The sequence below is a fragment of the Rana temporaria genome, chromosome 2, assembly GCF_905171775.1.
Source record: "Rana temporaria chromosome 2, aRanTem1.1, whole genome shotgun sequence".
NCBI classification, from domain to species: domain Eukaryota; kingdom Metazoa; phylum Chordata; class Amphibia; order Anura; family Ranidae; genus Rana; species Rana temporaria.
In genome coordinates, this window is record NC_053490.1 from 273,456,903 (window position 1) to 273,528,991 (window position 72,089).

A 72,089-nucleotide genomic window follows, 5' to 3' on the forward strand; every position below is an offset into this window, starting at 1 on the left:
AAACAAGCAGAAGAAGGTGCTCTGGTCAGATTAGACCAAAATTGAACTTTTCGACCTAAAAACCAAGTGCTGTGTGTATGTGGTGGAAAACTAACACTGCACATCACGTTAAACACACCATCCCCACTGTGAAACATGGTGGTGGCAGCATCATGTTGTGGGAATGCTTTTCTTCAGCAGGGAAAGGGAAGCTAGTCAGAGTTGATGGGAAGGTGGATGGAGCCAAACACAGGGCAATCAGAAGAAAACCTGTTAGAGTCTGCAAACGACTTGAGACTGGGGCGGAGGTTCACCTTCCAGTAGGACAACGACCCTAAACATACAACCAGAGCTACAATGGAATGGTTTATATCAAAGCATATCCATGTGTTATAATGGCCAAGTCAAAGTCCAGACCTAAATCTGTGGCAAGATTTGAAAATTGCTGTTCACAGATGCTCTCCATCCAATCAGACAGAGCTTGAGCTATTTTTGGACAAAAAAATCCCTCTCTAGATATGTAAAGCTAGTAGAAACATACCAAAAAAGACTTGCAGCTGCAATTGCACCAAAAGATGGTTCTACAAAGTATTGACTTAGGGGGGCTGTAAAAAAAATGTGAAAAACATTTATCATTTTTCTTCCACTTTGTGTTGGTCTATCACATAAAATCCCAATAAAATACATTTATGTTTTTGGTTGTAACATGACAAAATTTTAAAAATTTCCATGAATACTTTTTCTTTTTTTTTTTTTAATTCTATATTTTTATTTTCATTTTGTTTCTTTTCAAAAACAAAAACAAAGAGCAAGAAAGCGATACAGAAAACATAAGAAAATGACTAGGCACAGTCCTATACATCAACATATATATGGATATTACATTTGTTCTCTCTCTTCAACTTTATTTTCTATTCATAAATTACTTTCCGAAGGAGATTATAATATCTATATCACTGATAAATTCAGACCATTCCCCTAAGAGAGATATAATAAACAAAAATACTCACTACTTTTAACTAAATTTCCAACTTCCCCGAGTATTCCATCTCCACCCTAATTATCCATATATTCTCTATATAATGGACTAATTCCCTCAGTATCCCTGTCACGCTTCCTTCCTCATTTTAAACCCCTCCTTTCCCTCCCCTCTTATCCCCACCTCTAGACCCCCATCTCCACCTCATCTTCTCCTCCGGCCGTGGATATCCATAGACCGGAGAGAAAAAAAAAAAAAAAAAAAATTAAAATATGACTATAATAATTATAATAAAGGAGAGAAAAAAAAAAAAAAAAAGGAAACATACATCGACCCTCCCCCCCTCCGCTGTCTCCCCCCGAGCGCAATATAATCTCTCTTCTATTTCCCTTCTTTCTTCCATCTGTTAATCTTTATCCTTATTCCCCTAATAACTTTTTGCCTTCCTCCGATTGTACAAATAATTCCCAGGGTGCCCATATCATTTTAATTTGCTCTTTCTTATCTATTGTTCTTGGGAGGAGTTTCTCCATTATCCCTATTTTCCTTACTTTTTTCAGCCACATAGATATTGGAGGTGCCATGGAGTCTTTCCATTTTGTTGCGATACAACTTTTTGCCGCATTTATCAAATGACATATCATTGATCCCATATATCCTACCGGAGGAATTTCTGTATGATGTAAAAGGAAAAACGAGGGGTCATCTGGAATCTGGTATTCCGTAAATTCTTGTGTAATTCTCCGTACCGTTTCCCAGAATTGTTGTATTATTGGACATCCCCAGAATGTATGCAACATTGTCCCTTTCTCCCCACAACCTCTCCAACATCTATCTGACATTTCATGAAAAAATATATTTAGACGCGCTGGCGTATAATACCATCTTGTTAATATTTTATAATTTAATTCTTGTATTTTCGTACATCTTGAAGATTTTAGTGCTAAATTTATAATATTTTGGCTTTGTATTGGGGAGAAGGTTTCTCCTAAATCTCTCTCCCATTTGACCAGGCTCGACATTCTAAAGTCTTCTGGTGGTGCAGTCAGCAGTGTATACATTTTAGCAACCATATGGGCTAATGGTTCCTTTCCTCCACAGTACTCCTCAAATTTTGTGAGTGCTCGTTTGTACTTTTCTGCACCACCCAGAGTCTCCAGAAAATGTCGTACCTGTCGCGCTTGCCATATCGGTATCCCACAACTCCCTCCCCCTTGTACTATTTCTCCTATTATCATCCACCCACTTTCTCCCAGAAAGTGGGAGGCTTGAAATCTACCATTTTCTTTTAATTTCTTAAATATTTGAGAATCCATGCCTGGCTGAAATTCTGGATTTCCTATTATCGGATAGAGGGGGGAGTTTTTAGTCGAGAAATTCGAGTTATGACATACTTTATTTCCAGTCCATAAAGTTGGGCCTATCGTTGGATGGGTTTTAACTGTAAGGGGTAATGCTGAATAACACCATATTGCCCTATTCAACGGTACAGGGCACATTTGTTGCTCTATAGTGATCCACAATTTATAATCCCCATGTCTACTCCAATCTGCTATCCTTCCCAATTGAACTGCTTGATAATATTTTAGCATATCCGGTGCTGATATTCCACCAGCCTTCTTGGGCAGGATCAATAGTTTCCTACCGATCCTTGGCCTTTTACTCCCCCATATAAATTTTGTGAATAAAGCCCGGACTTGATTGAAGTATGACATGGGGATCTGAATTGGTAGAGCTTGAAAAAGATAGAGAAATTTTGGCACTACACTCATTTTTAAAATATTAGATCTCCCAAACCAAGAGTGCATTCCTCTACTCCATCCATCTAGCATTGTTCTAACTGTACCCAGTAGTGGTTTAAAGTTTAACTCAAAAATATCCTTTAAATCTGGTGGCATTTGTGTCCCCAAATAATTCAATGCCCTCGTTGTCCACTTAAACTTAAAGCTATATTCTAAACTGTTTTTAATCGACTCCGGCAGAACGACCCCCATCGCTTCAGATTTACTATAGTTTATTTTAAAATTTGACATCTTCCCGTAAAGTTCTACTTCTTTCATTAAATTTGGAAGGGAAATATGTGGTTTTACTAGGGAGAAGAGCATGTCATCCGCGTAAGCCGATACTTTGTATTCCCTTCCTCCTAGTTGAATACCCACTATATCTCTGTTCTGTCGAATCTTATTTAATAGTGGTTCTAACGTCAGGGCGAATAGTAAAGGTGACAGGGGGCAGCCCTGCCTAGTATCATTTGTAATTGCCAGAGGCTCAGAGTATACACCATTCACTTTTACCAAGGCTCTGGGTCCCGCATACACCCCCTCTATCCATTGTGATATCCGTTCTCCCAACCCCATTTGTTTTACTGTTCCCAGCATAAACTCCCAATTCACTCTGTCGAATGCTTTCTCTGCGTCTGAATTCAGGAAAACACTCGATATCTTCTTTTTGTTAGCTTGATTTATTAGATTTAACACTTTAATGGTACTATCTCTCGCTTCTCTAGTTGGTATAAACCCAACTTGATCTAAGTGTACCAGTTTTGATAGATAGGGCTGTATGCGGGATGCCAAAATCTTTGTCAAAATTTTAATGTCTACATTTATTAATGATATTGGTCTATAACTAGTACATGTCCCTGGGTCCTTCCCTTCTTTTGGGATAACCGTGATATGTGCTAATAACGCCTCCGGGGGTAACGGTCTAGTTTGTCCTATTGTATTAAATAATTTAGTCATATAGGTCCCCAGTAGTGTACTAAAACTTTTGTAATATTGTATAGTGAACCCATCTGGGCCAGGGGCTTTACCGTGTTTTATTGTTTTCATTATTGATTGCACTTCCTCCATAGTAATTGGTTTTTCTAGGTCCCTTCGTTCTGGGGATGTTAATCTAGTCAGACCTGCTGAGGATATATATTTCTCCACAGACCCAGGGGGGTTCTCCTTCCCTTTTAGATTATATAACGAGGCATAGTATTTCCTAAATTCCTGTGCTATTTCTTTTGAAAGATGAAGTTTTTGATCTTCTTTAGTTTTAATAAATGGGATATATGACCGTGACTGTAATTTTTTGCTAGTAACCTCCCACATTTATCACCTGAGTCATACGTCATCTTCTCTGCATATTGTAAAACCGCTTCAGCCTTGTATCTAAGGAGATCCGCTACCTGTCTTCTTAAGTGTGTTAGTTCAGTTCCTATACCAGTTTCTGTCTTTTTTTTATGTTGTATTTCCAATCTCTGTATCTTTTCTAATATTTCTTTTATTTGTTTTTCTCTTGCTTTCTTAACTCGGGAACCATGTTTAATTAGAACCCCTCGGATCACTGATTTATGGGCTTCCCAAACTATACCCGGATCATTTTCTTCAGTATCATTTATCTGAAAGTACCACACTATTTCTTTTTTTACATCTTCAATTATGTGGGGATTCTGTAGTAGACTCTCATTTAATTTCCATCTCCATTCTGACGTCTGAGTTCCCTCTCCCCAAGTTATTTCCATTGTTACCGGGGCATGATCTGTCCAAGTTATATTCCCAATTGAGATATCCTGTATTAAGTGTAACAACTGATGTGGAATCAGAAAGAGATCTATTCTTGAATATATTTGATGTGGGGTTGAAAAATATGTATAGTCTTTCTCTCCTGCGTGTAACATACGCCATCCATCTACTAACTGAAATTCATGTAGTTTTTGTATGATTCGTTTCCTAATTCCATTTGGTACCGACGATACCCCTACTGAGGTATCTTCCTTTGGGTTTAGAGGTATATTCAGATCCCCACCACAAATCAATTTACCCTCTTTAAAATTCATCAATTTAGTGATCACCTTTACTAAGAAACTGTCTTGATGTATATTCGGTGCATAGATGGTGGCTAATGTTACCTTCTCGCCCCCTATTGTCCCTTTAAGAAACAGGAATCTCCCTCCTGGGTCCGCGTATTTTTCGGCTAAGGACCATGGTATTCTATTTGCTATTAAAATTGCCACCCCTTTGCTTTTGGCTTCCTGGTTAGAGGCCTGGTATACATTAGGGAAATTCCTATTTTGAAGATATGTATATACCCCATCTTTAAAGTGTGTTTCCTGAATAAATCCTATGTCCGTTTTGAGCGATTTTAGTTCATTTATTAATATTTTCCGTTTTTCAGGGATATTAAGTCCTCTTACATTTAGGGAAGTAACCCTTATTTTATCCATCTAACACCACTTTTAGCCGACAGCGGAGAAGGAGAGGACGAGGAAAAAAAAAAAAAAAAGAAATTAAAATAAAATATAAAATAAAAACAAATTTATAAAAAAAAAAAACAAAAAAAAAAAAAAAATTCCTCCTATAGGGGTCTTAGGAGGTACGGATTTTATATTACGGCTTCTACGTGGGACTTCTGTTATCCCGTAGTTACGGAAAATAGGAGGAATAAGCCTGCAAAAGCAGGAGTGGCTGAGCTCCTACTACCTCTCCTCACTTTATTTAATTCCTCTTTAAACCCTTTCAAACGTATTTACCCTGTAGCTCCCCTTATTTCCTTCTTTCTCTCTCCTTCCTTCTCTCCTCCTTCTCCCCCCTCTTTCCTCTTCCCCCTCCCCTTGAATACTTTTTCAAGGCACTACAGTGGGATCGAAAGTTTGGGCACCCCAGGTAAAAATTTGTATTAATGTGCATAACGAAGCCAAGGAAAGATGGAAAAATCTCCAAAAGGCATCAAATTACAGATTAGACATTAGCGATTCAGTTCGCATGCGCCGCGCTTTATAAGTTTTTCATTCATTCATTCATTCATAATATGTCAAAAAGAGTTAGAATTTATTTCCATCATTTACACTTTCAGAATTACAGAAAACAAAAAGATTGGCGTCTGCAAAAGTTTGGGCACCCTGCAGAATTTATAGCATGCACTGCCCCCTTTGCAAAGCTGAGACCTGCCAGTGTCATGGATTGTTCTCAATCATCGTCAGGGAAGACCAGGTGATGTTAATCTCAAAGGTTTTAAATGCCCAGACTCATCTGACCTTGCCCCAACAAGCAGCACCATGGGTTCTTCTAAGCAGTTGTCTAGAAAACTGAAACTGAAAATAGTTGACGCTCACAAAGCTGGAGAAGGCTATAAGAAGATAGCAAAGCGTTTTCAGATGTCAATATCCTCTGTTCGGAATGTAATTAAGAAATGGCAGTCACCAGGAACATTGGAAGTTAAAGCAAGATCTGGAAGACCAAGAAAAATATGAGACAGAACAGCTTGCAGGATTGTGAGAAAAGCAATTCAAAACCCACGTTTGACTGAATGATCCCTCCAGAAAGATCTGGCAGACACTGGAGTTGTGGTACACTATTCCACTATAAAGAGATACTTGTACAAATATGGTCTTCATGGAAGAGTCATCAGAAGAAAACCTCTTCTACGTCCTCACCACAAAAATCAGCGTTTGCACTTTGCAAATGAACATATAGACAAGCCTGATGCATTTTGGAAACAAGTTCTGTGGACCGATGAAGTTAAAATATAACTTTTTGTCCGGAATGAGCAAAGGTACGTTTGGAGAAGAAAGGGCACATAATTAATGAAACGAACCTCTGTCCAACTGTTAAGCATGGGGGTGGATCAATCATGCTTTGGGGTTGTATTGCAGCCAGTGGCACAGGGAACATTTCACGAGTAGAAGGAAAAATGGATTCAATAACATTTCAGCAAATTTTGGATGGTAACTTGATGCCATTTGTGAAAAAGCTCAAGTTAAAGAGAGGATGGCTTCTACAAATGGATAATGATCCTAAACACACCTCAAAATCCACGGGGGATTACATCAAGACCTCAACAATCTCCTGACCTCAACATAATTGAAAATCTATGGATAGACCTTAAAAGAGCAGTGCGTGACAGACAGCCCAGAAATCTCAAAGAACTGGAAGACTTTTGTAAGGAAGAATGGGCAAAGATACCTCAAACAAGAATTGAAAGACTCTTGGCTGGCTACAAAAAGCGTTTACAAGCTGTGATACTTGCCAAAGGGGGCAGTACAAGATATTAACTCTGCAGGGTGACCAAACTTTTGCAGACGCCATTTTTTTGTTTTCTGTAATTTTTAAAGTGTAAATGATGGAAATAAAATCTAACGTTTTTTGACATATAAGAATGTCTAATCTGTAATTTGATGCCTTTTGGAGATTTTTCCATCTTTCCTTGGCTTCGTTATGCTCATTAATACAAATTTTTACCTTTTTACCTGGGGTGCCCAAACTTTCGATCCCCACTGTATATATCTGACTTCCACTGTTATATCAGTCAGACAATAACACCAATTGCAGTGATAGCTGTATTACCATACTGAAATATATATATATATATATATATATATATATATATATATATATATATATATATATATATATATATATATATATATATATATATATATATATATAAGAAATAAAGTTATAATATTATATATACAGTACTGTGCAAACGTTTTAGGCAGGTGTGAAAAAATGCTGTAAAGTATGAATACTTTCAAAAATATATATTAAAACTCTTATTTTTATCAATTTACAAAGTGAGTGCACAAAAGAGAAAGCTAAATCAAATCAATATTTGGTGTGACTACCCTTTAGCTTCAAGCTTCTTACACTTGCACACTTTGTACACTTGCACAAAATCTGGGATTTTATAGCATTAGAGTCAGGTGTATGAATAACCAATTATACCAAGCAGGTGCTTTTGATCATCAACTTCATATGAAGGTTGAAACTGTTATGAACTGAAACAGCTGTGTAGGAGGCTTAAAACTGGGTGAGGAACAGCCAAACTCTGCTACTAAGGTGAGGTTGTGGAAGACAGTTTCAAGTCTTCCCCTCCCTTTTCGATTGTAAGCTCCATGAGCAAGGCCCTCCTATTCCTTCTGTATTGAACTGTATTGCAATTGTACTGTCCCCCTTTTATATTGTAAAGAGCTGTGTAAACTGTTGTCACAATATAAATCCTGTATAATAATGTCACAGGTCATACACCATGGCAAGACTGAACACCGCAACAAGGCACAAGGTAGTTATACTGCATCCGCAAGGTCTCTCCCAGGTGAAGATTTCAAAGCAAACTGAAATTTGGGATGTGCTGTTCAAGCTCTTTTGAAGAAGCACAAAGAAAGGAGAAACATGAGGACCGTAGAAGCAGCCGTCGGCCAGGGAAACAAAGCAGAAGATGAAAGACACATCACGCATAATTTCCTTAAACATCAGAAGAGCCATCAGCACAGACATGGCGCAAACCAGTGGGATCGAGGTACACCCATCTACTCTCTGGAGAAGTATAGCCAAAAGTGGTCTTCATTGGAGAATCGTGGCCAAAAATCCATACCTCCTTCGTGAAAACAAGGCTAAGTGACTCAACTATGCAAGTCAACATAGAACCTGGGGTGCAGAAAAATGGCAGCAGGTGCTTTGGACTGAGTCAATTTTTTTTTATATTTGGCTGTAGCATGAGGCAGTTTGTTCACCGAAGGGCTGGAGAGTGATACAATAATAATTGTCTGCAGGCAACAGTAAGGTCTGGTGGAGGTTTTGGGCAGCATTTCGGCAAATGAAGTTTGAGATTGTGTCAGGATCAATAGTTTCCTCAATGCTGAGAAATATAGGCAGATACTTATCCATTATGCCATACCATCAGGCAGGCGTGTGATTGGCCCCAAGATTACACTGCAGCAGGACAACGATCCCAAACATATAGCCAAAGTCAATAAAGTGGAACTTGATCCAAAAGGGTAAGTTCCACTTCTTTGCATCCCCTCCTCTTTATTTATTGGCACACTTTGGAATGGGGCCAGAGGGTACCTGTTTTTGACAGTTACCTGTCCCCCACTTCCAATCAGATTGACACAGTGACCTGAGCGAAAGTTATCCCCCCCCCTTCTTCCTCTGCATCCTTCTGGGACACATTACAGGTCCCAAAGACTGCAGAACCATTTACAAAGCATAGCTTGCCCATGCGCAGTGGGAAACCAACTGTGAATCTGCAAGGTTTTACTGACGGTTTCCCTTACTTGGGATGCCAGCGCCTGGACCCAAAGCCTATTGAAGAATCAGCTCGGGTGAGGACCACACTGGAAAAGTCAGCAGCTACAGTATTTTTTGGGGGGAGACTGGAGCTCCTCTTTAAGAAATATCTTCAGTGTAAAGAAGAACAAGGAGTCCTGGAACTGATGGCCAAACGCCCCCACAGAGCCCTGATCTCAACATCATCGGGTCTGTCTGGGTTTACATGAATAGACAGAAGGATTTGAGGCAGCCTACATCCACAGATGTGTGGGTAACAAGGAGGGGAATTTAGGAGTGTAAATGAGGCAGTTGACTTGATACATGTAAATTGATAACAGTTTAACCATTTAAGACCCGGACCATTATGCAGGTAAAGGACCTGGCCCCTTTTTGCGATTTTGCACTACGTCGCTTTAACTGACAATTGCCCGGCTGTGTGACGTAGCTCCCAAACAAAATCGGCGTCCTTTTTTTCCCACAAATAGAGCTTTCTTTTGGTGGTATTTGATCACCTCTGTGTTTTTTTTTTTTGCGCTATAAACAAAAATAGAGCGCCAATTTTGAAAAAAATGAAATATTTTTTACTTTTTGCTATAAAAAAAATCTCCAAAAAATATATAAAAAAACATATGTTTTCCTCAGTTTAGGCTGATACATATTATTCTACATATTTTTTTGGTAAAAAAATCGCAATAAGCGTTTATTGATTGGTTTTCGCAAAATTTATAGCGTCTACCAAATAGGGGATAGTTTTATTGCATTTTTACTAATAATTTTTTTTCTAGTAATGGCGGAGATCAGCGATTTTTATCGTGACTGCAACTTTATGGCGGACACATCGGACACTTTTGACACTATTTTGGGACCATTGTCATTTTTACAGCGAAAAGTGCTATAAAAATGCACTGGTTAATGTAAAAATTACACTGGCAGTGAAGGGGTTAACCAGGAGGGGGGAATGTAGGGATTAAGTGTGCCCTAAGTGTTCTTACTGTGGGGGCGTGGCTGTGCGTGTGACATCACTGATCGTCATTCCTTAACACAGGGAACAAACGATCAGTGACAGCCACGATAGGAAGCACGGGGAGAGGTTTGTTTACACTTACCTCACCCCGTTCTTCCTCTCTGTGGCCCGATCGCGGGACACTGGCGGCGATCGGGTCTGCTGTTCCCGCGGGGACGGTCACTGAGAAGAGGACGGGGTTGCGAGCTTTTGTGCCCAGCCGTGCCATTCTGCAGACATATATCTGCGTGCAACGGTTCTCAAGTGGTTAATGATGTGTTAACATATTGGTGGATATGAAATACACATACAATGACATGACAGATGTGTGGTTAGTTCTCCAAAATATTTGGAACAACCTACCTGCCGATTTCCTTCAAAAACTGTGTGCGAGTGTACCTAGAAGAATTGATGCTGCTTTCAAAGCAAAGGGTGGTCATACCTAATATTGATTTGATTTTCTATTCTGTTCATTTACTTCATTTTGTTTCCATTTTGTTAATTTAATAAAAATAAGGTATTAACACTTCTATTTATGAAAGCATTCTTAGGCCCCATACACACGATAGAATCCATCCGCAGATAAATCCCAGCAAATGGGTTTCTGCGGATAGATCCTATGGTGTGTACACGCCAGCGGATCTTTTTCCGCGGAGAAATCTCCTCTGGGATGGATTTCAGCAGATCGAATATTTGCTGTGCTGCACAACAAATCCATCTGCTGGAATCCATTCCAACGGATGGATCCGCTCGTCTGTACAGACTTACCGGATCCATTCGTCCAAAGGGATTCCCCGCACGCGTCGTAATGATTTGACGCATGCGTGGAATTCCTTATATGACAGCGTCGCGCCCGTCGCCGCGTCATAATCGCGGCGACGGCGCGACACGTCATCGGCAGAGGATTTCCGCGGGGATTTCAATGCGATGGTGTGTACACTCCATCGCATAGAAATCTGCGGAAATCTTTGAGAGGATTTATCCGTGGAAACGGTCCGCTGGACCGTATCTGCGGATAAATCCTCTCGTGTGTACGGGGCCTTAGTTTTTCAAATGTGCACAATAGTGTGTGTATATATGTATGTGTATGTATATGTATATATATATATATGTGTGTGTGTGTGTGTGTGTGTGTGTGTGTTTTTGCCTTCATGGATGTCAACTGTAGTCAGGTATATCATGTTATTGTGTATCGCAAAGTAATATATTGTTTGTTATTACAGTTTGTAGGGAGCCTAGGTCTTTCCTGATTTATGTAGAAGGAGGCTGCAATTGCTGCCTACATTTTAAAAATGCTACTTGACTGACTGTCACGGGTTATACTTTTAGACATTGACCTGGAAAAATCATGCAGATATAATTTAGGATGAAGTCAGAACTCGTCATCTGAAATCTTTGCAGTTGAATTTTCCCCCGGAGTTTAGTGAATGAGGTGAGGCTCTGCTAACTTCCATCATCCAATCATGTCAAAGCAAAAATGCTGTTATTATTTTCCTTGCATGTGATTGGGTATTCTTTGCAAAGTGAAATTTCACTGCATTTATTAAGCTCTGAGGTATACCAATGCCATGAAAGAAAATTACTGAATCTTTAGGATCAGCATGCGACCAGGGAATGAACATACAGAATGACAGATCAGCAGTGACATCTTATATATTGTCTTATCACATTTTTCTTCTTATGGGCATATTGTTTATGTAACCTCAGCAATTCTGTCCTCATCGCACAGTTTAGTAGTAATCCACATTATCATTCCCAATACCTATATTGACCCTCATTGCTTATAAAATGAGAGCTAAATTTAACGAAAGGCTACTGGGTAAGACAGTTAAAATCTGTATATTATTAATAATAATGTCTTCAATGTAAGTTGGTTTACACATAAAGATGAATAGAATAGTTACAGGACAGGTTAATGTATACATTTCCAGCTAAATGTTAACTGCTGAAGTTAGAGCTTTCTTGTGATTGGGTCACCTCTCTGCCAAATTTGGTGAGCTTTCTTTCTTTCTTTGTGTCTATTGTCAGGCATTGTGTATAAATAACACAAGCACCGCAGGGACCTCAGTACAGACAGACAGACGGATGGTGGCCAAGATCTTTTCTGAAATACAAACCAGCCTTACAGAACATTTGCAATTCTTATTGCTGCTGACGTTTGAACTCGGTAGCCTCAGCATTCCTTTAGAAACCACTGCAGATAATGGATTCAGACTGTCAGTCTAACAGGTCCTCCTCACCGGAACTGGAGAGAAGCCAAAGCCTCAATTTCAAATCTGGGCCAATGTTCCAAAAACTGTGTGTGGGTCAGCGCATGCCCACCAGAGGAAAATTTAAATCCAGTAGGAAAGAGAATCAGGAGAACCTGCATGAACTACGTATGAAGGTGAACGGTCGTGAACGACAAAGAATGCATGACTTGAACCAAGCCATGGATGGTCTACGAGAAGTCATGCCATACTCTTATGGACCCTCTGTACGTAAGCTCTCAAAGATTTCAACGTTGGTGCTGGCACGTAACCACATTCTTATGCTATCCAACTCTGTTGAGGAAATGAGAAAGTTGCTTAGTGAAGCCTATGGAGTTCACCGTCTGCCTGGTTGTACAAGCTCTTTGCGTCGGCCACATATTGCACTGCAACCCCAAGGTATGAGCGCACAGCCACTTTCAAATGTCGGTGGTTTCATGGGACTAATGACACCAGAAATCCATCACACCCCTAAAGCTGCTCCTCAGCATTTTTCAGGACCTCTCTGCCCTTGTGTCACATGCCTGCCCTTCTCACATCAACTAGCAAGGACTGCTCCTACTTTACCATTCTCAAGAACCAACAAATAGGCATCTTGTTTTATTTGAGGGATATATTTCATTAGGAGGATGCCACATGAACATAAAACATTTTGTGTAAATATGTTAAAGACAGTCTAAATAATTATTATGTGACCCAATGTTAATAACATAGAGACAAAATATATTTTTCATTCTATATAAATGTCATTATTTGCTGTAAACTAGAAGCTTTGTGCTGTGTATATGTTTATTCCGACTATATAACTGTTTGGAAGATTTTATTGTATAAATATTTTTGTTTTTATTAAAATTAAAACTACATAATCAGAGTAGTATTGTGTTTTTAAGTGTGTGTGTGTGTGTGTGTGTGTGTATATATATATATATATATATATATATATATATATATATATATATATATATATATATATATATATATATATATATATATATATATATATATATATATACAATATAACATGGTTTTCTTGATATTCATGTCTACTACAATGTTAACATTTATTATTGAAATTCGGTAAGTAATACTGTATTGACCCTTATAACGTTACAGGATTTTGGAAGAAGGTATATTAGAGATCAATATAGGCACTAGCCTCAAAAGTTTATGGAGGTCAATGCTTGGATCAAAAAACTAAGATAAGGAGATCAATGCATTTTATATTATAATTAGAAGAATGAATTATTATAGGAAAAGCTAATTGCTTGGAAACTTATAACTAAATAGTCTGAATATTCTACATCAATAATCCTGCTTAGTTTATAGGCAATTTCAAAGTACAGTATTGTATTTTTTTCTGTAACCAGCACATTTAGGTTATTTTAGTCTTTAGAACTTTATTACATTCCCCTGTAGGATCCATTTCCCAATATACAGGCTTAGTCCACAAAAATATATATATTTATCCCAGAAACAGTTGATTTACTAAAACTGGAGAGTGCAAAATCTGGTGCAACTCTGCATAAAAATCAATCAGCGTCTAGTCTTTTTTTTGTCAAAGCCTAATTGAACAAGCTTAAAGTTCATCTTTGGGAACATGTTCTTCCCGATTTTGTAACATGTTCCCAATGCTGCAGCTGTTGTAAGCTACCCACAGCCCCCCCCCCCTGTCCCTGTGGCAGCAGTGTGGGAAGAAGTTTCCTGCACTAGCTGTCACTTTTTAAAATCAGTGTGGCCGCGTGGGGCTCCGTGTGTGAACGAACTACAAGCCCGACAACCTTGGTGGCTGTCGGCTTGTAGTTCTCAATGAACTACCACGGCACTGTTGAGCGCTGTGGTATTTCATTGAGTCTTCCTGTCAGTGTATCTGCCTGCCTCTGCGGGATGTACGGCACACAGATACACTGACAGATCTGAAGGAGACCTTCAGATTGCTGGTGCAATGCTTTACAGGCTCCAAAAGAAAACAAAAATAAATGCACATTTTTTTTTACCTGCAAAACAATGTGGATTTATTATTTTCTTTCTGAAAGGTGAATTTATCCTTAAGGCTGGGTTCACAGTAGCCGTGGCTCGCAGCAGGGGGTTTGATGCATCCCTGTACACTGATTCAGGTGCGAATCAGGTCTGAATATTTTGCCAGAATTCACACCTGAAACAGAGCCAAAGACTCACAGGACCCTTTTCCAATGTGGACTGTGGGTGCCCCAGGGCTGTGCGAATTGGCTCCATTGAGAGACAGTTATAGTCTCCTGTAATGCGAATTTAATGCGGGGGAAAACCTGCATCCAATTTGCATAAGTGTGTTTATCATATGCAACTGTGTTTATTTCATATCGCTTGCTTACAGAACTATAGGCAAAACTTTTTTTTTTTTTTGGATAGAGTGAGAGAGGGTTATAACCGTTGTGTTTTTTTGGATAGAGTAAGACCCCTTTTACACTCAGGAGTTTTTCAGGCAGTACAACGCTAAAAATAGCGCTGTTATACCGCCTGAAAAACTCCTGCACTGCATACTCAATGTGAAAGCCCGAGGGCTTACACACCGAGGCGATGCGCTGGCGGGAGAGAAAAAAAATCTCCTGCCAGCAGCATCTTTGAAGCGGGGAGAGGAGCGGCTTGTATACCGCTTCTTCACCGCTCCTTCACATTTAAAACAATGGGAAACTGCGGCAGAGGCGCATTGCGGGCGGTATTAACCCTTTATCGGCCGCTAGCGGGGGTCAATACCGCACTGCTAGCGGACGAATCTCGCTGCAAATCCGACTGTATAGCGCCGCTACCGTGTCTCCCGCCCCAGTGTGAAAGGGGCCTAAGAGTGGGTTATAACCGCTGTCGTTTTTTGGATAGAGTAAGAGAGGGTTATAACCGCTGTCTTTTTTTGGTTGAAGTAAGAGAGGGTTATAACCCCTGTCTTCTTTCTTTAATCTGTGTCCCACTGCGAAAATTTCCATTCACTTCCTTTCCCATAGCCAAAACAGGAGGTGAGAGGAAATCCCTACAAATGAAGGGAATACTTTGGGGACCCCCAGGTCCTCATTGGAAGATTCCCATCTGTTGCTTTTCTAGGGACAATACAAAATGTGGGCTTTCCTTTTACTTTTGCTTTCAACGATAATGGTAAACAATAAAAACAGAGAGAGGGTCTAGCTCCCTAATGGGGCACAGACAGTAATAAAAACCTAATAGGTGTTCTAATTTATCTCTACTTCATTTCCATATAGTCAGTGTAAAAGTGATCAGAGTATTAATCTACAGTGCTCAAGTGTATTGTTCCACATAAAGCTGAAATCTGAGATTGCCGTTCCTAATTCTATATTTATATTATTTAAAAGTTGCATGGTGACATTACAAGTATTGATAATACGTCAGCATGGAAACGACAACATTTCAATTTTCCATTAAAATCATTTGTATGTCTAAAACAGTATAGCAGAAAAAAGATTACATGTCCTGCTCCCAGCTTCTGATTTTTCGTTTGATTTGGGGGGTAAGGGATGTGTTTTATTAGGCAAGAGAGAGTTTGCGTAAAGAAAGGAATTGCGGGACGCTTGTGCGATGACATTACTTCTTAATGGCTCTCTAATCACAGCGCAATTTTGTTGTGATTGTCCTGCAATAAATCGTGCTGCAGTCACGGAAAATTGCAACACGCGCCGCTGTCACTCAAAAGAAGCTCCTGCTCGCGTGTTGTGTTTTCCTGCGATCGCAGCATAATTTATCGTGTGACAATCACGCCAAAATCGCATCGCGATTGGGGCGCCATTAAGAAGTAATGGCGTCACACAGGAGTCCCCCAATTCTGCCTGCAATTTGGATCACTCAGGTGTGAATGGAGCTTTAGCTGTACATTGTATATTTCTTGCTATTACCATGACCTTCCACCAAAGAATAATGTTTTGACCCTGACCCTAATGCTAAACCTGCCGCTGACCTGGATCAAACCCTGATCTAGCTATTATTTTATTTTTATTCATTTTTTTACATACACTGTTTGTTAAAAATGTTCTCCTGTAGCAAGAGAAAAAGATACAATGGGCCAGATTCACGTAGATGGGCGTATTTGTGGGCGGACGTAACATATTTGATTTACGTTACGCCGCCGCAAGTTTATCAGGCAAGTTTATTCACAAAGCACTTGCCTGTAAAGTTGCGGCGGCGTAGCGTAAATCACCCGACGGAATTTGGCGGGTAGGGGGCGTGTTTCATTTAAATGAAGCGCGTCCCCACGCCAAACGAACTGTGCATGCGCCGTCCCTAAATTATCCCGGCGTGCATTGCTTTAAATGGCGTCGCAAGGACGTCATTGGTTTTGACGTGGACGTAAATGGCGTCCAGCCCCATTCACGGACGAGTTACGCAAACGACGTAAAATGTTCAAATTGCAACGCGGGAACGACGGCCATACTTAACATTGGATACGCCACCTAGGGGGCATGTTTATCTTTACGCGGCGTATCTCTTACGGAAGCGGCGTATCTTTACTGCGACGGGCAAGCGTACGTTCGTGAATCGGCGTAATGACTCATTTGCATATTCTACGCCAAACTCAATTGAAGCGCCACCTAGCGGCCAGCGTAAATATTGCACCCTAAGATACGACGGCGCAGGCCATCGTATCTTAGGCATGTTTAAGTGTACCTCAGTTTAAGCATACACTTAAACATACGACGGGCTTAGATTCGGAGTTACGTCGGCGTATCTACTGTCTTTCTGAATCCGGCCCAATGTATTTTCTCCATTTAGCAAGAAACACAGGGGCAGTCTGAACAGTGATGCCCTGTACACAGTTCGTCTGATGAAAACGGACCGATGTATTTTTTCATCAGATATCCGATGAAGCTGACTTTCATCAGTTTTGCCTACACACCATTGGTTAAAAATCCGATCGTGTCCAACGCGGTGACGTAAAACACGACGTGCTGAGAAAAATGAAGTTCAATGCTTCCGAGCATGCGTCGACTTGATTCTGAGAATGCGTGGATTTTTGATCGATGGATTTCCCCACAGACGATCGTTTTTTCTATCGGTTTTTTTTAACCATAAGAAAATTGTAAAACGAGTTCTATTTTTTTTTACCGATGGGAAAAAAAACGATGGGGCCCATACACGATCGGTTCGTCCATCAGTCCGTTTTCATCAGACGAACCGATCGTGTGTACAGGGCATAACTCTCTCAGAACTGATAAGGATAACATGTTTATTTAAAAAAAAAAGTGATTTATATTATTGATTGTTCAATTTGCCAAAATAATTAAGCACTCACACAAATGTTGTACGTTAACCACTTCGAGCCCTTAGTACATACCCCTTTTTTTTCCTGTAAAAGTGATCCAAGTGGTTCTACAGCTGCTGGTCACTTTTATAAGGTGTGGAAGGGGAAACCCTTCCCCCCACTGCTGTCCACCACCACTCCCGGGCTCTCTGGTACAATCAGGGGACCCACTGATCTCTTTCATGCCAGCTATGTACAAAGGACAGGACAGTACATCCATACCTTCCCCTCCTGTTTGAGGAATGAAGCTGGAAGCAACAAGGACTTTGTCACTTCTGATCAAACTGATCTTGGTTTGATCGGATGCTTTTGAGAACAGAGGACATATCTGGGGTCTAATAGAGACACATGAGAGGTATCGCCACGAATATAGGAGGGAGAGTAATAATTGCTTTATAGACCTCTTTTTTAAAGTGGAGCTCCACCCAAAAGGGGATGCTTATTTGCACCCTCACCCTCCACTGCCACTGGGTACCCCGTATGTGAATGACAGAGCGCAGCTATCACGCAATGAAAGAACAAATTGTCATGCGTCACTTTTATTTGGTGCATAAAATGCTAAAAAAAATAAAAATAAATGTCTATATACGAATTGCTGCATTTTTCTCCATAGAAGAATCTTTGCTAATTGTGACTCTGTAGTAGAAGGACATTATATAGAAATATAGTGACAAAGATTATATCTTGGCTTGGAGCTACACAAGCTCACAGCTTTGTTTTTGTCTATGATAATTCCAACCAATTCCAGTCCAGAGGGGTAACATAGCCTGCTTCTAGCTCTAATGCCAAAACAACAGAGCATGCGCATTATAACACGCAAAGCAACTTTTTAGCGTCCCTCAGTCCTATCATTACACGCTTTCTGGGATCCTTCCAACAGGTTATAGGCTCCTCCTACACACATCCTGGGACCCGCCCAACACTCGCTAGGCTCCGCCTACACACGTTCTGGGATCCTCCCAAAACTCTCTAGGCCGCTCTCACACACGCCCTTGGATCCTCCTAACACTCTCTAGTCTCCTCCCAACACTCTCTAGGCCGCTCTCACACACGCCCTGAGATCCTCCCAACACTCTCTAGGCTCCTCCTACACACGTCCGTGCATCTCCCAACACTCTCTAGGCTCCTCCCACACACGTTGTGGAATCCTTCCTACACTAGACTCTTCGCGCACACGTTCTGGGTATCTCCCAGCACCCTCTAGACTCCTCCCAACTAGTTCTAGTCACCTCCTACACATGTTCTAGAAGGCGCCCAACACTTTCTAGGCTCCTCCCACACACGTTCTGAGTTCCTCCTACCCATACAAAACGCTAGGTTCCGCCCACGCATTTCCGGCTTGATGGCCACAGCCGGATGTACGGGGTCAGAGGTCGGTAAATATTGGTGATGTCACGGAGCCAACATGGCGGAAGGGTAAGAGTGATGTATAAGGATGAGGGAGGCTGGAGAGGGTGGTTTGTAGCACCCGGGGCACCTGTACTCTCTAGCGGTGGACTGTGGAGGTGTAGAGAGCCCTTTCGCCCACAATGCAGCACTGTCACCCCTGCGCTCGATGTCTGCCCTGTCCGGGTGTTACATATATGTCGCTCTGAGACACTTGTTTATTCCCTCCTCCCTGTATGAAATGCACACGCCTAGACAGGTCCCCAGCAGACTGAGCTCCATCGATATGATAGCTGGATAGTATGTTCTTAGAACCAGCCAGGGGATATAATAGGCAAAAGCCAACATTTCTAGAAGGTATAACCCAGAGTCACATCTCACCTTCATGTTTTTTAAAAGTCATTTTTAATATTGGTTAATTTTCAGCTTAAATAATAACTGCTGATGCTGCCATGAAGATACTTGTTTGGGCACTTTCTGTTATAGGTGACAACCATCTGTCCCAAAAGGGACAGCTGTTACCTTGTTGCCTGGGCTTCTAATTGAGAATATCAGTGCCCATTTCAACCCACATTATACAGGCATAGTCTACTATTGTCACCATTAGAAAGAGTGTCTTACTTTCTGTGATTAGCAGTGTCGGCTTCCTGTCTGGATTGGTGCGATCTCGCACACGCCCGAGCCCATTCCTAGTCACCAGTGGTAAACCTGCTCTAAGAAATGCAGCCATCACAGCATACATGCGGACAGGAAGTGCTGCAAAGAGGTTGCAAGAGATCAGCAGTGCTGAAATACAGCCAATGCTAAAAAAAAGGGCAGTTGTTCATGATATGCAGTAAGGATTAGAGGTCGACCAATATGGGCTTTTCTCTGGCCGATGATGATATTTTGAAATTGGGGCGGCCGATATATGATGCCGATTAAAAAATAAAAATAAAAATTCACCCACTCCTTCCTGCTTGCTCCTGTCACTCTAGCACACACTTGATGTTTTCAGTACAGATGACACTGGTTGACACTAGAAGGTGGTACTGATTTGGAACTGACAGATGGCACTGATTGGCAGTGGCACTGGCAGTTGGAACTGGTTGGCACTGGCAGGTGGCACTGGCTGGTGGTTCTGGTTTGAAACTGGGCAGGTGGCACTGGCGGGTGGCACTGGTTGGCGACACTGGCAGGTGGCACTGACAGATGGCACTGATTGGCGGTGGCACTGGCAGTTTTCACACTGAGCCGAGTGTAACTGTGTGTGAAACTGACAAGTAACACAGAGGAGAGAGACAGAGTGCTGTCAGAATTGAGCTTGATGTGGGGGTGGGCGGGACCCAGCAGCTATATTACACCAGCCAATGATTGGGCTGCTTAAGAAAGTGGGCAGGGCCACATATACATAGCGGCCCGCCCAGATACCATCCCATTGGCTGTAGCTGCTGGGTACCGCCCACCCCGACATCGAGCTCAATTTCTGACAGCTCCTCTCTGTTACTTGTCAGTTTCACACACTCAGCGCGGCGCTTGATGCTTGCCAGAGCCGCTGAGTGTGGAGAAGGGAGGAGGAAAGGCGGTCAGTGTTAAATATCGGCCTAATTTTGATAATAATCGGCCATTGCTGATTTATCAAAAATGGCCAAATATTGGCCGGCCGATGAGCTCAGGTGTGTTTGCAACCCCACATGCCTGAGCCCGCCAGGAAGCTGACACTGCGCAGAGCTAATCACAGGCAGTGAGACATTTCCCGATCCGCAGCTACAGAGATTGGGAAATGTCTCACTGCCTGTGATTAGCGCTACACAGTGTCAGCTTCCTGGTGAGCTCGGGCACGTGGGGTTGTGAACACACCTGAGCTCATCCTTAATATGCAGTGCCTTAGTAAACCGAAGGGCCTGTTTATAGTGGACAGTGGATCCACTGGACACCATTGTGTTCCTGTACAGCGTGGCTTGCATTTTACGTACTATTTCTAAAATGCAGGTAGCCATGTCCCAAGGACTTTGCCTGAAGTATGAGTTTAATTATCTTATCTAACCTCCCCCTCTACAGATTCATACTTGCCTAGATCCAATGGCTGCAGCCTCTGATGATTGTTTACATCCAGTGATGCAAGTCTCATTCTCCTGGCTGCACCTGCACTTTACAGCAACATAGACTTTTGTGGGGCTGTCTCCTGCCATCTCCTTTAATCTCTGGCATTGTGGCTAGGAGAGTGATATTTGAAGCATTGGATGTTAACAGTCACCGCAGACCACGGCTGTTAGATTGAGGTAAGTATGCATCTGTGGAGGGGGAAGGGTGGGTTTGTTTAGGTTAGGGCAGAGGGGCAAAATTGATAAGTGCATTTTGTCTGAAAGGGCACTTGTCCTTCAACAATGTGGGATAGAGGCCAGTCGCATGTTTTTCTCTCTCCTCTACAAGATTCTAGAATAGGGTCGGGTTGTTCTAATGTAGAATGCAGGACTACTTGTCCTGCATTGTAAATAGTGATATCAGAAAGCCTTTGACTGGCAGAATGGTGAAGGTAAGCGGCTTCAAAGGACAAGTTGCAGGTCGTGGTAGAAGTATTATAGCTTTTTCTCTACCTCTAGATTTAAAGTGTTACTAAACCCACAACAGTAAAATCAGTCTGTATATGCAGTGAAGCATGCTTGTTATAGTCCCTGTAGAACCTAAGAGGATTAATCCTCTGCATTGTGTAAAAAGGCTTTGTGATCTTATCTAATCCTCCCCTTCTTCCACAGTCTCCAAACCATCTCCTGATAGAACAGAGCCTTAGGGGCACTTTACACATTCTGTCCAGAGTGGGGCTTTAAGCAGTGTGCTAAGGCCTCAGTGAGGTCATACTGTCATTTCTAATTGGGCCCCTAAATGTCATTCAGTTACATTTCATTTAAAGTGTATGTCAAGACAAAAAAAATGCAGTACATCTTCAATTCCTGTGTTTTATTCATTTTAAAACCATGTAAATACCGAGAATTACCTGTCGATCTGCCGGAAATGCGGTTCTAATGCTGCGTACACACGATAATTTTTCGGCATGAAACAAAGTTTTTCCAACTTCATCATTAAAACGACGTTGCCCACACACCATTGTTTTTAAAAAATGCTCTAGCAAAGCGCGGTGACGTACAACACGTACGACGGCACTATAAAGGGGAAGTTCTATTCGGATGACGCCACCCTTTGGGCTGCTTTAGTTGATTCCGTGTTAGTAAAAGACGATTCGCGCTTTTCTGTCTGTTGCAGCGTGATGAATGTGCTTACTCCAATATGAACGGTAGTTTTACCAGAATGAGCGCTCCCATCTCATAACTTGCTTCTGAGCATGCACAGGTTTTTAACGTCGTTTTAGCCCACACACATTTTTTACAACCTGAAAAACGACATTGTTTAAAACGTCGTTAAAAAATGCAGCATGTTCGGAAAAAAATGTTGTCGTTTATCAGAAGCCAAAAAATGATGTGAAGCCCACACACGATTATTTTAAATTACATTTCTTTAAAACGTTTTTTTCATGCCGAAATATGATCGTGTCTATTATCTGCCTTCTATATTGTAATCACTTGGATTTTATTAAAGGAACATTTTGTTGAGGAAGTATGGAGACGACTAACGCTGAACCTCTGAAAATACTAGTTACCTGTTACATTTTTGTAAAGTGGTGTCAGCCCTGCCCAATTTTCTGCTGAACTACTCAACCACTCTCATTTTCAGATATCTTCAACATAAACACTAATCATTCTGTGGTCCAAGCTAACAACCAGCAGGGTTTATCACACTTTGAGATAAACACAGAAAGTGTGCAGAGGATAATGGAGAGCTCTGTCTTTCTGACAAGATCAACCGTTTTTTTTTTTTTTTGCAATCACATCTAATAGAATGCTCCCAGTGGTGTAATAAGCAGAGACAATAATTGTTAAGAGTTTACATACACCATACACTTTAGAATGATTGTAAAGGCTTGTTTTTTTTTAATAACATGTTATACTTATCTCCTCTGTGCAGTTGGTTTTGCACAGAGCAGCCCGGATCCTTCTTTTCTCAGGTCCCTCTTTGCTGTTCCTAGCCCCTCCCTCCTTTGAGTGCTCCTGAGCTAGCAGCTTGCTACAGGGGGCACCCAAGCCGAGCCAGAGCTCCGTGTATCCATTCAGGGCTGAGGTTATCTGTTAAAGTGTAGCTAAACTCACAACAGAAGAATCGGTCTGTGTATGCAGTAAAGCATTCTTGTTATACTCACTGTGGAACCTGAGGGGTTAATACTCTGCATTGTGTAAAAAGGCTGTTTGATCCTGACTTCTTTTACCCTCCCCTTCTTTTACTGTCCCCATTCTCTGCTGATAAAACAGAGCCTTTGGGGTACTCTGCACATGCTCAGTATGGTATGTAGTGCAAGAGTTTTTTCTTTTCTTGGGAGGGTGCATGCGATCAGTAGAGGGCCAATCAGCACTGTCCAGACATGGTCGGGGGGTCATGCAGACTTAGAGGACAGTCGGTGCAGAATGAAAACTCCTCCTACAAGCTTTAACCAGACACTGATATAAGTCACAAGACTGCTATATACAGCTGATAGCTGATGAGAAAGGGTATTTAGCAGTTTATATTTACTATTTACTATTGCAATTCCTTGTTCTGTGTATGTTGGGATGCCAGATATAGTGAATGCAGGGTCCTGGGTTTAGTAACACTTTAATTTCTGTATTTATTGGCGTATAACTCTCACTTTTTTACCCTGAAAATACTGTGCCTGCGTAAAGCTTTTTTCCTGAAACTTCTCTCTTAAAGTTTGGGTGCGTGTTATACGCCTGTGAGTGTTATACGCCGATAAATACGGTAAGCAGCTGTCAACACCTGCCAAAGCTAAAATTATTTGCCCATGTACAGTAACTTAAAATACTAAATGATGCTTGTTTCCACTGATAGTAAATTCCACTGTACTGGCTTTCAGTTACAATATGCCTTGATTTGCCAATTTTGATATAAAATCTTAAACACTGGTCATAGAAATGGCCACTCTTTTGTGGTGTTTTCCGTTGTAACAGTAGTAATCAGCCATTTTATCAGCCTCTGTTATCTGCCTGTTATATTGTAATCACTTGGATTTTATTAAAGGAACATTTTGTTGAGGAAGTATGGAGACGACTAACGCTGAACCTCTGAAAATACTAGTTACCTGTTACTAGTTACTGATTAGCATCACCGTTTTATTTTTTTAATTTTTTTTTGAGATTTCATTCACAGGTTAATACACAGAGGATAGTGCAGCGTCTTTTTTTTTTGCATCTACTTGGCCCTAATGCTAATCTAATAACTCTAGTGTTTTGATCCACTAACTTGGAATTAGCACGTCCATCAGGATTTTGGACTTTTCCTTACTTCATTTGTTTGTTCTAGGGTAAGAGACTCAGAAAAAGTTGAAATTAGATGACCTGCATCATAGACAACCAGAATTATTCAGAATCGGGGTGGCAATGGCTATCCCCACATTTTGCTCAACACACTGTTCCTTTGATCCTGCTAATTGAAGTAAGCTCTCATCCACATGCCTCTGAGTGCTTGCACTTCAATTTAGCCTTGCACTACAGTGCTCTGGGGGCTCTAAAACATGGGTGCTCAACCTGTGGCCCTCCAGCTGTTGCGGAACTACAAGTCCCATGACGCATTGCAAGGCTGAACAGTTACGAGCATGACTCCCAAAGGCTGAGGCATGATGGGACCTGTAGTTCAGCAACAGCTGGAGGGCCACAGGTTGAGCACCCTTGCTCTAAAACATAGGATGCTCTAGTATTCAAAAAGCAGTGCAGATACTGTGGCCAAGAGCTGGGCACTGCCTGGTTTGTTCATTCAAAGACATGGACTAGTAGTGAAACAATAGATGGCATGTGCCGGTTCTCACACTGTCATGGATTTTGAGGCATCTTTGGTGCTCTGGAAAAAAGTTGACTGACATGAAGGTTTCTGGAATAGCTTAGTTCTCTTAGTACTGCCTTCCTGATTGAACCAGAGGTCGTAGCAAGTATTGGGAGGTAACACCATGTAGCTTTTGCTTGTGATCATTCCTTGTGTGACTACAGGTTGCAGCAAGTTTTGGGGGAGGGGCACATCGCACCACTTTTCCTTGTGGGAGCAGGGGTCACTGGCATATTTATGGGGAAATTGGCACACAGCTGCTTATTAGCTCAGTGCCCTCTCGGCTGACTTGGACCACTGTTCCCAGCAAGGGTCCGTATATACACATCGGCAGGCCTTGTCTCATTGATGGCAGAGGGGAAGGTATGCAGAAAATATCTTCCAAAGGTAGGGAGGAACCTGGATACAGCTCCCTATGCAGTGTTCCCTCAGGGTCATTTTCTTTCCCGTTCTGCTTTGACTCTTTCCCCCTATTTGGTATTTCCACTACTTCTGGGGCACCTTTCTAGTTCCTTTGTAAAAAGGGAGGAATTCACATCTGCTATCACTGGTGTACAGCAAAAGCTTTCCGGAATATTTGCCCGTGTGGACCACCTTGGATGAAACTGAAAGCATTCCCCCTCTCCTTATTATTCCCAGGAGGAACCGGTAGGAACTGGTAGAAGGTGATGCAGAAGAATCCTCGTCTGAGGAGTCTACTCCTGAAGAACCCCTAGGTCAGGGGTCTCAAACTGGCGGCCCTCCAGCTGTTGCAAAACTACAATCCCATGAGGCACTGCAAGGCTGACAGTTACAAGCACGACTCCCACAGGCATAGGCATGATGGGACTTTGAGACCCCTGCCCTAAGTCAGCAGCTACAAATACTGCAGCGGCTGACTTTTAATAATCGGACACTTACCTGTCCCAGGGTCCAGCGATGCAGACGTACGAAGCCCCGCTCCTCTCCGCTGCGCCAGCATCACTACTGTGGGTGCCCGGTGTCTTGTCCCATTCGGCTCCCCATCACAGATTGCTCCGGAAGTGACGTTCCGTTGCTGCCATCTTGCTACACCCCACACCATTGCACAGTAATGATAGAGTGAGAAGGGGGCAAGCGGGCATCTTGTTACACCCACCGGAGTTTTAGATTTCACAGTTTGTATGCTTAAATACAGTGTTTGGAAATCCGACGGACTGTTTACATGTTAAATTTTTAAAGCGGCAGCAAACCTGCTGACCTTACATGGTTGCTAATGTGACAGAACGCCTCTGATTTTCACATTTAACATGTAAACCGTCCGTCGGATTTACAAACACTGTATTTAAGCAGATAAGCTCTGTTTTGTGTTGAAAATAAATGTGCCCCCTTCACACTCTATCATTACTGTGCAATGGTGTTGGGTGTAGCAAGATGGCGGCGACGGAACTTCACTTCCGGAGCAATCTGTGATGGGGAGCGGAATGTGACACTACACCGGCACGCACTGCGCAAATTTTTTTGCAGAAGTTTGAATTCTTCCTTGTACATCCTCATTAACCACTTCCTGTCCATACAATGTAGCTGTATGTCCTTGAAAGGGAAGGATGATATCCCGGTCAAAGCATTTTTTTTTTTGTGTCAGCGATTCCCTACGTAAAAGTAGTTCTAGTGGCCAAAGAGAACAGGATAACAGAGTAGTTGGATTCCCCAATTTCGTTAAACCCCAGCACAAGGCTGTCTCTGGACTGGTGGATCTCCTCATGGATGCTGGAGATGGGAAAATCAATCCGCCCTTTATCCTGGAGGGTCCCGATGACAGACTCCAGCCTGATGGGCTGGGGTGGAGATCTGTGCAATTTCTTGGTCCAGGGAACTTGGTCACTGCAGGAAAGCTCATTGCCCATCAACATCTTGGAATTGAGGGTGCTTCAGCTTACCCTACTGCATTGGTCAGGCCTTCCTGTAAGGCCCCGTACACACGGTCGGACAAAACCGATAAGAATGGTTCGACGGACCGTTTTCATCGGTTCACCTCTGAAGTGGCCGTACGGCCTGATATGTGTACACACTGTCAGTCCAAAATCTGATCGGGTCAGAACGCGGTGACGTCAAACACACGACGTGCTGAATAAAACGAAGTTCAATGCTTTCAAGCATGCGTCGACTTGATTCTGAGCATGCGCGTGTTTTGAACCGATGCTTTTCTGTACTAACCATCAGTTTGGTCCGATGGGGCAGTGGTCCATCGGTTCGGTTTTGAAGCATGTTTTAAAATTTTGGACCGAAGGAAAACAGACCGATAGCCTATACACACGGTCGGTTTGGTCCGATGAAAATGAACTTCGGTTCATTCTCATCGGACCAAACCGACCGTGTGTAAGGGTTCAGTTGAACAATGCCATGGCAGTGGTATAGGTAAATGATCAAGGAGGCACCTTGGGCTGCTCAGGAGGAAGCGGATCTCATACATGTCTTGGGTGCAATTGCACTGCCTACGGCCCACATTTGAATTGAGGAAAATTGTAAGGCAGATTTTCTTAGTGATTATCAACTGTCTCCAATGGATTGGGCACTTCACCCAGAGATGTTTTAAGGAATTCTGTTGATAGTGGGGCACCACAGATGTGAATCTTTTTGACATCCAGGTTCTGTGAAAAGCTGCACAGGTTCATCTCCTGGACCAGGTATCCTCAAGTGTTTGCAGCAGATGATCTGTTGACATGTGGAGCCAGTTCTTTCTAATTTATGCCTTCCCACCATTACAACTTCTAACTCGCTCACTTTGCAAGATTTTGAGTGGAATACATTTTGGTGGTTCTGATTATCTGACCCAGGTGAACTTGGTACTCTGACATCGTGAACATGTTGGTGGGTGATCCTTCTGGATTGACCTGACCTTCTGTTGTAAGGTCCAATCTTCCATACGTCATGCCAGTGGAAGCCAGGGCCTTGAGAGACAGGTGATTCTCTAATTTAGCTATTCCTACCCTACTAAAGACTTGGAAGACGATTTCAAGGAAGATTTACCACAGAACTTAGAAATCCGATTTTGCTTTGTCCGAGGCTAGTGGATTTCATCCTTGCAAGTATGTTGTAGGTCAAATCCAGTCCTTTTTCAGAGACGGGCTGCTTCACTTACCTTTGAGTGTGCCTTTTGTGCAAGGCATTGCGTGTGTTGTTCCACTGGTCAGGACTCTGCGGGATCTCAACTTGGTACTTCCGACTGGGAAGGTTATTTTTCTGGTTTCCATTACTTTAGCTTGCAGAGTTTAGGAATTGGCTACCCTTACCTGTAAGGAACTGTTCCTGGTTCTCCACTGTGATAAGGTAGTTTCTTATGAATAAAAAAAAAAAAAATCACTAAAATGATCCCAATTTTTTTTATATAAGGTGAAAGAAATTATGTTACGCAGAGTAAATAGATACCTAACGTCATGCTTTAAAATTGCACACAATCTTGCAATGGTGCCAAACTTTCGGTACCTAAAAATGTTTGCAGGTTACCAGTTTAGAGTTACAGAGGAGGTCTGGTGCTAGAATTATTTATTTCGCCCAAACGTGTGCAGAGATACCTCACATGTGGTTTGAACGCCGTTTACGTATGCGGATGCGACCTACGCATGCGTTCGCTTCTGCGTGCAAACATGAGGGAATGGGGCGCTTTATTTTTTTGTATTTTAATTTATTTTTACACTTTCCCTTTACATTTATTTTATTTATTTTTTTGATCACTTTTATTCCTATTACAAGGAATGTAAATATCCACTTGTAATAGGAATAGGACATGATAGGTAAGGGTGCTAATTTTAATCGCAGAATCGTGATTATGCCAGTCGCAGCATCTCCGAATCGATTGTTGGTGATGACCTCATCCACGCGCCGTTCTGTGCCTTGCCTCTCTCCGAATGGAGCCGCTCCTCTCCGAACAGAGCCGAAAGGAGCTGTGGGCGTTGGTCACGCCCTCTTTTCCTGCCTCCCGCTGACGTCATCCCTAGCAGCCCGGCGTCGCTGTGTTGCAGGCTGCTGCAGGAGACCCGAGTCCCAGAAAACAGGACATGCCTCCCCCTCCTCTCTGTTTACATCCTACACAGGAGGAGGAGGGAGTCCAAGGGACACACCGCTGTGCCTATCCCGCGCTGTTCTGAGGTCTGTAAAATGTATTGTAATGCAAATGGACATATGCTGGGGGGGCGGCTATATGGGAGGGGGGTCTGCACTTAGTGGGGGGGGTCTATACTGATGGGGGACTATAGTTGGTGGAGGGGGGGTGGTGACACCATTTTTTTCCAGATCGGGTGACACCAACCCTAGTGAGTAAGGACAATAACCTCCCACGGATCTCCTTCTTTATATCTAATAATGGTTACGGATCTCTTTATTTCTTTCTATTTAAAAATGGCTCTATAATAACTGTAATTTACCCAAGGATATAGAAGCAATGGCAAGTAGGTGCAGAACTGTCTGCTTCATATTTCATCTAGCGTTGTGTTTCTCTATCAGCAACATATGTATCTCCAGCAACAAATAACACAATCTCTGAGAGTCTCTGGCAGTATGTCTGCAGTCTCTGACCCTCTCCTGTATCATGTCTGCAGTCTCTGACCCTCTCCTATATCATGTCTGTATTCTCTGACCCTCTCCTGTATCATGTCTGTAGTAGAGCTGCACGATTCTGGGAAAAATTAGAATAGCGATTCTTTTTTATAAAATGAAGATCACGATTCTCCGATTCTCAAAAATGTACGGTATTTATTTAAAGTTATTTTCAACACAACGGAGCTTATGTGGTTAAATACATTATATGTAAATCTGACGGACTGTTTACATGTTAAATTTTAAAAGCCGCAGCAAACCTGCTGAGCTTACATGGTTGCTAATGTGACAGAACACCTCTGATTTTCACATTTAACTAAATGTGAAAATCAGAGGTGTTCTGTCACATTAGCAAGCATGTAAAATGTAACATGTAAACAGTCTGTCAGATTTACATATACTGTATTTAACCACATAAGTTCCGGTTTGTGTTGAAAATAACTGTTGGGTGTAACAAGATGTCCACTTTCCCCCTTCTCACTATCATTACTGTGCAGGAGTGTGGGGTGGAGCAAGAGGGCGGCGCCGAAACATCATTTCCTACGAGATAGCCGCCGCTGGGTGTACCAAGATGGCCGCCGCTCCGGAGCTAGGCCAAAGCCGGGGACTTTCCTATGGCCGCATCCAAAAATCGCGGGTCATCCGTCCTGGAGATCGCGGGGGGGGGGGGGGCTCTGAATCGAGATCGCGATTTTCTTACGATTAATCGTGCAGCTCTAGTCTGTAGTCTCTGACCCTCTCCTGTACAATGTCTGCATTCTCTCACCCTCTCCTGTACAATGTCTGCATTCTCTCACCCTCTCCTGTACAATGTCTGCATTCTCTCACCCTCTCCTGTACAATGTCTGCATTCTCTCACCCTCTCCTGTATCATGTCTGCATTCTCTCACCCTCTCCTGTATCATGTCTGCATTCTCTCACCCTCTCCTGTATCATGTCTGCATTCTCTCACCCTCTCCTGTATCATGTCTGCATTCTCTCACCCTCTCCTGTATCATGTCTGCATTCTCTCACCCTCTCCTGTATCATGTCTGCATTCTCTCACCCTCTCCTGTATCATGTCTGCATTCTCTCACCCTCTCCTGTATCATGTCTGCATTCTCTCACCCTCTCCTGTATCATGTCTGCATTCTCTCACCCTCTCCTGTATCATGTCTGCATTCTCTGACCCTCTCCTGTAGTATTTTGGGGGGAGCCTGGAGCTCCTCTTTAAGTTGTCTGCTGTGTTTAGACTTGTTTCTATTATATATGTTCTTTATGGATTTATTTTATCATGTACATATACTATGTCTATTTCCTATTTGTATTGCATGCTATAAGCAGCATATTTAGTGTAAGTCTTGTCACTACCTATCTGATACAAAATATCTGATATGAATTCTAGATTGTAATAAATCATGTACTGTAACTTAATTTCAATGCTATTATTTTTACCTGACATGGTGGTACCTCATTTAAAGTCCCATAAACTCTTCCCGCCATGTGTTTTTATATAGTGTGTGTCAGGTCACATCCGTTTGGTATACCAAATAATGGGGTGGCAGACATCCGTTTCCAGTGACCTGTCGCACCTGACATACTTTATCAACTTTTGTTTATCGCCCTTATACTGGGCCATAACAGCGTTCAGCAATTTGTTATTAGACTTATTCCCCATTGCCAATAGATTCCAATGCCACCATTCTCCTATGTATTACATTCCACCCCTTATCCTTGCCAGATCATTTCCCAACCCCTTGTCCAGTTTAGCTTGGGTCTGAGGGGGTCGGGTGTCTTCTCTGGCTCCGAGGTTGCGATGTTCAGCAGCCCGTCTCCCCCCACCTTTGGTGGGGGCGGGGCCTGGCCTCCTGCGAATCAATGTCATGCTTTGACGCTGCAAACGCAGCGTCATCCAAGTCGTAGGACGTCTTTTTACATCATTGGCCACATACCAGATGGGCGGGGACCCACTGCTGGTGGCATGACCACACGTACCTGGGAATGCCCTCCCCGCCTCCCTTGTGTAGAGTGGCCAATCAGGCATGACATTGACAGGGCCCCACCTGGGAATGGGAGTATATAGTAGCCTTAGAGCAACCGGTGGTTCATTTGCTTGACTCAACCATAAGGAAGCACGCATACCGATCCCACACACAGGTCACCCTTTTCGCTGGTAGCTCAGCCACCATCATTGTATGTCTTTTCCTCCCCCTATTTGATTTCATTACACACACACACACACCTTCATGTAGTCCCTTTGTGGGAACACACAGATATCTTGCTACACATTTTATTTTTTATATTCTATATATTTTTTTTAATTAACCCACTTTTTGACACCATTTTTTCCAGGAACACTATGCACTCCTTGTGTACACATAGTATATTGGATCATGCTGTGACCACCGCGTTGTGCTCTGGACGCTGTTCTCCGTCTTTAGAGGGTATCCCCATCTCAACCCCGGGTGAGACATCATGGCAGTCACCCCCGTTTTCCTTGGCAGATACCGGACTTGGCCTTGAGGCTGTGCAGTAAGTTTCCCAATTTGTCTCCACCTTGTTGGGACATTAGTCTAATTTTCCTCCCTTATTCCAAGGGCATTATCATGAACCCCTGTCCATTTTCCTTTCCAGTTTATTACTTCATAACACTTGATGAATGTCTGTAATGCCAAGAAACGTGATGAGTGCCACTAGATGCCCACAGTTACTTGTTTCTATTATATATGTTCTTTAATCGATTTATTTTATCATGAAACATATACTATGTCTATTTCCTATTTGTTATTGCATGCTATGAGCAGCATATTTAGTGTAAGTCTTGTGACTACCTATCTATTTGATACAAAATATCGATATGAATTCTAGATTGTGATAAATAAATCATGTACTGTAACTTCATTTCTATGCTATTATTTTTACCTGACATAGTGGTACCTCATTTAAAGTCCCACAAACTCTTCCTTCCTACTAACCAAATTAGGTATTGAGGCCGTCATGTGTTTTATATAGTGTGTGTGTCAGGTCACATCCGTTTCATCGGTCACTGTATACTAAAAATGGTTACGGATCTCTTTCTTTCTATTTTTAAAAATGGCTATATAATTACTGCCACTTACCCAAGGATATAGAAGCAATGTCAAGTAGGTGCAGAACTGTCAGCTTCATATTTCATCTAGCATTGTGTTTCCCTATCAGCAATATATGTATCTCCAGCAGCAAATAACACAATCTCTGAGAGTCTCTGGCAGTATGTCTGCAGTCTCTGACCCTCTCCTGTATCATGTCTGCAGTCTCTGACCCTCTCCTGTATCATGTCTGTATTCTCTGACCATCTCCTGTATCATGTCTGCAGTCTCTGACCATCTCCTGTATCATGTCTGCAGTCTCTGACCATCTCCTGTATCATGTCTGCAGTCTCTGACCATCTCCTGTATCATGTCTGCAGTCTCTGACCATCTCCTGTATCATGTCTGCAGTCTCTGACCATCTCCTGTATCATGTCTGCAGTCTCTGACCATTTTCTTTATCATGTCTGCATTCTTTGACCATATCATGTATAATGTCTACAGTCTCTGACCCTCTCCTGTAGTATTTTAGGGGGAGCCTGGAGCTCCTCTTTAAGTTGTCTGCTGTGTTTAGACTTTGCTACATGCAGAGAGTTTTTTTTTATTTTTTAGAACAGATAAAAATAATGGAGTTCTTGTGACTGCTTGAATTTTTTTGATGAAACCATGGGCAGTAATCTCGATGCATTGCGAAATCAAATCGAATCGTTGACATAATCATTATCGAATCGTGAGGCCAGTGAAGATGCGCACCTCTAATGACAGGTCCTCTTTACGGAGAGATCTGGGGTCTATAAGTCCCCACATCTCTCGCCTATGCTGGAAGACCTGAGGTAAAAAAATAAAAAACGATCTTAGCTTCCAAGCCCGCAGGCATAACCTGACAACTATGGTCTCCCTCCGCAGTTTGCATAGTTTTCAATTCTGTCTGTCAAATGCTATCTCCAATGGAAAAATGCCTCCTACGATGTGCGCATGCGCTATGGTGACGTCAAGCCAGCTAATCAGGAAATCGTCTAGAGTGCCATTATGTACTGCGCATGCGTGGGCATTGTTTTCGACATAGGGAACTATTCGATAGAACACCAGTAACCAACAAGTGTGAAAGGGGACATCTGCACCGATAATCAGGATTCTGTTCTGATTCTGTTCTGATTATCGGTGCAGCCCCATCAGTGCAGCGTCATCAGCGCACATCATTGAAGGAGATTTTTAGTTTTTTTTATAAACAAAGAAAAACATTGTTTAGAAAAAAAAAACAGTGGTGTTTAAATTCAACCAAAGGAAAGCTCTATTTGTGTGAAAATAAATTATACAAAATTCATATGAGTACAGTGCTACATGACAGCACAATTGTCGTTCAAAGTGCAACAGCGCTGAAAGTTGGCCTGGGCAGGAAAGGGGGTAGGCAAGTGACTAACAAAAAAATTTATGAAGGGGTCAGCATTCCTTTATTGCTGGTATTGAACACCTGTAATGTAAAGCAAGCGACTATAAGAATGTTTTGACTGTATAGTAGTTCTACTTAAAATGATTCTTCATTATGTTAGGGAAGAAGGCAGCCTACTCTAGCTACATATATTTTCATCATGATCTGTACTAACCCAAACCTGTATGCACGTAAATTTGTATATGTTTTTCTTGACAGGGAGGATGGGGGCTGGTGGAGAAGCTGGATACAGCAGAGTTACAACAGCGTACGAGACAAGGTAAATGCTGAATCTCATGTTTCTGAACTCATTTGAAGTTGTGAATAACAGTTGTTTTTAGAATAGTTTGGCAGGTATTGTGAGGTCTTGCAGCATAAAAAAACTGACTATGTCAATACACTATTAATGTGATTCTACTGGCTCACCTTATTTTGTGTGGTCGCACCTTCAGATGCCTGCTTGTCAGGTTGGCTCATCTTAGAGGGGGAATGACAGGATAGTATAGAACAGTTATTGATTTGCTGATAGATTAGTATTTTTATTATTTCCACAGGTTTGTTAGGCCAGCCATACACAGATCAAAGTTTGGCCAGTTCAGCAGGGACCGGCCGAATTTCAATCCATGTACAACCGCCCTGTTGCATTTTTTCCACTCAATTAGTGTTGCAGGCTATGGCTGGCAGCGCTGATCAGTGTATTCTGACAGGGGAGAAATCTCCCTGCTGTCAGAATACAATAGCTTAGCGTGAGGATTCCCCAATCCACATTGAATGAATGGGTGGGGTATTGGGGTCAGTGGTCACTGGTTGAACAAAAAAACGGACTCATCAGTGGTCTGCCTTGGAGCAAGCCTAAAGCTGGGTACGCAGTACAGTTTATTTACCCTCGGGTTGCACGAAATAAACCTGACAGCTTCTGTGGGAGCTGCTGTACTAACCATGCAATGTTAGTACAGTGATCTCCGCCGAAAAGCAGTTGTGTTCTGACAGGGGGATGGCCCCCCCGCCAGAACACTCGGATCAGCGCTCTCGGGAGCACTGATCGGGAGTTGGTCAGCTGCTGGTTTTCCAGCATGGACGTCCGACAGAAGCTGGCTGAACAGACCGACATGCACGTAGGCAGAATGTCAACCAGTGTTTTTTGTATCGGCAAATGTCTCCCGACATACTGCCCGTGTGTACGGGGCTTTAGGTTAGGTCCACTTTACTCACTCATGCATTAGAGATACTGGTACACATAAAAAAAACCTTATGTCAGACTTTACTCACATGACAAGAAGCATACAATATGTATGGAAAAAATAGCTTTTATTGCAAGACTTGTTCTAGTAAAACATTGAACCACTACATGAGTTGATAAAAACAACAAGACAGAACTATTTGCACAGATATTGAGACCAACTGCACATTCATATGAATTTGCAATTAGTACAATACATAACTGATTGCCTCGTTCATTAAAATAAGGTGATTCCTCATGGGTCAATGTGTTTTATGTTTTCTGCTTATACAGGACTCATGAAGAGAACAGCAGTAGTCACTATGTAAGACAAACATTCAATACAACATATTTTTGCTCATACATTAGTTTGCAACAATCATTCTGTGTCCGTACCCACAGTGCCAAGATATTTTGGCTTATGTCACCCAACATGCTGGCTTTGGATACTGTCTTCCATTAGCTAGAGAATACAGTGATAATTCCAGGGGTGTCACTTTACTTTGTGTGATGCATACAAAGCAATAATTTGCCTAAAAACTATCATTAACGGGGTGTGAGACAGTGGTGGTTTCCTTTTTATTTGATGGAGTCTTATCTGTAATGTAAAGCAGTTGCCACAAGATGTTCCCTTCAGCACATGTATGTTACATTTTTTTTGGAGTATACAAGCTTGTTTCTATTTGGATTCACCTAACTAATCCACAGTGATGGCATGTAAAATGTGCCTTTTCTTTATGGGAAATACATACTGACTTTACTGTGTGCTTAGTCTTCAGAGGCGTTGGAGTTTATGAAAAGAGATCTATCAGAGTTTTCCCGGGTCGTGCAGCATGACACAGCTTGCACTATTGCTGCCACAGCCTCTGTCGTCAAAGATAAACTGGCGGTGAGTGTGAAACAATTTCTAACAATAATAAAAAATACTGATAAGCTATTGCTTAGTTTGCATGTATTTACTGATTGATCACTTTGCCTCAGATAAATTATACTTGTGAATTTATTCTATGAAGGTATGTTCTGATACAATGATCATGCAGTAACTTTGTATGATTAACTGACAGGTCCCTAAATTATATATGTGCAAATGTGTGTTTAATTTGTTTTATATTTTTTTCTGTTTTCTATTGCTTGGAAATGTAATGTAGCACATTTTGTGTTTGCAGGTGGAAGGATCTTCAGGCACTACAGAAAAGGTGAAGAAAGGTCTTTCAGATTTTCTAGGAGTAATTTCTGACACTTTTGCACCATCCCCCGATAAGACGATTGACTGTGATGTTATTACACTGATGGCCACACCTTCTGGAACGACAGAGCTATATGACAGTACTAAGGTATACATTATTGTAATTTTTTTTGTGGTAAACCTAACCAGCATTACCATTTCATTTTTTTTAACATATTTTCTTTTTTTTCCCCTTTTCAGGCACGCTTATACAGTTTGCAGTCTGATCCAGCAACATATTGCAATGAACCTGATGGTAATTATTTTAATAACAATTTTGTCTTGATAAATAATTACTAACTGAATACACATTAGTAGCTCATTGAACAGGAATTCAACTTTACCTATCCCTTAGTGACGTTAGGAATTTTAATGAGCCTCATTGCAATCCCTAACTTTACTAAGGGATAGCTTAAGCTTAATTCCTGTTAAATGTTGATACAAATAATGCAGTAATGCATGTATTATACTTAATAGGTGGAGGGGGCAGCAATAGGAGCCAGTCAGTTGTTGCATGAATATGTGCAGACAAAAAATATTTTGACAGAGGGGCAGATCAAAGTGAGCAGTGGTGTGAGGGGATTCTGCTCCTTCACTTTACAGGCAAAGGCTGGGGAAAAAGAGATGACCTAGCTGAGCCTGGACCTGCAAAGTAGTTTCAGTTCTTACTATTAAGCTGTTTAAATGTGCCGTATTTATCTGCATGGAATCCAGCATTCAGACTTTGCTTCCAAAAGGACCAGACTGCCAGGCTGATAAACAGTGAGCTGAAGGAGTGCCAATGCTGTGTTTTCTTTATTGCAAACCATAAAAGCATGTACAAAATGTTCACTTACAATGGAATGTGCCCCCTCACGCATATATCTTCTAGATTGTAAGCTCTAACGAGCAGGGCCCTCTGATCCTTCCTGTATAGAAATGTATTGTAACTGTACTGTTTTCCCTGATATTGTAAAGCGCTGCACAAACTGTTGGCGCTATATAAATCCTGTATAACAATAATAATAATAATATTATTGTGCTGTCGCAATGGAGTGATGAATCCCAGTGTCCCAACCTGACTGACTGTCGTGACTTGACAAAGGTTCAGTGGCCCCGAAACATAATGTTATGAATGCCAGGTGAAGCTTTTCAACCTCCAGGAGTTTCCTGCGCTGTGACAGTGAAGTCGGTTCCGGTTTCCGGTATTCATGCAGTCTGGCGCATGTCCCTTCTTGCTTGCAGTGACTCCTTCCACCCTCACCTGATCTCGTTTTGCTTGTTTTGTTCCTCCCCTCTCCTATTTGATTGGCCACAGACTGGGATTCCTCAATCCATCATGGCAGGATAATAGCCTATCCATGAGGGGGACGTGGTAATATAATAAATTACTGCACCACTAATATTAAAGAATGAGCTGCCAGCACCAACACTAAGACTAGTTGCATGTGAATATGTGATGGAAAAAGTGCAGCCCTACAAATACATATATACTCCAGGTGTGAACCTAGAGATGAGTGAAAATACGCAATAACAATTCTGCTACGATGCGCAAAGTGCTAGAAACCAAAACAATAAAAATGTGTTTAGAAAATTGATAAAAATACAAATTGTGCACTAACAATAAATCCAGTGCAATCAATAATGACATGGATCAAGTGACACCATGTGAACAGGTGACGACTTATGATCGAAATAATATAATAAAAACACATATAACAAAATACCAGGTGTATATGTTACATCATGGGATAATCAAATTAACTTTAACACATTATAATACAGTGTAAAGTCCATCAATGAAGACTATCATGAGCCTCTAGAACAACCCATGGTGGTGTGGGTATCAGATGTTGATGGATCTCAGAAACATAGATGGTAATGTTCCAGTGTTCACAAAACACCCGGGACTGTGCTTCCACCACCCAGGAGAGGGGTAGGTACTCTTGCCATAAGATGCGGACACACGCGGCAGTGGGTCAAACAGGCATGGATGGAAATACGGGTCTCCGGCCACGATCTCCTGTGAATGTGAACACTCACTCGCAGTGATGCAGTGGACCAGCAAAAACATGGTGATCGTAAAACAAAAGAAAAAAGAAGGCTACCACATGGCGTAGATCAAACAACGTATCGATTTAATTTTAAAAGAATAGTACAAACACTGCTCAAGATGTGTACAATAAAATGTGATCACAAAAAGTTTGTAAAACATGCGCATGTGTGAAGCTTAGCAGCCAATAACCCAACGAGTTTCGTCCTATGGGAATTCAACTGGGGTTTTTTTTTTCTTTTATGATCACCATGTTTTTGCTGGAGGAGAATTTAAAGGAGACTACATAAACCATGAAATTGTGGTTGAGTTCCTGTTTCCTGCATTGCTGATCCGCTGCAGTTATGTGTTTTTTATTTTATTATCTCAATCGTAAGTGGTCACCTGTTCACATGGTGTCACTTGATCCATGTCATTATTAATTGCACTGGATTTCTTGTTCACAATTTATTAGAATTTTTACCAGTTTTCTAAACACTTTCATTGTTTTGGTTTCTAGCACTTTGCACATCGTACCACAATTGTTATTGTGTATGTTCACTCATCTCTAGGTTCACACCTGGAGTATGTATATATTTGTAGCGCTGCACTCTTTCCATTACATATCCATTAGGGGGCACCTTCCATTGTAAGTGAATGTTTTTTGTACATGCGTCTATGGTTTGCAATAAAGAAGACACTGCATTGGAACTCTTTTGGCTCACTTTTTATCAGCTTGGTGGTCTGGTCCTTTTTAGAATCAATATAGTGTTTCAAATAGCCCCATAATGGGATAATATGGAAGAGCAGTGACACAGAAACTTTTTATTTATTTTTTATATTTGCTCCACCTTTAACAGCATTATAGGGTGTGTCAGCATATACAAAGGATACAAAGGATCCAGTATGAAACACTTCCACTAGACTAGGTGCTTTTTTTTTTTACCTCTCCTGATGCTCATTGGTTATTGCCAGCAGCACCAGTATACTTGAGACGGTTTTGTTTTTATTTCATCTTGCACAATCATTGTTTTTATATTATTCATCCTTTAATATTGGTGGATAAAAATGTAGCGCTAAACTCTATGTGAAATAAAAGTGTACACATAAAGAAAGGGACATTCAGATAATCATTCCAATGAAAACCAAATCTAAAAGTCCAACATATCAATAATCATTTGATTTGGTTTTCATTGGAATGATTATTTGAATGTCCCTTTCTTTATGTGTACAATTTTATTTCACATAGAGTTTAGCGCTACATTTTTATTCATCATTACATTAAAATATTTGTCACATTCACATGTAGAAGCTTTAAAATTTTATCACTTGGTTTACAATTTCCATTGTTTTTGCGCAATATTTTCCGACTTTCCTATTTGCAATACTTTTGCATTATTTTTTTGTTGGTGCTATTACGTTATCTGTGTAAAAAATTGTTAGTAGGTAGAGTTTTATGGCAGACTTTGTATATCTCTATCTAGGGAGTAAGTCTGAGGCCCCGTACACACGTCCGAGAAACTCGACGAGAAAAACACATCGTTTTGCTCGTCGAGTTCCTTGTGAAGCCGCCGAGGATCTCGGCGAGCCAAGTTTCCCCATTGACTAACGAGGAAATAGAGAACATGTTCTCCATTTGGCTCGACGAGTTCCTTGTCGGTTTCCTCGGCCAAAAGTGTACACACGACCGGGTTTCTCAGCAGAATCCGGCTCCGATCGAGATTCTGGCTGAATTCTGCCGAGAAACTCGGTCGTGTATAGTGTAGTATGCTCTAAATACTTGCAGGTTATAGAAACTGCTCTAGGAGGCATGCTGCGGATTAAGTTTTGCTTCAATGGCCTCATAACAGAGTATTTCTCCCCTGATAAAGGTACTGGTACATATGGTACTGTAGTAAAGGTGAGGACTTGTAGATATTCCAGCATTTGGCAGCACATAAAGGCATAACCTTATGCGGTTGGAAAAAGTGGATCTTCACTGTATCAGAGCACAACAAACCAAACACACAATTTCATAAAGTTTTAATATTCAAGCAAACTATCCCATCCATCCATGTCTCCATGCTTTATTTTGTTGAGAAATTACTTTGGAAAACACCCTCCTAGCATTTCTGGCCATGGCCTTCTTGAGTAAGGGCAGATGATTCAAGTAGCATTTACTTCCTGGGATCCATCTACCCCATGCATGCAGGAGAGTGTGCTTAAGCTGAGGATACCCCTCCTGAAGATTCCTGGGGATGTATGACACATAATTTGCTTAGGCAAGAAAAACCAGGAAGTAACTGAAGAAATGTAAAAAAATAAAAAGTTTAAAAAGTTTAAAACAAATATATGTTTTCCTATCTAATTACAAACGCTAGCGGCATGAGAAATACAAATAATCAATGTTAGGAGAGTGAAGTTCCACTAAGCATCTACAAGTAAACTGTTTAATGAGGGAATCGACTGCCCTGTCTGAGCACCTGCACAGGAAAGGAAGCTGTGAAGCAAGTGATCTGTGACTAAGTTTGGATTTGGAGGGGTAGCTGTAAGTCACAAGTAAGGATGGGTTCAGGTGTGTTCGCATTCCACATGCCTGAGCCTGCCAGGAAGCTCACACTCCACAGTGCTAATCACAGCCATTGAGACATTTCCCAATCTGTGCAGCCGCAGATCGGGAAATGTCTCACTGCCTGTGATTAGCAGTGTGAGCTTCCTGGCAGGCTCAGGCATGTGGAGCTGCGAACAAGCCCGAGCCCATCCTTAGTCACAAGCTATTCTCTTGATTTTGCAAAAAATGAGAAAAAGGATATTGTTCAGATGGAATGTGCAGTCATTTAAGGGTTGGATCTTATATCGGTGTGCTGCTTAACAGTTTGTGTTACTTGGGGACTGGCTAGAATATACAATATTTTGTGCATTCTATTTCGTATACTTCTGGATTTGCAAAAATATACACCTTTCTAAGGCTAACAAGTTAAAATTGCTGCCTCTTGCTGACATTTTGAGAAATTTGTCCAGACTTCCATGAAGATTGCAAATCTTACACATCTTTTTACATATAACAGGCCCTCCTGAGCTGTTTGATGAATGGTTAACCCACTGGAACCCAGAGCAACGGAAAACAGAAATATCCGAACTTCTAGTTTCAAGCCCATCAATCCGCGCACTCTACACCAAAATGGTATGTGTTTTGTAGGTCTCTGTGTATGCTATTGTACATGCAATCCTCCTGCTCAGCAGTTTTTAAACAGGGGAGTTTTAAGTCCTGTAATGTTTCTCCTCCTGCAGCAAATATCCAAGTTGATTGAAAAGATAAAACCGAATGGATATTGTGGCTAGGAATATTAAAAGAGAAGTATGTGTTTTTTTAAACCATACTTACCTAGGTGGATGCAGCATCAGTCCCCCCGTCGGCTCTAACACTGAGAACTGAGCGATCAAACACCGCCGATCACTTGGTTCTCAGAGTTTTCTTGAGCAGAGAGCTGGTAATTGTCAGTCACCGCTCTCTGCTTTGCCCTTCTCACTCACTGGAGCACTGAGCTGTGAAGGGGGCGGTAGCAGGTGGCTCAGGCTCTCAGCGGCAGGCTGAGCCGGATGCCCATCCAGGCATGTGGATGGATTTGACTTCATTGTATTTATCTTGTTCGAGCCTGGTCTGGCTCTGTAACGTCAGTAGATAGTGGGCTTCAGCCACAGGCGCTGTACAGTCCCACCCAAAAATGGAACTTCCGCTTTTCGGAATCCTCACCCCTCCGGTGTCACATTTGGCACTTTTCAGGGGGGGAGCAGATACCTGTCTAATATAGGTATTTGCTCCCACTTCTGGACATAGATCGCTGCAGGCTCTGCGGCGAGCTATGCCATGTCCGGCCCATCCTCCGTCCCCCGCTGTCTTCTGGGAGACACACAGGTCCCAGAAGACAGTAGGGACCAGTGAGGATGCGCAGCATGACTCGAGCATGCACAATAGGGAACCAGGCTGTGAAGCCGCAAGGCTGATTCCCCTCCACCCGAGAGCCAAGGGACAGGTCGGCTTCAGGTGAGGACATTGCGGGCACCCTGGACAGGTAAGTGTCCATATTTTAAAAGTCGGCAGCTGCGGTATTTTTAGCTGCTGAAAAATTGGCGGGACTCCAATTTAATGAGGACAGTGTAGAAACAGGGACTGCACAGTGGTATTTTGTCATCATCCAGACCGCTAATAGGTTCAGTTGTAAAGTGCAGAGCTAACATGGCTGTTGGAGACCCCTCTCACCTACACACTGTATAGCAAAACCTGCTAAGCTCTAATTTACCCAAGCAAGTGTTTAGTCACACAGTTACAGAACTTTTTTTCTGTTTCAGTATGTTAAAGTAGAACTATAGGCAAAATTTTTTTGTTTTAATTTTGGATAGAGCAAGGGAGGGTTATAACCTCCTGTCAGATAATTTTGTTTTGCTATCTGTGTCCCTTTTTTGGAGATTTCCTTTCACTTCCTGTCCCATAGCCAAACAGGAAGTGATAAGAAATCCTTGGTAATTAAGGGAAATTCTTTGGGGGCTCCCCAGGTCACCAAATCGAGTGTCCCCATTGGAAGATTTACCCGCTATTACTTTTCTGGGGACAATCCAAAATTTAGGATTTTTTTTTACTTTCACTGATAATGGACAGGACAAATAGAGAGGGTGAATCTCCTTAACGTGGACACAGACAGCAATAAAAAATGACAACATTTTAGGCAATATATACTTGTACTGAAAGCTACTGGGAGGTTGTATTCTATCGTAGAAGAAGAAACATATAGCTTATTTTTATGAAAGTGGAAGCTAAAGTTCTGCTGTCGCTGACTTTGAGCAGGCAAGCTTTTTATTGCAGAAGAGAAAAGCCGGGTCTTTTCTGCAATAAAATACACCTACCTGCCTGCTCATAGCATTCTCCAGCTTGTGAACATAGCTGTGCATACACATAGACGAAGATGCCAGTGTGGGACAGGATAGTTGAAAAAAGGCAATTTCCGCTTTAATTTAACACTGTTTACTAAAAAAAAAAATGAACAAAATAAACATATATTGTTCAATAAAATAACCCAGAATAAAACCTTAAAGTATTGGGTTTGCTGTTTTAATAGAGTAAATGCAATTAATGGAATTTATTTTGTGAAAATCGTATTATTATTTCTTAGGACCGAACAGTTGTTATATGGACCGGATCAATTTTGAAATTTCAGATGCGTGCATATTGATGTGCAGTAACTTTGTCATCAGTTATATCACTTTGGCACGTTTATTGCTTTCTTTTCTCAATGATGTCCTGATGATTCGGTTTTGTTACCAGTAGTGATTATTTGCTCTTTTTGTACTATAAAGGGCAAATTTTTGTTTTTTTAACCCCATTATGTTACTGGCCGATCGATTATGATTTTAATCAATTATGAAATTAACCGATTAGTTTTTTTCGGCCCTAGTTTTGTACAAGTAAAAAAAATTGATAAATAATAAAAACATTTTTTTAACAGTGTTATTTTAAAGAAACAAAGTTATTTTTCCAAGTGGGCAAAGTGATTCTCTTTAAAGGATAAGTTCACTTTTTGTAACATGTTACATACATATTCTGAGTGTAATATGTTACAAATTCGCCATCCCTCGATCCCCCATTGTGACAGCGAGCTGGGATCTCCCCTTCCCCTTTCACTCTCACAATTAAAAAAAAAAGCGTAAATGGGAAAACTACAAGTACTGACAACCTTTGCAGCTGTTGGCTTGTAGTTCTCAGTGAACTACGAGGGCACTGTTGAGCGCTGTAGTATTTCCTTGATTCTTCCTGTCAGTGTCAAACTGCCTGCCCTTAAGATGTACGAGCAGACGGATACACTGACGGTCTGTAGGAGTCCTGCATGGCACCCACGAGCTGCTGATCGGGGCGCAGTGATTTCCAGGCTCCTACAAAAAAAATCGAAATGCACGTTATTTTTACCTGCAAAAAAAATGCATGTATTTTTATTTTATTTTTTAAACGTGAACCTATCCTTTAAAGCGGAGGTTCACCCTAAAATAATTATATACCATCCCGTCCAGCATACTAGCATCAGCTACAGTATGCCTTTTTTTTTTTTTTTGCGCTGTATTTATCGTTTAATCCTTCAGTTTCTTTTCAGACTCCCACGGGGAGTAGGCGTTCCTATGAAGAGGGGAACATGATTGACGTTTGGCTATGGCGCGTCAAGCGTTCCGAAAATAGCCGAAATAGGACTCGGCTGTATACGGCGCCTGCGCAGTCAGCTCCTAGTCCATGCACAGGCTCCGTATAGCGCCAAGAAGAGCCGAGACCTAGTCTGGCTATTGCGCGTCACGCTTTCCGAAAATAGCTGGACTAGGTCTCGGCTCTTCTTGGCGCTATACGGCGCCTGTGCATGGACTAGGAGCTGACTGCGCAGGCGCCGTATACAGCCGAGTCCTATTTCGGCTATTTTCGGAACGCGTGATGCGCCATAGCGGACGTCAATCATGTTCCCCTCTTCATAGGAACGCCTACTCCCCGCGGGAGTCTGAAAAGAAACTGAAGGATTAAACAGTAAATAACAGCGCAAAAAAAAAAAAAAAAGGCATACTGTAGCTGACGCTAGTATGCTGGATGGGATGGTACATAGAGATGTTTTTTCGGGTGAACCTCCGCTTTAAGCTATGGCTACATATTATGTATAATTTTGTTATTTTTCTCTTGCAGTTATGCTTCCCAATTTACTGCTATAAAATAATTTCTTTACAAAGTGGTTATACTTACCAGGCCACGCTCCAGTGCTGTTTCCCAGTATGAGGGGCTAATCTCTAGGTCCAAATACTGTTGTGTGGAGAGGTCTGTGATGTCATTACCCTGTCTAAGGGAACATAGACAGGCTGGAATGCTGCAGTAGAGAGGCGGTGTGAGAGTGTAGCTCAGCAAGTATGAAAGACTGGGAGGGGAATCTACTGCAGATACTGTCAGTTTGTCCTGATTAAATAGCAGGAATTAAATAATCGTTCATCAATGTAGACGTTTCTTTCCTGCCTTTTTTTAATGTCTTTTATACATTTTGTGCTGTTATGAATGTAAATTGAATAAGAGTGATGAGCAGTAATTTTGTGTAGCATGTCATGGCAAGCAGTAAGCATTCCTCTTTCACTAAATTGAGAACGTTTCATATATATCTAATTGTTTTGGATTACTGTATTTTAAATATAATTGCCCTTTACATGCCTTATTGAAAAGTTAGATTGTTTGCCTACATTTCAGTTGTCATATATTTGTTCCTTGATGCGATTATTAATGTCTCACAGGTTCCTGCTGCTGTTTCTCACTCTGAATTCTGGCAAAGGTATTTCTATAAAGTGCACCAGCTCGAGCAGGTACGTGTGCATATCTTACAATAGAGTAACACAAGCAGCTTATACCGCATAATGTTCTTCTGTTTTCTCCTAATATATACCGTATTTATCGCGGTATAACGCGCTCCCGCGTATACCGCGCACCCCTAAAGTTGCCCTCAAACCTGTGGAAAAAACGTTTTTTTTTGTACTTACAGTTTTGGTGTCTTGCGCGGCGTCCATCGTCGGGTCCGGCGTCCTTCTGCGGCTTTGGGTGTCCTCTTCGTCGGGTCCGGCGTCCTTCTGCGGCTTCGGGTGTCCTCTTCGTCGGGTCCGGCGTCCTTCTGCGGCTTTGGGTGTCCTCTTCGTCGGGTCCGGCATCCTTCTGCGGCTTTGGGTGTCCTCTTCGTCGGGTCCGGCGTCCTTCTGCGGCGTCCTCCCCGCTCGTTTCCCGCGCCGAGTTTGAATACTGCGCTGACATATACAGAGCGCAGTACACTCGTGTATTGTCGGCAATGCTCGGCAACTCTCGCGCTGACGTCCTGTACGTTCAGGACGTGAGCGCGGAAGGACCCGAGACTGCCCGACTATACCCGAGTGTACTGCGCTCGGTATATGTCGGCGCAGTATTCAAAACTCGGCGCGGGTATCGGCGTATACCGCGCACCCACGATTTTGCCCTGATTTTCAGGGCAAAAAAGTGTGCGGTATACGTCGATAAATACGGTACATTTTTTTTGTGCATAGAATTTCTTCTAGGTATGCAGTCTAATATTTGTTTAATAGTCCAGTGACTGACATTTATACTGCAGTGCAGTGATGGTGGCTGAAGGTGCACAGAGCTCTGATTTCTAGGTGACCAGGCCAAGAAGATTTTTCGGCTAATTTTGCTGCATTGTACTTATTACACCTTGTGAAATTCAAGGAATCACACCAAACAGGCTTCTTATACAAAACAGGTTTTTTACAACTTAAATAGTTTGCCGGATGCAAAATACCAGTCCCAAACAGCAAACAAACTCAAAGGCTTTTCTTGAGGTTAATATAATTTCAATATTGACAGAACTATGTTTACTTCAGCGTGAAGCTTTTCCATGTAACAAACGTCCTGGCCACAGAAGCACAACAGAGCCCAGCCAGCAGCAGGGGTTTTTCGCAGCTCCACACAGGTGCACACTCCCAAGCTCTTTCAACTCCTCTTCACTTCCTCTTTATCAGCCTTCTGGTGTGTTAACCTGTCTGCTTCTCTTAAAGGGCCCAGAACTTGCTGCATAAAAGTGTAGGTGTACATACCTGCCATCTAGGACGCATCCCTTTTTTATCAGCACAACCTTCACAATAGCACCACTAAAATAAGGCCCACGCACATGAAGGCACAGAAAATCAAGTCCGAAGTCATATAAGTGCAGTTTTAAAAGAAAAGATTTCGAATATTGCTTCTGTTTAGGACCATTTATTTTCTTCCTTGTGAGTTAGCAGTTTTCCAGAAGCCAGTGCTGGGAGATCACTAAATCACTGATATGACAGATTGTCCAGCCTGCTGAAGTTCAGTGTTAGTACATAGCTTTCTGTGTCCAAATGACCTGCTCAGTGGCTGCTTTCCTGGAGATGGATTCAGAGAGGATGAAAGATCTGCATCTGTCTGCTGCAACCTGGTCTCCAAACCTCAAGCAACAATACAATTTCACAATTTCTCTTATGCGTTTCCTGCACTACAGGATGAGATTACCCCTCTCCCACCCTGCCAAACAGTGTTTTCATGAACAATTCATAAAATTCAATTCATAAAAGACACTGTGAGTTCCTCATAGACATCTTCACATCACTGATCTTTTATGGGAAATTCTGGAGTGCAGAAGACAACGTGTCTCTTTTATTTTTTTTTATTTTTTACCTTGTTCGCCCTTGAATTAACTGGAGGCTTTTTTTTTTTTCTGTTTTTTACAAAATCCCATACCGCCTACACAGTTCAGGATCTGCATATCCTTCCAAGTAAATGTAATCTGTGAAGGCAAAGGGTGGATCCCATTCCATGATCTTTTTATATATTATAGGGTTTTTCTGTTTATTTTTCTAAATCCCTGTAAATAAAACAAAATATGTTTTGCGTTCTTTTATTGGTACTTTTTATTTCTACTTCAATGAGGATGAATTGTGTTACTGCTTTTCTATTTATCAGCAGAAATTAAGACAAATGGTAATTCTTTCAGGGTACCGCTAAGACACGGTTAACATTTCTAGATGTTCCAGCAACATAAACGTCACCTTTTGATTTTAGGTCCACTTTAAAGAAGAACCGCCTCTGGAAGCTGTGCCCAAAAAGACAGGCAAAGGATAAATGATTAGTCTTAGGCCCCTTTCACACTGGGGCGGGAGGTGCGGTGGCGGTATAGCACCACTACTATTAGCGGCGCTATACCGCCGGAATTGCGATGGTATTCGGCTGCTAGCGGTGCGGTTTTAACCTTCGCTAGCGCCCAAAAAAGGGTTAATACCGCCCGCAGTGCGCCTCTGCAGAGGCGCATTGCCGACGGTATAGCCGCGGTGTCCCATGTTTTTAATGAGAGGGAGCGGCAAACACACCGCTCCTCTCGCCGCTCCAAAGATGCTACTGGCAGGACTTTTGGAGCGGTGCCACCAGCACATCGCCTCAGTGTGAAAGCACTCGGGCTGCCACACTGAGACTGCAGGGCAGGAGTTTTTCAGGCGATATTTAGGTGCTATTTTTAGCGCTAAACCGCCTGAAAAACTCCTCAGTGTGAAAGGGGTCTTAGTATTGCCATTTATCTTTTCTTGTTACCAATTTACCATGCCTTATTCTGCACTGTGTTTCTGATTTACTTCAGATATACAGGAAACTACGCTTCTATTTTTCAGATATTTCCGTTTCAATTTTTTTTTAGGTGCATGGTAGTAAATTTCCCAATTTCCAAGAGATGTAGGAATTGCCCTGTTTTGAGGTGTTTAAATATCCTGTGTAGTTGCTGTGTATTTGAAACTAACTTTCATTTTATATGACTTCCCCAGGAAGAAGCAAGGAGAGATGCTCTGAAGCAGAGAGCAGAGCAGAGTGTACATTCCGAGGAGTCAAGGTGGGAGGAGGAAGAAGGTGAGGATATAACAATCTAATACCTTCTATTAGATCCATGTTACATATCTGTCTTCATGAGGTTTGGTAAATATGTAGTGTGAGGAGCAGGGATGACCAGTGAGAATTGCACATAAATTGGCTTTCAGTGCTCTCTAAATATTTCAAACCTGTTTATTGATTGCTGATTGATTACCAAATATAGGTATTTCTACCACATTAACTATTTATCCAATATGTTTACAAATACCGTATATACTTGAGTATAAGCCGAGGCCCTAATTTTACCACAAAAAATGGGAATACTTATTGACTCGAGTATAAGCCTAGGGTGACAATGCAGCAGCTACTGTAAGCGGAAAAGAGGGTCAACAATGCCCATTTGCACGCCTCACTGTGCCCATTTGCACGCCTCACTGTGCCCATTGTAGCCTTACTGTGCCCATTGTAGCCTTACTGTGCCCATCCTCACTGTGCCCATTGCAGCCTCAGTGTACCTCTATTCTTAACAGGCTGCGGGCATCCATTTTTCTAAAGTCGCGGCTTCCTCCTGGTCCGTGATAGGCGTTTTGACACTGTTCCGCTACCGCCTATCACGGAGGTCCTCTAATCCTCGGACTCAGTTTCCCAGCAGACACTGTGTTCAGTGTTCCGCAAATCATGGACCTTCTTTCATCCTTGGACAAGAGGGACGTCCATGATAGGTGGAACACTGAACACAGTGTCTGCTGGGAAAGTCCGAGGATGAGAGGACTTCCGTGATAGGCGGTAGTAGAACACAGTGTCAAACGCCTATCACAGACCAGGAGGAAGCCGCAACTTTTGAAAAATGGATGCCCACGACCCGACACAGACTATCACGGAAAGGGACCAGGAGGAAGCCACGACTTTTGAAAAATGGATGCCCGCTGCCTGTTAAGAATACAGGTACACTGAGGCTGCAATGGGCACAGTAAGGCTACAATGGGTACAGTGAGGGCTAAAAAAAAGTCTGAAAAACTCGGCTTATAATCGAGTATATACGTTTTTTTCAGAGTGGTTTGAAACGTGATTAAGGATTTTTGCAGCAGGCCTAAAGTGACTGATAAAGCTGTTTCCTATGGTGGCACATCTGTGGGCTTGATCATGAGATGTGCTGCCTGTGTTCATGGACACAGCGTGGCTCAGCCCCACCCCTGTTTCTCATCAAGCTTTAATTGACAGCAGCAGGAGCCAATGTCTGCCGTGTGAGGGGGAGAGCCTCTGTTCTCAGGCACAGTGCTGGATCGATGAGGAACTGGTGTGGGAAGCTGTACACAAGTTTTTTTTTTGTTTGTTTTTTTACCTTAATGCAGTGAATGCATTAAGGTAGAAAAGAAAAAAGTCTTTAGAACCAATTTAAAGAAAACTTTCACCTAAAGGGGACACTCTAGTCAACCAGTATTGTCTGTGGAATGACATTCATCATACTCACTGGCACGTTTCAGCTATTTTCTGTGGTTACTAGTATCTTTATCTACTGATTCCTCTTAAATTTGCAAGCCAGACATTTATAGGCAGTGTACTTTGTAGTTTCAGGGCACTCAGTCTGGCACCCTAAACTTATAGTGAACTTTTTTGAAGGCTAAGCTGACAAATGTCTAAATTTATCAAGTACAGAGCATTAGCAGTTCATTGATTTTACTTATTGTCTGGGGTTGCACTATAGATGAAAGTATCTCTATTGCATTTTTTCTGGTTGTACTGTGGTCAAGAGCTACAATTGCAGCACTGCCATTTGTTAAGCCTGCTATAGGCAGATCGAAATTGGGTCTGTTCACCAGGAACCGACCAAATTTTGATCTATCGATCAACTTCAATTCAACCAGCCTGATGGCTTTTTTTTTTTTTTTTTTTTTACGATCACTATAGCCACCAGCAGCGATCATTGTATTCTGATGACTGGGAATCCTTCCCGCTGTCAGAATACAATAGCGCTGCGGGAGGGATTCCCCCATCAACACTGACTCCGGTGATGGGGGGTATCAAGCAATTTTCTTTCCTTAAAACCCTGAAGGAAAGAAAATTGTATAATGTATGACCAGCCTTAGTGGAAATGGAAATCATATTGCTATCGTTTGGGGGAGGGACTTTTTGAGCAACATTGTACCTGAATGATTCTGACTGCCTAACAGTGTAATCAGTGACAGCCCTAAAGTTGTTGTAATACCCACCAGGCTGAAGCATGCTGCTCATGCTCAATTTGGTGCGGGGCCTGTTTTGGAAAACACTAAGTTGGAATTATTAATAATGGAGCCTGAACACACCAAACACATTTCTACTTACTATGCTGTGCTCATGGGAAGGAAGCAGCCAAAAGAGGAGACAGTGAGACTCAGGTGGACTGCTGTGATCCCCGAAATGACTGAAACTCAGTGGGAGGAGGTTCTATTGTCTTATCTACCTACTGTAATCTCCAGTAGGGACAAACTAATACAACTGAGGTACCTGCACCAAATGTATTACACACCACATAGATTATATAGGGTGGGCAGAAGAGATGACCCTGTTTGTCATAAGTGCCTGGTGGCAGAAGGCACCTTTATTCATATGGTGTGGGAGTGTAACAGGATTTGCCCATTGTGGTCGCAGGTTACCCAATTTATTGCAGACACTTTTGATCTCCCGAATATATGTAGTCCAGATTTGGGCCTCCTAGGTATTATAGAAGATGAAGTGATGAGTAATAATATGCGAACATTCTTGAGGCTGCTCTTTTACTATGTCAGGAAGCTGATTGTCCTAAATTGGGTGAAGAGGGATCATCTTCCTTTATCTGCTTGGAAGGGACTGGTTAATGCAAATGTCACACTGTATAAAATGACCTATGAGGCAAGAGGTAGTAGAAAAAAATTCCATGGGGTAGATGGGTTGACTCCAAGGACACCAATCCGGGAGTTACTTAAGGGAATGTTGTTCTAAAATGAATTGTGTGACACTCATTGTGGACTCGATCAGGGGGAGTACTGTGGGGATTGGGGGCAGCGGCACACGAGAAAAGGGGTTCTTTTTGTTTTTTTTTGTTTTTTTGCTCTTTATTCTTTGACCTGTTTTTGTTTTTGGTTCCTATGGTGCTCTATGTCTACTCTACATAATATGGGTTAACGTGTTATAAAGTACATCCTGGACTAGAGTGCGAGGTTTAGTAATTGCAATAAGTAAGGAAAATGCTATGTGCACTATTATGAGAATCCATGTTAGGATTGTTTTTGAAATTTTGTTGTATATGGAGGTCGAGGACCAAGGATTTCTTGTCTTCTGCATTTTAAGAATGTTTTCAACTGTCCATGTACCTTGCATATTCTGTTATCCCCTGTGTATGTGTATATGGCTAATAAAAACCTTAAAAAAAAAAAAAAGTTGTAATACCCAGTGAAGTGACTGGGCTCAGGTGATTCACAGAGAGTAAACAAATCCTCCTACGTAAGTTGTTCCTGTTTATCTGCAGTCTTCTCTACCTCTATTCAAAGACCAGAATTTAGAAAGCTTGTCTGAGCTGATTGGACGGAAGGGGCTGTCAATCAGTTGGAGCTCCCTTCCCTGTTACTTTTTTTTCTTTAGGTGTCAGGAAAACTTTGTCTGCCGCGACTCATGCAGACGGCAGGGAAATTAGGCAGCAGACTCAAATGGCACCTAGACAAATACACACTATAGAGGGGATATGCTTTGTTCATATTTCATGTCTGAAGTTTACAAACACTTTAAGCTAGCCATACTGCAAAAGAAAATTGGTAGTTTTTTTTATCCTGTTCAGAGTGGATAAGGAAATGTACACTACTGGCTATTGTATTCAAGCAGCCACAAATTGTTAATGACCTAAAACATATTTGTCCTGTCTTTTATTCCCCAGAGGACTTTATTGGATCTGGATCACCGCGTGTTTCAAATATTGAGAAGTTTAGGATACCTTCAGCTGCCATTCCAGCCCTTAATGTGCAAAGCAGTTCTGAGGAGCCAAACATACAGTGCAAAGAAACTGTTTGTGTGACAAGCCCCTCTGAGAGCAGTGAAAGCATCTCGCCAATCACTCAGATTGACAACCCTGCTTACCATGGACCCAAAGCTCCAGCTGAATCCCCTGCTATTCCAGCTGCAGTAGCTGATGAGGTACAAGAAGACAAACCAGATGTGAACTTAGTCCTAGACTCCGAGGAACATTCAGTGGCCAAAGTCAATACACAGAGCTCTATTCGAAAAGAAGATCAACCCTCTGACCTTCGTGTGTTTGAACTTAACAGTGACAGTGGCAAATCAACACCTTCTAACAATGGACAGAAAGGTGAACGCAGTAAAACATTTATTTGGAGTTATATCATGACTATAGCCATGTAGCAGACTTCTGTTTTAAGTAATCATTCCCACTTACCTTTCAATTCACTTTTTTGGTTGTTGTTATGCACTTGTGGGTTCCAGTTAAATAGTTTTCATCTCTACTACTATCAGGGTCCAGTACGGACGTCAGTGAGGACTGGGAGAAGGACTTTGATATGACAGAGGAGGAAGTACAGATGGCCTTGTCTCGTGTAGAGGTGTCTGGAGAGGTGGGTGTATACTTACAGATATTGTTAGGACATTGGTGTATGACAGTGCTTTTATATATATATAGAATGTAGTTAAACAGATTATAATGCTGTATATCATACTGATTTTGTAAAAAATAAACACATACTTGTTTCAAGTGTAATTTTCACATTTAATAGATTCAGGATAGTATAATATAATTAAGATTGGATTTTCTTTAAAAGCTATACTGATCTGGGCTATAAAATGTTTTTGTGTTGGGTTCTATATATTTATTTTTTATAGATTACAGATGCCCATTGATCAAATAACCTCCTTTCCCGTACATCACAGGACACGGACCCTTAATAATAACTAAATGGATTATGTTCCACCTTCAGGTGATCGGACACTGGCACACCCAAGACAGGAAGTTTCCCTCTATAATAACCCCTCCCATACAGGGAATACCTCATTTTTTTCGCCAGTGTTTATGGTGTTGGTCACGGTTAAAGATGTGCTAAGAAGAGCTCCGCTTCATGATCAAGGAGCTATGCAAACGGATTCATCCAAAATGCCAATAAAGGCTAAAATCGATGATACTCGGCCTTGTGGAAGAACGAGGTTTTGCCTTTAACATCTCTTTGTAGGACTGGACCCTGGGATCCAGCATTTTGAGCACATATCTAAATGCTCAAAGGTTTTCTGGCAGGGTGCGATCCAGGTCAGAGCTCCCCTTTAATGGGAACCCAAGTCCCTGAAGGTCTGGCACGACACGGCCCGCCGTGATGGGTGAAGATTGGGTCTGTCTGGTCCTCAGCAATACCCTGCGGCGGGATTGTGAAGATAATCCTAAGAAACATCATGAGGTGCTCTTAAAGTGGTTATAAACCCCTTTACAACCACTTTTACCTACAAGTAGACAACGGCGCAGGCGCACTTTAGAAACGGCGACTGTGCCGTTTCTAAAGGAGATCATGCCGTGACTGGCGGCTCCCGCGCACATGCGCGGGAGTGACGTCATTGCGGCTCCAGCCAATCACAGCGCCGGAGCCGCGATACCCAGAAGGAAGAGGGTGAAAGATGGACGCTTCGTGGAGGCGAGGAAATCTGGGACATCGCAGGCTTCGGTTTCAGGTAAGTGATACATAATGGGCTACTATGCGATGCATAGTAGCCCATTATGCTTTACCTTTGGAGGGAAACAAAGAATTCAAGAATACATCCTAGTGTACCATCATTCCTACATAAGCATTTCTAGCAATGTACCGTTTCCTCAGCTATTACACCACTACATCTCCCGAGACATTTTTAATCCAGCCCGCCCATACTTTCTCAAACTTCTTAGGACACCAAGCTGTATAGGTTAACTTGTACATTGGTAGGGCATTATTAACCAGTTTCACCCAGTTTTGCAGAGATGGAGGTAATGGGTTCCGCTATCTAAGGGCCAAAGCTTTCTTAGCATAACAAGAGTATTTTCAACAGGGTTTTCTGTGAGGTGGATATCTCCTCTTCCTCCAGGTCTCCTAAGAGACATCTGGCCGGAGAGTAAACATTTGGGAGTTCCAGGGTATCCTCCAAAAATGTCAGGACTGCTTTCCAGAAGCTGTCCACCCGGGGACACTGCCACACCATATGGAAAAAGTCACCCTCTGCTGCATTACAGCGAGTTGACGGTGATTCCCGTCTACCCATTTTATGTAGTCGCTTGGGGGTATAATTATGTGAAGGTAGTTGAACTGTAGTAGTTTGTCTCTGGCCGAGATCATCAAAGAGCCATATTTAATTATCCACAGAGACAGAGTAGTGTTGCGTCCTCACCTAACCTTTCTGCCTAAAGTGGTGCCAGGGTTCCATCTGAACCAGAATGTTGCCCTGCCTTCTTTTTTTCCAGAATCGTGTTCTGCATAAGAATTTTTTTTGCACTCCTTTGATGTAGATAGGGAAAACTGATGTTTTGTTTGTACTGCCAGAAGGTCCCAGGAAGGGCCATGCAGCGTCAAAATCTACTATCTCTAAGTGGATTCGACAAGTTATTGTTCAGGCTTATGGTTTGAAGAGGAAGGTTCCTCCTTTTTATGTCAGAGTGCACTCTACCAGAGCAGTAAGTGCTTCATGGGAGGTGCATCACCAGGCCTTCATGGCTCAGATCTACAAGGCCGCAACTTGGTCTTCAGTCCATACATTCACAAGATTCTATTAGGGGGATGTGAGAGGGCATGAGGATGCCGCCTTTGGGCGTAGTGTGCTGCGGGCAGCAGTATAGATCCTTATGTCTGATGGCGGTCTGCCTTGATCTGTGTTTCCCTCCCCTCAAATTAGCATTGCTCCGGGACATCCCATTTAGTTATTATTAATGCTCTGTGTCCCGTGATGTACGAGAAAGAAAATAGGATTGCCTGTAAAATCCTTTTTGTGGAGTACATCACAGGACACAGAGGTCCCTCCCCTCCTGTTTGCTTTGCTACAAAACTGAGGTACAGGGAGGGGTTATATAGAGGGGAACTTCCTGTCTTGGGTGTGCCAGTGTCCAGTCACCTGAAGGTGGAACATAACCCATTTAGTTATTATTAAGGCTTTGTGTCCCGTGATGTACTCCAAGAAAAGGATTTTACAGGTAAGCTGTTACAAAAATACTATTCCAGGTTCTTGAGATCAGGATATGAAATTCATGCTAAAGAGATGCCATTAACATCCGGGCTATTTTGTCACAAAGCGCTTTGGCACCACCGACCGGTGGTATATGCGCGCTTCCCAAATAAATAGTAATAAATAAATTAATAGTGATGGATTTAATTTCTTATTAAGAAACATGTTTTAAATATATTGGTCCTAAACCCTTTCCCAAAACAGAAAAGTATAAACCCACTAGACTAGGTTAACCCAAAAGGAAAATTAACTCCCTGTAAAAAGTGTATAAGGCTTTTTTCTGTGCAAAACACACACACACACTCTGACCATCTGCATGTGTATATATGGTTGCTTGTGTTTTGTAAAAGATTATCTTTTTTTTTTTTTCCAGTTGGAAGACGAAGATTGGGAAAACTGGGAATAACTAGTGTAGAGAGATCACTGCTAATTCATCATGATTACAATGGAAGAGTCTAAACCTTTCACCTCTGACCCTCATCTACCTGTCAGTCTCCCAGATGTAACATGTTCCTTTTGATCCACACTCATGAACAGGAAAGACCAAATGTATCATCTGGATTGCACTGGCATGGCAGGGGTTTTCTAGGACGTGGCTGATTTCTTTATTCTGTTCTCTATATCCTTTTGCTGCCAGAGACCTGCAGTTCCATTTAATTTAAGGAAACTAATTCCTGTATGACCTGTTCCTTGGTGTCTGGGTGTGATTGCTTGCAGCCACTGTGTCTTTTGACAGGGCTGCATTGTAAATGCTTTTTTTTTTGTTGTACAGATTTGAATGCACACATCGATTCAAGAACCAAGAAAAGTTCTAGTCGCTAATGTGGCCATATATAAATAGTCTGTTCTGCTACCCTAAATGACCGATTCTGGTGCAGGCTCAATTTGCATTAAGACTTTTGTCACAGTGCTGGGTTAGCTTAAGGCAATTTATGCAATAGTAGGCAGAACAGGTGTCAGTGCATATGGGTGCACCTGTGTTCTCCCATAACAGTGTAAGTGGAAGCTGGTCAGCCCTTTTCTAATGTGTGCTGAACTCTATAGGGAACTAACTGGGTAGCTCAGAATCAGCGCCAAGTCTAAAGCAGTATCATGCCTTCAGTTTGATGCTGATTCTAAATGATAAATTTTGCAATGGGGTTGATTTACTAAAACTGGACTGTGAAAATCTGGTGCAGCTGTGCTTGGTAGCCAATAGGCTTCTAACTTCAGCTTGTTCAATTAAGCTTCGACGGAAAAAAAAAAAACATGGAAGCTGATTGGTTTCTATGGAGAGCTGCAGCATTACATAAACTGAACATAAACAGCAGTCATTCAGAAGGTTCACATGTATACATACCCCAATGTAGAGCAGAAAGCCTAGCTTTTCTTCTTGGTTCTCTGCTTTCAGCATGCTCTATTATGATGATTGTCTGGTCAGAGGTAACTGACTCTGTAAATGAGTATACCAGTCTGTGTCCTCAAACTGTGTGACCTGTTGGGAGTCCATATGAACCAGCTATGAGTAGTTCTGAGATGGTAGCTGGATGGATTCATTTCTTAAAGGATGTTTCCACTTTAAGGCCTCTTGCACACTGCAGCTTGAAAAAACTCAGTATAGCTTATTTTCCTACTGAGCTAAAATACAGCCCATTAATTGTAATGTGCCTATGCACACAGGCGTGTAAATAAGCGCCATGTATTCTTCAGTAAAAATACATAGAAAAATCGCCATTTTTTGGTCAGTAATCGTATGCCTCATGCATACAGTCGTGCACATTTGTGCGCAAATGTCCATTAACATATTGTGAACGTGAGTATAAGTTTGCGCAAACGCATATGTGCAAAAATATACCAAAAAATAACGTCTTAAAAAAGATATGCTCAAACAGGAGTATCGTGTACAAGAGGCCTTTAGTATAAGTGCTGCTTTAGAGCCCCATCTCCCCATGGTGACCATTTGTTATATCATTTATATTTACCTAAACCTTGGGTGATTGTTGAGGTGCATTTTTTCATTCATTTAGGTGGAAGTCTGTCAATGTTTGGAGACGGACCTTCCCGGGAAGTTGCACAGTGAAGATTACATGAGACTGGGATTTAGGTGAAGTATATCCTGTTTAACAAATGTCACCACAGAGAGATAGAGATTTGAAGTGTGAAATGCAGGAAATGTGCACTTTTCCTTTAATTTCTACGTGGACCCCCCGGTAAAGCACACCTCATCAGGGAAACACATGCACTGTGATTGCAGATCTCCTGAAAATACTAGTTGTCGGGCAAGCTCTGACTTTAAGTTGTGCCACTGACCCAGAATACATATTTCAGTAAGCTTTGAAGCTAGAGGGTCAGTATGAAAGCCATGCAACTAGCATTTTCAGACTAAGAAATGATGGCCCTTGGAGTTATGTGATGACAAGTTTTATTTTAAAGTGGAGCTCCATCCAAAAGGGGAAGATCCGCTTGTTTGCTTTCTCCCCCTTCTGCTGCCACATTTGGCTTTTTTTTTTGGGGGGGGGGGGGTAGGTACCTGTCACCAATTCAGGGAGACCTTCGGCCCCCCGCCTCCTTCCCTGGCCATTCACAAAGCGCAGCGCGCTTCAGGGAACCGGCTGCAAAGCCTCAAGGCTTCACTACCGGTCTCCCTTACAAGGAATGGCGGCGACAGCACCCAAAGGCCTATTGAAAAATCTGCTGGGGCGCTGACACTGCAGCATCCCAAGGCATGCAAGTGTCCTAATATTAAAAGTCAGCAGCTACAGTATTTGTAGCTGCTGACTTTTAATTTTTGTATTTTTTTTACTTTTAATTTTTGGTGGGGGGGCTAGAGCTCCGCTTTAAGCACCCTTCAGTAAATCATCATGGAGGAGTTCTTCCTTACACACACCTTACTGTTCTGGGGTATGATCAATGAAGATTTAATTTGAAAGGACAAACAAATTTCTCAAAAGAAATATAAACACAAGGAGACTTATATTCTGCTGCTGCTTATGGGGGGTTGCCATGGGCTTGGGAGTCTTTCATGTTACTTTATAAGGAGGGTCTGAAGTATGAGTTTATGTTTTAGTTTAAATTGGAAAACCCCTTTCTTTTTATTGCAGGTCAGATCTGTGATGCATTATGCTGTGAGTTCCATTTTCTCAATTCTAGTAATGTATGCTGGCTCTTATAAGGTTCTGCTCCCTCTCTTATTTACTAACACATCCTTCATTCCTGTCAGTTGTGTGTGCAATATATATTATCTATTTAAGTTGTGTGGCAGCAAAGGAGGATGAGAGAGGCAGCAGTTTGAGGGAAAGAGAAACCTCACATTAAATCATAAATGCTTTCTTTTTTTCTTTTTTTTAAACTATGATATTCTCCTGGACCTTACAAATTTTGCACTTCGCTGCTATGAAAGAAATGGTGGCATGATCTCTTAATTCTCCTTGTGTATAATGCATAGACATCCAACAAAAATGCTCTTTATTTTATAGTGAATAAATTACGTTCTGCAACCCTATTATCTGTATTTGATGCTTTTATTGATTCTAATCTAATTTATTTACGTATCTATGAATATAATTTGTAGAATGGGGCACATTTAATGTAAATAATAAAGAATAAACCGCGCTAAATGCTGCATACAACAAAATTAATAATGAAACTCTAAATTCAATAATAAAAAATTAAATGATAAAAAAAACACACTAAAAAACAACAATCGCTGGAAAAGTCACAGAGATTGCCGCTCCAGGCAGGTCTTGTTGGGTGCAAATCTTCTCAGGAACTGAGGGGGCTAGCAATGCACATGGCAATTAAGAACAAAAGATGATCAGGACAGCCGCACTGCAATCCAACGTAACTCTAATGTAAAAAACTGGAAACGGGCACTACAAGTCACAGCAACGAAACCCAGGACAGCTGACGCGTTTCACACTAACTTCAGTGTTTACTCATAGCTCATCTATGAGTAAACACTGAAGTTGGTTGGTTTTTACATTAAAGTTACGTTGGATTGGAGTGCGGCTGTCCTGATCATCTTTTGTTCTTAATCGCTGGAAAAAGTCCCCAGTGAAAAAAGTGCTTGTGCTGTTGGAACAGTATTGAAGGTCTCATACACAGTGCTGTGACTTGAAATATGGATGAAAAATTCCATGCTCCTTCTGTGCTTAAATAGGGTGCCTCCCTAGTAGATGGTCCAATCCCAAGGGTGGTGAGTGCACAACTATTGCTAGTTGGGTCAAATCCATTTGTGGGGCAACCCATGTAGGTATCCTCTGGACCGGTGGTTGGATATGGTAAATAATCCTCATGTGGATAGATATAATAGAAAAAGCCTCATTGCGCAGTAGCATTTAAAATTCCAAATTTTGGGTTGTTTCCAAAAACAATAATAGAGGGTAAATCCTTTGATGGGCATACTAGTTCTGATATCCCCTGGCAAAAACCATGGATTTCTCTTGCTTTGTAGAGATTTGCTCTCACATTCTGTTGCGACTATGGGACAAGTACAGTAAGTGAAGGGAAATCTCCCCAATAGGACACAAACGGCAAACAAATTGACAGATGTTATAGCCCTCCCTCACTCACTTTTATACAAAATAAAATAAAAAACGTCTTTCTTTTTTTTTATTATTATATATTTATTTTATTACATTTCTTGACTTTTTTTTTTATTGAAATGCCATTTTCAAAGTAATTATTTTACATGTGCAGTGTGGCAATGAAGATTTCCAGCCCAGGTATTTTAGAACTACTTGAGATTACGGTAATATCTCTGATGTGTGCTATCATTGCTATAAAGCACTTTAGGGCCTAAAGTGAATGATGTTTATTTTAGTTTTCATGTAACATTACTTGCATGGTTAATTTTCTGATATTTACAGTGGCTTAGCGATGCCAAAACATAAATGTCCAATAACACATCATTGAGAAAATTGGACATCCTTCTAAATCAAGTGGTGGTTGCATTGCAACTCGCCCTGTTTTTTTTCAAGTTTTTATCAGAAGGTAATTTTTTTACAGTAGAAACATCCATTGGGAATATTTTCCCTGGTACCCTTAGGGCTCTTTCACACGGAGCCATATTGATCCGCCCTGTGTGTGTCCGTCTGCTCAGCGTGGATCATCCGTAAATCCCCGCTGAGCTGTCGGCGGACAGGGCGGTCCCCGCACACTGTGCAGAGACCGCCCTGTCTTTCCTCCGCTCTCCCCTATGGGGAATCAGATGAATACGGACCGTGTGTCCGTATTCATCCGATCCGTTCCGCCAGACGGAAGAAAAACAGGGTTTTCTTCCGTCTGAAAAGGCGGATCTTTACGGAGGCAGATCTTTACGGACGTTGGCGGATGTTGATCCGCTAATGTCCACAATCCCATAGGGATGCATTGTGAGTCCGTAAACGGACTTGTAAAAAACGGACCGTTCGTCCGCCCGTGTGAAAGGGCCCTTACAGCTAATTTTTCTAATTATTAGGTCATCTCACGTGTGTTTTACGGTTTCTGTGTCTCAGGCTTTGAGTTACTGAACTGTTTTTGCCCTTGAAGCTAACATTGTTAGATTTATTATCTGATGCTCTGTTGTCTGGAAAGGACACCTCTATGAAAAGTAGACACATGTAATTGGAATTCTTTAATACACTGGCTGTATTCATATACGTTTTCAGGTTAAACCTTTTATTTCTGGGAGCATCTCAATAAAAATGTATTGAAAGTAAAAAGTAGACACATGGGAGGTATTGAATAATGGATGTAGTAGAATAATACAGAAAAATATTTTATTTTCCCCATTTTAGCAGAGACAAAGTTATACGTTTTCTCCAGGTGACCTGCATGTGTCAAACAGAAGAAATTATAACGATAGATTTTAATGGTGTAGCAGATGAAGGACTGTTGATCTTCATTATATATTTCTGTCCAGGGCTTGTAGGGAAAATATATATGAATGAAAAAAAAAAAAAATATATATATATATATATATATATATATATATATATATATATAGTATAATCGCCTCATCATTTGCGGACGATACTAAGCTAAGCAGGGCAATAACTTCTCCGCAGGATGTGGAAACCTTGCAAGAAGATCTGAACAAATTAATGGGGTCGGCAACTACATGGCAAATGAGGTTTAACGTAGAAAATTTTTAAATAATTCATTTGGGTGGCAAAAATATGAATGCAATCTATACACTGGGGGAAGAACTTCTGGGGCAACCTAGGATGGAAAAAGATCTAGGGGTCCTAGTAGATGACAGGCTCAGCAATGGCATGCAATGCCAAGCTGCTGCAAGCGAAGCAAACAGAATATTGGCATGCATTAAAAAGGGGATTAACTTCAGAGATAAATCAATAATTCTCCCTCTCTACAAGACTCTGGTCCGGCCGCTCTGGAGAGGAGACACTTGAGAGGGAAATGATTTCAATGTAAAAATACCATACGGGTGACCCCACAATAGGAATAAAACTTTTCCGCGAAAGGGAATTTAACCACTTAAGGACCGCCTCCTGCACATATACGTCGGCAGAATGGCACGGCTGGGCACAAGCGCATACCTATATGTCCTCTTTAAGTGCGGGACCCACGGACCCGATCGCCGCTGGAGTCCCGCGATCGGTCCCCGGAGCTGAAGAACGAGGAGAGCTGTGTGTAAACACAGCTTCCCTGTTCTTCACTGTGGCGCTGTCATTGATCGTGTATTCCCTGATATAGGGAAACTCGATCAATGTCACACGTCCAGCCCCACCCCCCCTACAGTTAGAAACACATATGAGGTCACACTTAACCCCTTCAGCGCCCCATAGTGGTTAACTCCCAAACTGCAATGTCATTTTCACAGTAAACTGCATTTTTATAGCATTTTTTTCTGTGAAAATGACAATTGTCCCAAAAATGTGTCAAAAGTGTCCAATGTGTCCGCCATAATGTCGCGGTCACGAAAAAAAACTGCCATTAGTAGTAAAACAATTTTTTTTTAATAAAAATGCAATAAAACTATACCCCATTTTTTGTAAACACTATAAATTTTGCGCAAACCAATAGATAAACGCTTATTCTTCTACCCAAAAATGGCCTAAACTGAGGGAAAAAAAAAGTTTTTTTTTTATATATTTTTGGGGGATATTTCTTATAGCAAAAAGGAAAAAATATTGCATTTTTTTTTTTAAATTGTCGCTCTATTTTTGTTTATAGCGCAAAAAATAAAAACCGCAGAGGTGATCAAATACCACCAAAAGAAAGCTCTATTTGTGGAAAAAAAGGACACCAATTTTGTTTGGGAGCCACATCGCACGACCGGGCAATTGTCAGTTAAAGCGACGCAGTGCCGAATCGCAAAAACTGTCCGGGTCCTTTACCTGCATTTTGGTCCGGGTCTTAAGTGGTTAATAAGACATGCGGCCATTCACTAAAACTAAAAGAAAAGCAGTTTAACCTTAAACTCCATAGAGGATTCTTTACTGTAAGAGCGGTTAGGATGTGGAATTCTCTTCCACAGGCAGTGGTTTCAACGGGGAGCATCAATAATTTATAAAAACAATTAGACAAGCAACTGAACAACTACAAAATACAGGGATATACGATGCAATACTGACGGGATGGACTTTTTTTTTTTTTTTTTTTCAATCTTGCCTACTATGTAACTATATTATCTGCTTTTTTGTAACGGCATCAGCCATTTTAGATCTGACATCAATTTTGTGTTTCCTAGAAAGGCAAGGGTTCTTTTAATGTAAAACGTAGTAAACAAGTCTCGGTACTCAGAGCTCACTACTCGGGGTGTTTGATCACTCGGCTCTCATTGTTAGAGCCGGTGGGGGACAGGTGTAGCATCGGACCAATGCTGCATCCACCTAGGGAAGTATGATTCTGAAAAAAAAAAACAACCCTATACTTCTCTTTTAATGACTGGATAGATATAAAAGTAACTAGTTACTTTTAACCAATGCTGTAAAAGTCTGATTCTATTCTTGCTATCGGAAGGCTATAAAAAGTTTGTAGCTGCTCTATGATAAACTTTGTCTTTTCTCTGTATAATTTAAAGTTCCTATTTCCTGCTTGCGCAAAGAAAGGTCTACCTGTGGGGTACAGTGAATCTCAAAAGGGACACAGAATTGTAAACAAGATACTAACAAGGTAATCATCAGTAGAAGTGTAGTTGTCAATGAAACTTCAGTGTGTTCAAAATTTAAATGAACTAACACAAACGCTTCAAACTGAGGGAAATTCCGCATTAGTGTCCTGTGACGACAAGCAACAAAGTGACACAGAAATAGAAATTAACGAAGACAATCCAAATACTGTAAACGAAGAAACAAGGCCACAAAAGGCTTCAATCAGGAACTCCACCAGAAGCAATAAAGGTATCCCAGGCAAACGGCAAATGTTGATCTTGTTACATTAAAACCAGAGCCAGATTCTTGGGATGAGATGCAAAGACTTCCAACTCATGAGAAACAAAAGTGGTTACAAGAAATATATTTATAGTAATGAGATCCAAAATGGGACTAATATAAAGAGTAGATGTTGAGTGGGGGTGTTGGAATACAATGTGCATTTGTATTTTGTACAAATACATCAGCCAGTAGATGGCAGTGTTTATACATTTTTAGCTGCTATATTTAAACTCTCTTTTCTCAGATAATAAAAAAATCCCACCTTAAAGCGGGAGTTCACCCATTAATATATTTTTTTTAACAATCCCCTTAGCTTCCTGCTCGTTTTGTCTAGGGGAATCGGCTATTTGTTTTAAAATATGAGTTGTACTTACCGTTTTCGAGATGCATCTTCTCCGTCGGCTTCCGGGTATGGGTTTTCGGGAGCGGGCGTTCCTTCTTGATTGACAGTCTTCCGAGAGGCTTCCGACGGTCGCATCCATCGCATCACTAGTAGCCGAAAGAAGCCGAACGTCGGTGCGGCTCTATACTGCGCCTGCGCACCGACGTTCGACTTCTTTCGGAAAATTGTGACGCGATGGATGCGACCGTCGGAAGCCTCTCGGAAGACTGTCAATCAAAATAGGAACGCCCAGTCCTGCAGCCCATACCCGGAAGCGACGGAGAGGATGCATCTCGTAAACCGTAAGTACAGCTCATATTTTAAAACAACTAGCCGATTCCCCTAGACAAAACGAGCATGAAGCTAAGGGGAAAAGGTATATTGTACCGGTGAACCTCCGCTTTAAAGCGGAGTTCCACCCAAAAATGGAACTGCCACTTTTCAGATTCCTCCCCTCCTCCGGTGTCACATTTAGCACCTTTCAGGGGGAGGAGGGAGCAGATACCTGTGTAATCCAGGTATTTGCTCCCACTTCCAGGCATAGGTCGCCACGGTGACCTACACCACGTCCGGCGCCTACTCCGTCCCCCCCACTGTCTTTTGGGAGACATGCAGGGACCAGTGGGATCGTGCAGCGCGACTCCCGCATGCGCAGTAGGGAACCAGGACGTGAACCTGCAAAGGCTTCACTTCCTGATTCCCTTACTGAAGATGGCGGCACATCTACCCGAGAGCTGAGGTGTCAGTGTTCATATATTAAAAGTCAGCAGCTGCAGTATTTGTAGCTCCTGACTTTTAATTATTTTTTTTCCTCCGGAACTTCGCTTTAAGCGGCAAAGCCCATGTGGACTGTGCACAAGCCTATGTCTGTTCTGTAGGGCGCTATATATAAATAATAAAAAGTTCAAGGGTTGCTGCACTTAAAATGGTTTTATTTTTCCAAATATTCTCGTAAAGGTTACATACCAAAGAAGTATACAAAATATTCAGACATGGATGTCCGTTTGGGGCTTACATGCTACCGCCCTTCTTCAGATCAAGTCAGAACATATCTAACAATTTCATCAGTCATGTGATTTTAAACACTTCACAAACTACATCACATATGGAATCAATTACATGGTTAATTGCTTACTAATACAATTCACACATGGTTATTTCAAGTATTTCACACCATAGATACAAAAAAGGGTTAATCCAGCTGGCCACAGTCTCAAAATTCCCCAGGAGCCATCCCAGTGTCAATCTGAAATTTTATATATATATATATATATATATCATGTTAAAAACATTTTTTTGAAAAGCATTATATATGAAAAAATACATATTGAAAAAAATAGACAGAAGGGAAAAACAAAAAAGTAAATGTAGACCCATATGTATCGATCAAAAAATTATGAATCATAAAAATAAATATAAATCCAAATCTGTGTTTAATCCATTAGGAGTGATAGTATTAAGAAAATGTATCCAATGTACCTCACGTCTCCTTAAGGTAAGTTCACGGTCGCCACCTCTCCTGTTTCTTTCAATGCCTTCTAATATCATATATTTTAATTGTGAGACAGTATGTCCTTTTTCTACAAAATGACGGGAAAGTGGTAGTTTATCTCTGATTGAATACTTATGACGGCCTATTCGATCTTTTACCTTTTGGGTGGTTTCTCCAATATATAAAAAATCCACATGGACATTTGATAGCATATACCACATACGATGGTTGGCAGGTTTAGTATCCCTTAATGGGAATATTAAAACCTTTGTGGGGATGTGAAATATATTTACCTTTAATCATAGAGTTGCATTGGATACAAGATAAACCAGGAAAAGATCCCATGTTTTTCGGTCCCAGAAATGTCAATTTAGGAACAGGCAGGGAAAATTGGTCTGATTTCACCAATCGATCCCTGAGTGTTCTTCCTTTTCTATATGAGGGTATGGGTAAACTCCAAAATTCATCAATGGTAGGATAACTAGTCTTAAGTGTATTCCAATGTTTTTTGATATTCAAATTTTTATATGAAAAAGGATGATACTGTGAGACAAAGGGAATTCTTTTAACCACTTAAGGACCCATTCACGCCGATATACGTCGGCAGAATGGCACTGCTGGGCACATCCAAGTACATGTACGTGGCTCTTTAAGCCCAGCCGCGCGTGCACGCTGGAGTCCCGCGCTCGGTTCCCAGGAGCTGAAGAACGGGGAGAGAGCTGTGTGTAAACACAGCTTCCCTGTTCTTCACTGTGGCACCGTCATTGATCGTGTGTTCCCTTTTATAGGGAACCACAATCGATGACGTCACACCTACAGCCACATCCCCCTACAGTTGGAAACACAAATGAGGTCACACATAACCCCTTCAGCGCCCCCTTGTAGTTAACTCCCAAACTGCAACAGTAATTTTCACAGTAAACAATGCATTTTAAATGCATTTTTTGCTGCGAAAATGACAATGGTCCCAAAAATGTGTCAAAATTGTCCGAAGTGTCCGCCATAATGTCACAATCACGGAAAAAATCGCTGATTGCCGCTATTAGTAGTAAAAAAATAATAATTAATAAAAATGCAATAAAACTACGAGCATAATCCGTTCCAGGAGTATGCTCGTGATCCAAAGTACTTGCATATCAAAGCGAGTTTTTCCATTAAAGTCAATGGAAACGAAAATAATTTGTTCCGCCTTGACTTCAATGGGAGACAATTCCGAATTCGGCCAGAGGTGGGTGGCGCCAGAAAGCGCCAAAAATGGCCCAAAAGCTAGAGGACACTTTGGCTTGGCTCCTGCGCCCCCATACCTCAGGCCAAATGAGGTACTGCAGGCCAATGTTCAGCTTTTCTCGACTCCTGCGCGCCCGTACCTCAGGCCAAATGAGGTACTGCAGGCCTATTTTCAGCTCTGCTCAGCTTCTGCGCCCCGTACCTCAGGCCAAATTAGTTACTGCAGCCCTATTTAGCTTGAATTTTGCTAGTCTTGCGAGCAAACCGAGTCTGAATTAAAAAATAAAAAAGTTGCTCGCAAATCAAAACGCTCTCAAACCAAGTTACTCTTAATCCGAGGTTCCACTGTACATACATACTGTGAGTGTGTGTGTGTGTATGTATGTATGTATGTATATATATATATATATATATATATATATATATATATATATATATATATATATATATATATAATATATAGTAAAACCTTGGTTTGAGAGCATTTTGCAAGACAAGCAAAATGTTTTTTAATAAATTTTGTCTTGATGTACAAGGGATGTCTAGATATAATAGTAGCGTCATGTCACAACTGAGTATAAAAATTAAGAGAGGAGCCTCTAAGTGTAGCAATATGGTTGCATTTAATGAAGGTACAACATTTAGCAACTTATTGCTACACTTACGCCGTGTACACACGATCGGTTTTTCCAATGAAAAAAAGTCTGATGTACTTTTTTCATCAGAAAACCGATTGTGTGTGGGCCCCATCTGACTTTTTTCCATTGGTGTAAAAAAATAGAACATGTTTTAAATTTTTCCAATGAAAAAAAAAAAAACAACGATAGTAAATTCCAATCGTCTGTGTGTAACTCCATCGGAGAAAAATCCATGCATGCTCAGAATCAAGTCGACGCATTCTCGGAAGCATTAAACTAAATTTTTTTCGGCTCGTCGTAGTGTTTTACGTCACCGCGTTTTGGACGGTCGGAATTTAGTCAAAGTCTGTAGGTAAGACTGATGAAGGTCGGCTTCATCGGAATTCCGACGAAAAATTAAATCGGCCTTTAATCCATCGCATATCCGATCGTGTGTACACGGCATTAGAGGTGCCTCTCTTCTCTTTTATACCCTGTAAAAAAAATGAAGTGCTTTGGATTACAAGCATGTTTCTGGAACGAATTATGCTCGCAATCCAAGGTTTTACTTTATAAAGTAATACATCATATACAGTTGCAAGCCATGTCATAATTTAACATTACTGTATTTAAAATTACCTTTCCTTTTCAAGTGCTTTGGATTATGATTTTTCTGATACAAATTATTCTCGCAAACCAAGGGTGTGGTGTGTGTGTGTGTGTGTGTGTATATATGTATATGTATGTGTATATATATATATATATATATATATATATATATATAGCATTTCTAACACTATTGCTGGACCCCTACATCAAACTTTCTCTCAAAAAAAAAATGAAGTAGTACCATATAACAAAATGGAGCATTAACATAGTATTAGGTGTAGATGAAATTAGAAGTGAACATAAAAATGGGATATCTACTTCTAATCAGAGCCATTTTACTGCAATTTCTTTCCAGAAACCATTTTTGGGCAGTGTTAGAAGGCCCAGACTTGGCAACCTTTTGCATCCTAATCTTCACTCTTGGTCCATCAATGAACTGATAGAGCAACCTCAATGGCCAGTAGTGGAAATTAAGGTAGAGTTGGGCCAGGCTGAAGATATCTGATTTGGAAAAAGCTCTTTTTTTTTTTTTTTTTGATTGTCATTCCTCTTTACTTCCTATCCAACAAGCTTGGCAGGAAGTGAGAGAAGGGATGGAGAACAAATTCAGGAAAATGTTTTTCATGGCTGTTAAATTTTTGCAAAAAAAAAAGAATCTAGGTCTGCCTATATTGGATCAAGCTACAATTTCCTATCACTGTTGCCAAACACTAATATCATAAGTCTGTCATTACATAATAGAAATGAAACTGGACCTTAATTATGTGGATTCATAACCAATGAACTTTGTATGCTTAGGTAATTTCCTCCCAGGTGCATTTGTATAGCATTCAATTATGATGTACCTCCAATACTGGTCAGTGTTATACAGACATTTAATTAATTGTCCCTCTGCAGTTCTTGTTCTGTAACTTAATTTGTTACAAAACTTTGTACTATAAAGGTGACCACACATTTCACGAAAATAATGCACATACAACAGTCTTCCTTTGTGTGATGTATTAATAATCTCATTATGTTTTTAGAACTTGATAGAATAAGTGGTGTTTTTTGTAAGGTAACCAGCAAATTAGAAACTTTTGGTCAACTTTTCGTTCATCTCTGCTGATCAGACTTTCCTATAGACTACCGTTGAAGCAGAGTAGAGAGGTGGGAGGTGGGAACTGACACCGGCTTCTGCTTAACCCCTGCAAGAAGCCAAAACTCCTTTAAAAGGTTATATTGTAAAAATATAAAATAAAATACAAAAACACTGACTCATGGTGGAAAGTAGCGTTCCGTGTGGTAGGCTCATGATTTCTCTCTCTCTCTGTCACGCCCAGGAGGAAGAGGCCATGCGCGGACTTCTATGTTCCTTTTTATCATCCCTCCCAGCAACCTTCAGGCCACTGCAAGGGTCTCTGGGATTTGTAGTCTTAGGGTACATGGACGCATAGCAACAGATTCAAAGAGGACTACACGCCCCATAACTCTCTTGGCTGGCACACAGATATGAGGCCACTGGCTTTTTACGAATAATCATGGGGACAAATAGGCCCGGATTCACGTAGAATCGCGTATCTTTGTGCAGGCGTAACGTATCCTATTTACGTTACGCCTCCGCAACTTTTACAGGCAAGTGCCGTATTCTCAAACGAAAGTTGCGGCGGCGTAGCGTAAATAGGCCGGCGTAAGCCCGCCTAATTCAAATGTGGTAGATGTGGGCGTGTGTTATGTTAATTTTATGTGACCCCGTGTAAATGACGCTGATTTACATATTTCTAGGCGTTAAATCAGCGTACACGCCCCTAGCGGCCAGCGTAAATATGCAGTTAAGATACGATGGCGTAAGAGACTTACACCGGTCGGATCTAATACAAATCTATGCGTAACTGATTCTAAGAATCAGGCGCATAGATACGACGGCTCGGACTCAGAGTTACGACGGCGTATCTGGAGATACGCCTGCGTAACTCGTTTTGAGAATCTGGGCCATAATGTTTAGAACACTGGAAGGTACGAAGCTTTCTGATATCAGTCCATATCGCTACACTGTAATGATCTAGATTACTGCAGTCTTCTTTGTCTTGTCATATGCTTGTTCGAGGGCAGGAAGCCAGACAGACATGACCTTGGTTATGGCATTATGCAGCTTGCCGCACATTGAGAGCCCAAATCCACCAGTCATTATCACACCCACAAAGAACACTTGCCGGTCACTGACCAAAGCATAGCCCAAGACAAAGAACGGATTATGTTAATTGAACTTTCCCTTAGGAAAAAAACAGCATAGTTTCAGCTCTTGTAATGCAGACATCATCTCTGACTTGGGATTTTCCTTAGCATAAAATCAATATTCTTTGTCCAGACATCCACTGTAATAGTAAAACTGAAAACAGATAGGCCTTCTTAAGGTCAAGATCAATAAGGCAATCCAGCAAAGGAAACTGCGTTTTCCAGTGGTAATGTTATATATCTGGCCAATTTCATGAGGGTTGAGTAAACCAAAGAGGATGAATTCAGATGCTGGACATCCTTTACTTTAAATGCATATCATTTTGACATCCTGGTATGAAAAGATGACTTGTGCTTGAGGTTGCTTATTTCTTGCAAAGTGATATCTTTCAGTTCTGCCATCATAGGTAAATTGCAATGCTACTTTTTGAGGTGCTTAAAAAATGTTCACTTCTTTTCAGGGGACTCTGCAACATCTTTTCATTATAAGGCATATTTACAAAGCCCCTACAAAGGGAGACATGGGTGAAAAATGTAAACCTTCATAAAAGTCATTTAGTCTGGTCAACTGGATGTTGACAATCCCTGCACAGGGCAATTAGAAGCAAAGTCCTTTGGAGAGTCTTGAGCAACTTGCTTGATAGGCAAGACTACCTGTTGGTTGTCATCAGTCTTATTCATGGCTGCTTGGACAAAGCATGATTCATACAAAAGTTTGCCTGCAGATTCACAAGCCTACCAAAACATCAGGTCTAGAGTAAGCAAGTTGTCGATGATAGTGATCTCTAGAAGGAAATCTATGATGCTGCCTAGTAGGTGGATTCAGAAAGACTTAGGCAGGCGTATCAGTAGATACGCCAGCCTAAGTCTGAATCTGCGCCGACGCAAATTTAAGCCTATTCTGGTAACCAGATACGCTTAAATTTGGCCAAGATACGAGCGGCGTAAGTGTCTTACACCGTCGTATCTTAAAGTGTCATTTTTAGGCTGGCCGCTAGGTGGCGCTTCCATTGCGGTCGGCGTAGAATATGTAAATGACTAGATACGCCGATTCACGAACGTACGCCCGGCCGACGCAGTACAGATATGCCGTTTACGTAAGGCATTTTCAGGCGTATAGTTATTCCATCAAATAGCTGGACTAATAATGTTAAGTATGGCCGTCGTTCCCGCGTCGAAATTTGAAAATTTTACGTTGTTTCCTTAAGTCGTCCGCGAATATGGCTGGATGTAATTTACGTCCACGTCGAAACCAATACGTCCGTGCAGCGTACTTAGCCGCAATGCACACTGGGATATGTACACGGACGGCGCATGCGCCGTTCCTAAAAAATCACG

General features: G+C 41.6%; 2 protein-coding genes across 3 annotated transcripts; both read left to right on the forward strand.

The window, feature by feature from the left end:
• Window positions 1-11,809: 11,809 nt before the first annotated feature.
• On the forward strand, window positions 11,810-13,036 carry LOC120928597 (oligodendrocyte transcription factor 3-like). The gene has a single exon (XM_040339642.1). The coding sequence runs from the start codon at window positions 12,198-12,200 to the stop codon at window positions 12,831-12,833; it is 636 nt and encodes a 211-aa protein (XP_040195576.1). The 5' UTR covers window positions 11,810-12,197; the 3' UTR covers window positions 12,834-13,036.
• Window positions 13,037-18,827: 5,791 nt separating this feature from the next.
• BSDC1 (BSD domain containing 1) lies at window positions 18,828-59,334 on the forward strand. Of its 2 annotated transcripts, XM_040337037.1 has the most exons (12): window positions 18,828-18,934; window positions 31,691-31,870; window positions 34,055-34,115; window positions 35,827-35,943; window positions 36,221-36,388; window positions 36,481-36,535; window positions 41,338-41,453; window positions 45,569-45,637; window positions 48,623-48,704; window positions 52,552-52,980; window positions 53,145-53,242; window positions 56,227-59,334. In XM_040337037.1, exons 1-12 carry the CDS (start codon window positions 18,924-18,926, stop codon window positions 56,257-56,259), a joined length of 1,419 nt encoding a protein of 472 aa, XP_040192971.1. In that variant the 5' UTR covers window positions 18,828-18,923; the 3' UTR covers window positions 56,260-59,334. The 2 variants fall into 2 exon arrangements, with proteins under 2 accessions (XP_040192971.1, XP_040192972.1); XM_040337038.1 differs by lacking the exon at window positions 31,691-31,870 and having other exon boundaries at window positions 18,830-18,934.
• The last annotated feature ends 12,755 nt before the right edge of the window (window positions 59,335-72,089 follow it).

Excerpts from the sequence above, each read along its gene's own strand:
- LOC120928597 (XM_040339642.1), top strand. The coding sequence starts at position 12,198 with ATGGATTCAGACTGTCAGTCTAACAGGTCCTCCTCACCGGAACTGGAG.
- BSDC1 (XM_040337037.1), top strand. Across the intron at positions 41,454-45,568 it reads GCGCACTCTACACCAAAATG|GTTCCTGCTGCTGTTTCTCA; the intron begins GTATGTGTTTTG and ends AATGTCTCACAG. Across the intron at positions 48,705-52,551 it reads AAGGTGGGAGGAGGAAGAAG|AGGACTTTATTGGATCTGGA; the intron begins GTGAGGATATAA and ends TTTATTCCCCAG.